Below are 54,966 nucleotides of genomic sequence, written 5' to 3' on the forward strand. Positions count from 1 at the left end.
TTATCTTATAAATAATTAATTAGAGAGAATGGAGTGAAAAGTATTTAATCACATTTTCTGTCTGACGAAGCCTTTATACATTTCTTAAATTAACAAACCCCTGTATAAACAAAAAAATGTATAAATTACATTTAATAAATTAGTGTTGTAAATATTTAATGTCTCCTAGAGTAATTTTGGAAACGAAAAAATATTAGAATATTCTTTTTATAGCCTGACCAGGAACATAAAAACCCTGGCACAGAGGCGCTTCAATTGCATTTGATAGTGCAACACTGAGTACAGTCGTACATGTGTTAAATTAATAGGCTAAATTTATGTATCAGGATTCAGGATTACGGGCTAATTTGATATTTTCATAAATTAACGAACAATATTATTAAAGATAACCTGGTTTAAATAAATTAAATGAAACCATCAATCGAGCTAGTAGGATTTATTTTATTATTCATCAATAATCAAATTCAGAACATGAATATTCAACTGCAATGTCTGCTCATGAACGCTTCAAACTCGGTACTTCTTTCCCAATTCCATAAAATTCAAAACTTAGAAAGTGACAAAAAACTTTAAAATAGGTAGTTGAAACAGGTATTTTGTAGACAGCAGTTATGTATCTAGAAAACTGGACCGAAATTGAAAAATTTTACTCGACTTGGCGGTTGCACTACCGTGCCCCCAAATATTTTAGTTTTTCCTTGATTCATACACCAAACACTACTTATATTCCAAATTTGAAGCTTCTAGGTCTGCTAGAAGTGCCTTAGAGTTTTGATGATCGGTGAGTCAGTGAGTCAGTGAGTGACAAAATTAAGTAACTTTGACCCGTTATAATTCTTAAACTACTGGTTCAAATTGAATGAAATTTTAAATATACCGTGTCTTTACAATGCCTGCATAGCTAATGAAAATTCAGCCTTCTAGTTTTATCCACAACGAAGTTACAGGCAGTCGAAAATGGCCTGAATTGCTTCGAGAAAAGGATGGTACGGCCGTGCCGCTTTTTTGCTCGACTTGGTGGGGGCACTGCCGTGCCCCCAGATTAACACATCGTGAACCACTTTTCTTTCACGACTATAAAAATATTTTAGCAATTTAATTCACGAAATCAATTGCACACATTTAAAATAAAGTTTGTTTACACTTTGACAACAATAGACTGACATGCATGGTGACATGTCAATGAAGTTTTCAGTTACTGTTGCCATTAAAAGAAATTAGTACCATTAGTTTTCCGCAACATGGCGAGGGTTTTTATGTTCCTGGTCAGGCTATAAAAATGTACAGATATTTGAGCAAGCAGATTTTTGTTACTGAGGAAAGTAAATAGGAAATAGTAACCAAATCAGTTAATTCTAAAAATCTGCTAGCTTTAAAAGAAAATTGTCATAATATTCTGAACTTTGTTCTATTAGAATAAGGTCGAAATTGGAAGGTGCCTATGATTAGTAAAATGTTTTTCAATACGCATTTTAGTTGTAAGAACACCAACGTGATATTGTTTTTTCTTTAATTTTGTACAAATAAAGTTTATTATTGTTTAATAATTTCGTTTTTTTTATATCTACGTCAAATACGTTTTTTTAACTAAAATGTTTCTGTACATGAGTCCATAGAAAGTTCAGTACAAGTTCATAATTTTTTTATACCAATTTTTTTATTAAAAAAATAAATCCTCTTTTGAAGTTGAGTAAAAAACTATCGATATCCAAATAAAATAAATCTGTTAAAATGAAACCCCTTCATGTGTAAAAGCATATTTTATTTTAAATCTTAACCAATCTTTACATCGAGTAATTCACAGCTTTGGTCTATAGAGCGCGTTACAAATAAAAATATAATCTGATCTTCTTATAAATATACCTTCGACAATTTCAAGTAAGGAAAATATAACTTAGAAATAACGTGTCACTTAAAAAATACGAAATTCGTTTTTACAAAAACAAAATCCAAAAAAAACTTCAAAAAAATAAAAATAGAAACATTTTTTTTTAAGATGAAAGAGACAAAACTACATAACTTTAAAGCTAGTAGCACTCTGTCTCAAAAATACATACTTTTTTTTAACGAATTTCCCATTTTTCCAGTAACTTACACAAGAGACTCGTAACAAAATATTGAACGCACTCCTCTTAACAAACATCACCGGCATTGCTTACAAACTAGAAAATATTGTAATGAAATAAAGACATTAGAAAACTAGCGTTTGCCCTAATGTGCGTATCTTGTACTCAAGGTTTTTGGGGGCAAAAAATGCATATTTAACTTTCATAGAAAATATAAAGCTTGTGTTCACTATGGGAAATTATTTCCCACATTTTTTTACTGATATTTTGCGATGATGATCACAAGGAGAAGCTATCTCGGTAATTTTATTTATAAAGATAATAAAAAATAAAAACATTAATTTCTTCCAAGTTTTTTGTAATTTTTTTTGGAATTTTTAAAAAAAATTACAGGCTTATGAAAATGGTCACATTTTTTACAAATTAAAATTGTCAAATGACTTGACATATTACCCCTTAGTGACTACAAGCCATAATATCGCTATGGAAACTGCCAAAACTATGCATTTTAGAACCCCATTTTCACAAATCGCACGCACCCACATAAATATCGATATAGGCACATAAACAAAAAACAAATGCAAAAATTTCGGAAAGAAAAAGAGCACCAAAGATAATAGAGAAATAAATTGAGAGGTCTCAGTCAAAATATGTATGCCGAGACCTGACGACCCAACCTTTGATTTATAATTTCTTAATCTGTTAATTATATTAAAAACTTTCTGTTTTTCTTCCCGACGTCATAAAATGCGATTTTCATTCATTTTCTTTTTGTATTATTTTTCAGTCTTTTTTTATTTTTTTGCCTTTGTTCATTTTTTAAAATTAATAATTTTGTATTTTTATTAGTGCCAAAATGTCACATGCGATCTAAAATCATCTTTTTTGGCATTGCAAAAACTATCTTACAGGATTTATTAACCTTGTAATTAAAAATAAACCATTGGGCAAACTTCTAAATGAGTTTTTTTAAATACTGTTAAATAACAATAAAAAAATATTCTTTGCCAGATCCAAGGCCACAATAAAAATCTATTTCTACAATAGTAAAATTATTTTCACCCAACGATTTTATTAATTACAGATTAAGAAACTTTTGGTGACTTATTACAAAAAAGTACGTGCGATGAACTCTGGTTTTAAATTAAATGTAAATTTAAACTAGTGATCAACGTGGGTTTAACTTTTTTTAATAAGGGAGATAGTGTTGAAAATTAACAAGACTATAAAAACAGGAAAAAAGCATTTATAAACCAGACATGGGGAAGAAAACATAAATATTTGTCGTACAACCTAAATGACTGATGAATTTCCGTTTTGGGGTGTAATAGAAGCGAATAGAAGTGGTAGAAGTGGAAACGGAAACAATTCAAGTCACTTCTGTGGAGTATGGAAATAATGGATGCATTATTGCAATAGTTTATCATGGTATACCTACGAATCAAATTCAAATAACAAATGCGTGCATAATCATCGAACTCACTCATCGAAACTGAAAAATTTTTGGCTTTTTTTCTGAGTGAGAACAGTTTTTTCGTTTTAAATAAATACATCGAATGTATGAATAATAAAAAGCCTTTCCGTCTAACTTCTTAGTAGAAACACTTCTAAGCTGTTTCCACTTCACTTCTATTCGCTTCTATGAAACACATCCTTGAACCCGCTAACATTCATTTTCGCTTCAAAACAATAAAAACTTTGGCAAGACACGTATTCGTTCACTATCAATGACAAATCTTCATCAGACAAAATTACTTTGTTAAAAACAATTTTGTCGTATACCTCTTTATAAATAACCTATACGTCATATACCTCTATATCATATACCTCATTGTCATCCACAGCGAACGCATGAAACCTTGTGACATCACGGACGTTGCACGAAAATGAACCTTAAATCCTACACATTACGATCGCACGTAAATTCGATAGAATATCACTTCTTGCTCGCGTCACGTTTTACACATATTTTTTATGCTAACCCATTTGAGCATTCGTAGGGCGTTATCCAGTCTTTGAAAGTGTGCAAAAACAACATTAATATATTAAAATATTTAGTTAAAATTACATATTTGTGGTTTAGTGACTTTCGCATTGAAAATGTACAAAAACCTACATAAACTAACAAAAATAAGGTCAAAATCGAAACTGACGTTACATGGTATATTCATACTGTTACATGGCGATTTGTATGATTGTTACATGGCCATTATTGTAGCTTTGTCATTTAAATTCCACACATTTTTTTTTGCAATCAAAACTTGTCATATTACTTGTCAAGAAAATAAGAGGTATATGAGGTACTTTTTTACCTCTACCGTAAGGTGTTTTTAAAAAAAATTCAAAAGACTGCGATTTCTAATATTATCACTTAGCAAAGACTAGATTTAGAAAGTCATTTAAAAAAAATACTTTTCACAAAAATGCTGCCAAAACACGCGTAACGAGTCTAAAAAAATCAATTACTAACCAAAACTAAATCTACTTTGTCTATGATTTTTTGAGATCTCTTCTTTAGTACCATAGAGAGAGTTTTAGTATTTCAGCATTTTTTTAAAGTGTTGAACTTAAAATTAATTTTAAAGCATACTTTCAAAATGATGAATAGCGCCCTAAGGGCCCCTTCCCACGACAATCCAGTTTTGATTCAGTATCTAATGCAGAATGACAAGTGTGTGTTCGAATTCCGAATTCTAACGGATCGCTTTTTTGCGGGACACAGCAAACGGGAATCCTGCAAAAGTCCTGGGAAAGAGCCCCAATACACACCTTCCCTCGGTCGCAAAAGATAAATGGCAATTTTAAAAACTATGGTAACTCTAAAACATTTCACTTTAACCGCGACGCTGTAAACCTAAATTTAAATACACATGAACAAATATAAAATAAAATAAAAACAAAAATATACTCAATTTTTAACAGAAATATAATGAATAAGTGGTTTAGTAAATAAATATCAACAAAGCAATTTTTTGATTGGTTTGATTTCCTGTTTTTTTTGGTAAAAAAAATCATTAATTAATTTGAATGAGTGATACCCAACTTTTTGACTGACGTTCCCGGAAAAAATACCGGTAACGTACCCGAAATGTTCCCAAAGTCTAGGAATATTGCGGCAAAATACCGGGAATTCGCAGCATCTTTCCCTAAATTTTCCCATCTGGTGGGAATATTGGGGAAGGTTACTGAGAAATTTTCCAGCAACGACACATCAAGACAATAAGATTTATTTGTTCATATTTGAAACCTTTCGTAAACTTTTTGGCTCTTAGTGCCTTTTTGCTGTGATGAAGATTTTGACACGCGTGTGTTAGAATATATATATCTACATACCTGATTTATATTAATATTCCATGGTAAATAAGTATAATTGGTACACTTTTTAACTTGTTAAATACTACACACACAAAACATTGCACAGCCGCCATATTGAGTGACATTAAAATTTAGATTTATGTAATTCGTAAATTAGAATTTATTGTAAGGTTTCTGGTTTCTTAATAATTCAGAATTTAATTTAGATCTCGGATTCTAAATATGAAAAGTATTAAAATCCTGTTTATGATATATTGTAAAATGAGAAACTCCAACTTCCGCTTCCGAATAAAAATAGTTATAAAATCCTGTGCTCTGATTGGTCGACTGTTCTGATTGGTCGTTTTAAGCCGACCAATCGGAGTTGAGTAAAAAGAGGGAGAATGTGGGTATAAATAGATGGAATTTCTCATTGAGAGGCAGTCTCGACGGATCTTTGAGGTGATGCTGACCAAAGTTAAGTATACATTGTTTATTGGTACTATTATTATGCTTGTTGTGTAATTGTATTGTATTATTGTGATATTGTATTAACACGTGGCTATGTGGCTGCGCCAGGCCTATTATATTGACACCTGGCCAATTGATGGTGACATGCCACGGGGTCGGGTCGGTAGTTTGATGACCAGTATAAAGAAGGACAATGCTTATAGTTGCCGGTTATGATAAGGTACAAAACCTAAGTCTAAACCTAACCTTACCTAAACCTAAGTCTTAACGTAACTTAACTTAGAACTTGTGTTCTGTGTGTTTGATTATAAATACTGGTTATACAAAATACCGTCAAAATGTTAATAATAAATAAGACTTAATTACTGCTAGAGTACTCATTTTTATATAAGTTATAAATATAAATTGTAACTGGTTGAAAAAGAGGCTGACAAAGGTGACTGAGTTTCTTCCGCCACTTCTTCTCAGCACCAGCCCATTTTGTCCCGAAGTGGTGGTAGGGCAAGCTATATTTGGGACGTGTATAAGTGCCCTGGAAAAGGGCTTTATACTGAATAAACCATTTGAATTTATAATTGGATTTTTAATTTGGAACTTGCTTATTTATTAAACTACAGTATTATAGTCCTATATATTTCCACGATATAATACGATATGATAGGAATATAACGTAAAGTATTTTATGCTAGATTTTGCTTAATTTTATTCTTCTTTTTGTGGTAACTTTATTAATTAAAGAATTTGCTTTAATACATTAATATTTACTAATTTACAAATGATTAATGCCTAAAAATCTAACATCAGAAGTGGGATTCGAGCGTTTTTGCTAATACTTCCTTGTCTAAGTTTCAGAATGGCACCAGCTCTCCGGATACACCACAAAACCGAATAAGATGCTGTTTTCCCGAATCGAAGACCTGATGAAAACGCGGCGCTACAAGTCATCGAGTCAACAACCAGCGACAACGGTGCAGAAAGGTGATGAACATCGAAGAACGATCGACGGAATTTGGATGAAGCAGCTTGGCGACCATCGCGAAGGCCGGTAAGGCCCTTTAGGGCTTTTCTTTAGTATATTATGTATATTAAGTCGAGAACCTGTAACACCTCTCTGAATTGATATCATTGTAGTTCACAGCGAGTTATATCAAACCTAAGATACGTCTCTCAGAGCAAAATTATACTAGCAGTAAATCTTTTTAATAGAAGTCTAGTTAGCAGTGTAGAGTATGACAGTGTTGTTTAACTTGCATGGAAGGTCACCATGGTCCTAAATGGGAGGGCTATTTCGTCGGATTGAAAAGACAATGCATAAGACATTTATTCCAATAATCAAAATACATTGTGTAAGAAAACATTAAAAAAAAATAGTTTTCATATAAATTTTTCACATGGTTACTTAAATAAATACAATTTAAATTTTAATTCTATTGCAATATTACAATACATTTGAAAAAATATATTATATCTGATGAAATAGGCTAGTAAAGTTAAATTTCAAATTCAACTCAACAAAAATATTAGCATGATCCACTACGCTATATTTTTTTCTTCTTTTTTTCCGTAAGAACATCTCACCGCCCCTAGGTATTCTTTCTTATTAGTTTTTCCTTTTTTTGTATTCTATTCGATAAGTCTTTTCTTCTAGTCTCTTGGCGTTTTTTCCTTTCTCTTCTGTAGTCTGCTGTGTTAACTTTTCATGCCGCTCAGACTCGTAAAATCCACGGAAGGTTGTAGACATAATCCTAATTTTGGTTAATGGTTTTTCTAAATTTAGTTTACTTCTACTATTAAAAACACGTGGTTCATTACATGATTACTACCGGTACATCCATCAAGTGGAGCGTAGTATTTGTACTGTCTCTGACACATATCCAACACAATAATTGTAAACCGCAACGTTGGAAGATGTGTACCGGCCAAACGTTGCCCGGTTGGACGATGACGAACACTACCAGTCGCAACACAGTTTTTACTTAGCGGTGGGTAGGGGACGGAATCTGGTACATTTTGCCACCCTCATTATTGCTTATTCAGTAGTACTTTTTACTATTAATATAATTTATGTAAAACTATATTGTATAAACAAACAATGTACACATACTGATAAGTTATGATTTTGTTGATTAGTTAGTATGAATAATGGATGGCTCAATAAAAATATTTTAGATTTTTTTGAATTAAATGTCAGATTGGCCGAACGTATTATGAAAATTTAACAATAAAATAACAATACTATTTCTAAGTCTATAGGTTTTTTACAACCTTGTTTGCTAAAAAGCATTGAGACAAATAACCATTATATACAATAACCGTTTTATGATGGACCTATTCGATAATTATTATTACATTGATGCATTAGAAACGAATAGCAATTTATACAAACACTACTATACACGATTATACCATAAATATTTGCATATTCCACAACTTTGTTCCCACATTAACACAAATATGTAATAGATCTTTGAAAACAACCTACCTTAGCCAAATATTTGAATAATGAAAATCATGCTAGTTATTATACTGCCAAAATGCAAGTCGTAGACAATCTGTCGATTCACTTATTTAAAGGGCCCTAATGATAATATTCGAAGCCGTGTGGTGACGGCAGAGTAGAATACATTTGTCACCAACCCCTACTCTTCCCGCGGGTGTCGTAAGAGGCGACTTAGGGACTACACATCAGACAGAGAATGGGCAGCAGCGCTCTCTGAAAAACATCAATCTTTTAAACTGCGATCTCCAACCCGCCTGCCTAGCGTGGAGATTATGGCAGAGCCCTCCACTATAGTGGAGGAGGCTCATAGTCCAGCAGTGGACTGTAAAGGGCTGTTGATGAATGATAATATAAAAAAAGGCCAGTATTTTTTTTTTTCACCATCTGTAGTACTTGTTATTGAATGTACCGCATAAAGAAAAGCGTTTCAATTTTCTTTATTTTGATGAGATTATAACGCTCATTTTGACGTAAAAAATATTATACCCTGGAGTCGGTGTAGTTGTACCTTTTAAGGCATTGGTTTAATAATGAAGGAAATGTGTTTATCATTAGTATCTAGTTGAATTACCTCGGCGATTTTATCGGTACTTGTGTTGATACTATAATTTAATTCATGAGAGGATTTGTCACTGGTACAATTTCACTTCATTTAACCTCATGAGAGAATTTTTCACTAGTACGAATTTCTTTAGTTCATCTTAAATAAATAACCAAAATAAAAACAGTTCAACTTTCTTTCTGGGAAAGGAGAAATAAGAATATTTTTTTGATGGACAAGTACAATCGATCAAATCAAATAGTTTAAAACAAAATGTAATTATATTCAAACATTTTAAATGTAAGCTACTTAAATGACAATTAATGACTAAACACAAAACAATCGTGTAAAAAAATATATATCTCTTTTTGTCAGTGCCATGATAGCTGATGTTATTGCAATTCGTATTGTTCTTGGACAATCTCTTCCTTGTTAGTAGCTAGAATAGAAATGAAAAAAACATGATATTATTAAACAGGAAACATTTTTTCACATTATGATCAGGCTACTAGTTAAGTATAGATTGTTTATCTATAACTTAACCTCCCTTTTTCAAAACTTTAAAATAACTCTGCATACATATTATTATTGCTAAATTCAACACAATTTTTAGTAAGGGTCTGGTAATCTATCTATATAAATAAAAATGAATTGATATTCGTTACTCTGATAAAAACTCGAGAACGGCTGGGCCGATTGAGCTGATTTGTGTTAAAATGTTTGTCGTAGTCCAAGGTAGGTCTAAACGGTGAGCAAATAGGGAAAGATTTGCTTATTTATTGCCTTTAAGGCGGAACAGAGTTCGCCGGGTCAGCTAGTTTTAAAAAGGGTCCAATTTTGTGTGAAATGGTTTCAGTTTCCTTCACAAGGCTTTTCGAGACAATATTAACATTGCAAGTAGGTAATTTGGTATACTTACTTGTCCCAAAACCATTGGTGAAAGAAGTTTTAGGTATCTTAAAATTCAAAGGACCTTATTTTATTTTTAATTCAAGTAATAATATTGCATAGTCGATATTTATAATATACCTAATTGTTTTGCTCTGAGAGGAATGAAAATTAGTGTTAATTATAGTTTCATAAGAAAAAAAGAGGCTGACAAAGGTGACTGAGTTTCTTCCGCCACTTCTTCTCAGCACCAGCCCATTTTGTCCCGAAGTGGTGGTAGGGCAAGCTATATTTGGGACGTGTATAAGTGCCCTGGAAAAGGGCTTTGTACTGAATAAACCATTTGAATTTATAATTGGATTTTTAATTTGGAACTTGCTTATTTATTAAACTACAGTATTATAGTCCTATATATTTCCACGATATAATACGATATGATAGGAATATAACGTAAAGTATTTTATGCTAGATTTTGCTTAATTTTATTCTTCTTTTTGTGGTAACTTTATTAATTAAAGAATTTGCTTTAATACATTAATATTTACTAATTTACAAATGATTAATGCCTAAAAATCTAACACGTGCAGATCTATAGCCTAATTCACGTATTTTTAAAATGTCGTTAACAGCAATATAATTACGCGCGAGCAATAAGGATGGGTAGCTTGGGGTCATTGGACAAAATTGTACGTGCTGACAGACCGGGCTTTAGCATCTTATTGAAAAACAGTCTTAAATCAGTATTCACGTGTCATTTTTTTTCTATGTATAATAAGTATGTATTTACAAAAAAAAAGTATTTAAGTATGTTTATATCCGTTGTCTAGTACCCATAGTAGAAGCTTTGCTTAGTTTGGGACTAGAAGCGCAGTGTAAAATGTCTAAGGATATTTATTTATTATTTCGATAGAACGATTACTCGATAGGATCGCAACTCAGCGATTTGTCATCCGATTAAAACAAACTGCAAAATAGGTACCTATAATAGGTGAATACCGCGGAGGCATGATCAAATACGCATAAAAACGAAATCGAAACAAAATCGGGCGATTAATACGCGAATACGAAAAGTGACTCCAGCGATCAAATCGCTCGCATGTCGTTGAAGTTTTGGCTTATTCCACTATTCCCCGTAGACAATACCCGTCAACGGGGAATAGTGAACTTTTTGTTCACTAATCCCCGTTAACGCCAATTGGAGCTTATAATGGGGAATAATGAACTAAAAAGTTCATTAATCCCCATTACGTTCAAAATAAAATCCTAATATAAGTTCATTATTCCCCATTATAAGTTCCAATTTAACGTTAACGGGGAATAGTGAACAAAAAGTTCACTTATCCCCGTTGACGGGGATTGTCAACGGAGAATAGTGGAATAAGAAGTTTTGATACGTGTATTAGGCCACAGATCCGTACTTATTACAGGAAAAGGGTACTTATAACAGTGGTTGGGCACCATAGAAATTTTACAATTCCGTTCCGTCTATGCATTCTTAAAAAATTACTTTCAAGGTATACCTTGCACGATATCAACACATAAAATTGTCATTTAAAATCTAATCTTTTCGCTTTTAAAATAAGTGCTCTTTCAGAATGGTGACAACTCTAAGGATGGTCAATGCACTAGTAGTGTTAGTAAGCTACCACAAAATAAGAAATTTTGAACTTTTAAATTTTTAAAATCGATTAAATTCATCAGAACAAAATATTTCATGTCAAACTCGAGATAAAAAATATCGACCATCGACCACCCCTATTAAAGTGAGCCACACGTTATCGACAATGCAAACAATCGACTAGTGACACAACACTATCACAATAGGTATCCAAGCTAGCGGCAGACTAGATTTTGTACTGTTGCTTTGCCTACGCAAAATTGATATAATTATAGTCTGGCAGCTGAGCACGTAGAATTTAGTCCATTGACCCCAAGCTACCCATCCTTATCGCTCGCGCGTAATTATATTGCTGTCGCGACTGTGCGACGGGCGCCCGCAGTGAGTGTGCGAGCGCGACAGCAACATAATTACGCGCGAGCGATAAGGATGGGTAGCTTGGGGTCATTGGACAAAATTTTACGTGCTCAGAGACCGGGCTTTAGTATAGTTGTTGCAATTCACGAAGGCGAGTGAGCTTTACATGTGTGGTGGCTCGCTACTGTTCGTTTTTAAAGTGTTGATAGACATTACACTATCGTTATGTGCATGTACACGTACACACATAAGTAAAGCTCACTCGCTTTCGTGAGTTGCAAGAACTATACAGCGTCAAATAGTCGGTGACACCCAAAGTGGCCAAAAAGTTAACAACACAACCTTATTCCAATGAAGGCTATCGTTTTTATACTTAACAGTTGGCACCCCTGGCGGTTGACAGGACCTTACTCTACAGTGGCGCCATCTAGATGAGTGCAAATGCGATAGTCCTCCTACCACTTTAGCGCTCACCAGTTGGTGCCACTGTCTTCGCTACTAGCAAGTGACAGGACCTTACTCAACAGTGGCGCTAACTGGTGAGCGCTAAAACGATAGCCCTCATTGTAATTTGTAACAAAGACGTGTTGCGGACTTTTTGGCTACTTTGGGTGTCACGAACTATTTGTCGCTGACTTTTACATTTCTTTTAGACAACGAAAAAGTTACAGAAAAGTATCAAAACTGCGTAGGCGATATTTGACTCGGGTGATTGCCACATCAAAAAATTCGTGCTAAAAATCGTGCAACTTAAACACTAAACTTTTTGAAACGGAAAAACAATATGAACATTATGGTAAAACGACTCGGTGTAAAGCGTTTATATTTTTGCTAAAGGTAGAGGCGCCATCTACATTTCAAAAGTGAACAATATTTGGAAGTAGTTTAGCGTAGATGCCAACAGATGGCGCTATAAATATGTTTTTTAAATCACAAACAAAAAGTCGAAACTAAATTAAAAACTGACTAAAAGCAATTGAAATTGCAATATTCAGGCAATTAAAAGATGAAAATAAAAATTTACTGATTTTACCCAACCAATCGGATTCAAAAAAGATGATGCTAAATTGCTAAACCTACATCTGTAGATCTATCTAGATAGTAGACACTCCTAACAAAATATAAACGTTTTAGCAAAAAAAGCCGCAAAAATATTCCAACACGATTTGAAAACAAAAATAAAATGTAGGTATATAGAAAATTTTAAATACGTAGTTTGTACGTTAGAAACGCTTGAAACCAAAGTCAATTCACAATCAACTCTATGCCTTTGGATATAAGATCGACAATTATACAAATGTTTAGCAAGACTTGTGAGTCTTGTTTCTATAAGCATAAAGTTCAAAGTGTACCAACTTTTGTTATTTAGCGTCTGCATGTAATTTTTAAGATCAACCTCTGAACGATTTGAAAATAGTGACGTCACACAGCGACGGTCATTTGTTCGATAAAATTTGAAATATAAACAACCAAAATATAGGCAAATATAAATATAAGTAAGGCGCGGCCTTCAAAAATAAAGAAAAAACGAAAAACAAAAAAACAGCAAAATATTTAAAAAAAAACCTGCCTAAAATCTAACAATATCCTCAAATTTTAAGCAACCAAGTTTAAAACTTCAATGGGTTTTCTATGGTAATGCAAGATCACAGACAAAATAGAAAACCAGTAATATAAATAAATCATAGATTTATGTAAATAAAAAAATAAAACAAACAAAAATGGGTCAACCATTTTTTTGACATTGACAGCTGTCAATGTAAATAAATTCATAAAAACTTTAGTTAAACAGCGTAACAAAAAACATGCAATAAATACAATTTTTTGTTCAGAGGTTGATCGAATTTTTAATCGATAAAATATTTTTATATAAATATAAAATAAAAATATGACTTCTCCAGAGATTTTGTCATTTAGAAGATTTACTTTATTGCTAAATATATATTTATATATCAATTTCACCTTTGGAATGTCTCTCGTCACTGCAGGATCCTAGAAATATCCTGAAAACAAAAATAAATTACTTTTAATTATATTGAAAAATTTAATAAAATTGCAAAACAAGTATAGTTTAGCTTTTTAGCGAGTTTGTATTTAATCTAGCGGCCGGCCGCGACTTCGTACGCGTGGATCCCGTTTTACCCCCTTAGGGAGCGGAGTTTCGTAAAATCCTTTCTTAGCGGATGCCTACGTCATAACATCTACCTGCCCCCCTAGACAAAACGCACTTTTTGATCGAATCGAAAATCGAATCCGTCAAAACTACATACAAAAAAGGGGCTTTTCGACCACTTTTCGACTGCTTTGCGATTATAATTTGCACTTTGTCTAGACCCACTGCATGCCAAATTTCAGCCCGATCCGTCCAGTGGTTTGGGCTGTGCGTTGATAGATCACTATGTCAGTGAGTCACCTTTGAGTTTTTTAATATACAGGGTGTTAGGTAAATGGGTATAATGAGCCGACACTAGCCCATGTTAACATGGTCATATAAATGGTATGGTGAAGTCAGAAATTTGATATCATCATTTTATTTTTTTAATTTTCATACAAAATAAATTTTATAAATACCGATTTGTATGAAAATTTAAATAATTAAAATGAAGATATCAATTTTCTGACTTCACCATACCATTTATATGGCTGGTGTCGGCTCATATACCCATTTACCTAACACCCTGTAGAAGACTGGATACTAAAGGTGGATTTATATTTGTTTAACGTATTGTGTCGTGACGCATCAGAACGGAATTAGTTGTCATACATTTAGTATGCGACACGTCAGAAGCCGATGGCGTCACTATTTTGCCAACTCAATTAAAACAAATTTTTAATTTTTTTTTGTAAATTCCACCGCCAAAAATCTTAATTTAAAATCAATTAAGTTATTAAGATCACAATGAAGTCTTTAAAAAAAGTTGTCAAATATCCAAATCCATTTTTTTAAGTTATTCAAAAGTTAACTTGCTAACTTTGAACTGGACGGAAGTCGAAGCTTAACTTCAAACTCCTGTTCTTCTGATATTTCGTTGCGGGTCCAATGACAGTTTAACTTTCCCCGGGACAAACTTGGCCTTCACTGGTTGTGTTATTGGCGGTCAAGCTGTAGATCCTGGCCACACAGGAGTTGCAGCGGTGGGAACGAGAGGTGGGAAGTCCCGTATGCCCAGCAGTGGGACGTAAACTTGTGGATATTTACCTCATACCGCTGCAGTAAGTGTGGGCTGTTGTAGTGCGGACTCTCGCTGTAGAAGAACGGTCTCTTCATTGTGTTCTGCCCTGGGAATGAGAATTTGGCAATAAATAAATAAAATCATCAGCATCATCATAAATAAAATATTGATAGGGTAGGATAGGGTAGACTCCAAAAATATCAATCATGGTCATAATTATTGTCCTAATTAAATAAATAATGTAAAAATAATTATTTTTCTACTTTTTAGTGTACTTTTTTGGAGTCAGTTTAATTTTTAAAGTCATTTTTTTTGTATGTCGTGACAAATAAAGGTGTTCTTCTGTTATTAAAAACTCTTAGCGATTAGAGTCGCTTCTCAAACTAAATTTTAAATAAACATCTTGAAATATATAATTGCCTACGGCGGGACTCGAACCCACGACCTTCCGCTTGCCGGGTGATTCGACTGCTCGGAAATTGACATGTCAATTTGTCAATCGGATTTTATAAAAGTTATTTTGTATGAAAATTTAAAAAATTAAAATGATATCAAATTTCTGACTTCACCATACCATTTATATGACCATGTTAACATGGGCTAGTGTCGGCTCATATACCCATTTACCTAACACCCTGTATCAGGGTGGAATTTTTTAATGCCACCTGGAGGGAAAGTACTCTTAATATTGTAGATAGAATTTTTTTCTCAAAGGAAACATTCCTTTATTTTTGAAAAGAAATAGAATTGCAATCAAAGATTTCCAATAATTTGCTTGCCACACCCGGGAATCGAACCAACTAAAATCTGCTAAAAATTACACCCTGTATTTTTATTACATCGATCGTTAGGGTTAAGTATAAGGATTAAATCTCTCTAACAAACTTGATAAATCAAATGAAAGGAAAACCATGAAATCTTAAATTATTTTAAATATGTACAGGAAATTGTATGGTATGGTAGAGAATTTTCGAAAAAAATTCGAAAATCTTTGCATGCAATTCTATTTCTTTTCAAAAATAAAGGAATGTTTTCTTTGAGAATTTTTTTCTATCTACAGTATTAAGAGTACTTTCCCTCCAGGTGGCATTACAAAATTCCACCCTGTATTTATATTATAAAAGAAAACCTATAAATTTTATAGATTTTCTTTTGTATTCTATTCAACAAGACTCACAGAGTTGCGGGTGCGCCGCGAGCGCGTTCTGCTTGGCGATGAGAAGCTCAGGCCCGAGTCGTGCTTCGCCGTAGTAACCGCCTGCGGACATACATTCACCATTCAAAAACAAATCAAACAATTATCAAAGTAATAAATAATAATAACTAGCTGACCCGGCGAACTTCGTACCGCCGTAGCGTAGAGATTTTCTTTATATTTTTTTCCGTAAAAACCTTATACAGAGTATTAGAAAACTACAAAAAAAAAATCAGCCAAATCGGTCAAGCCGTTTTCATGTCATGTCGTGACAACGGAAAACGGGTTTCATTTTTATATATATAGATAAATAACTTTATTCTCACCATAGTCAATTTACAGTGCAATAGGTACACTTAAAAAACTAGGTACAATGAAGGTAGGACAAAAAAATAATAATCTCGCAGTATTACAATGTAAGCAGGTTTGGTACGTACACAATATAGTTGGTCTCTCAGTAGGACTATGGCGGGCTAATGCCTGAATTAGGAAAATCCTGTATCTCAGGTTATTAACCCTCCACCCCATTCTAGGGTCAAAACAAAATAAGGAAAATATTAACAAGTAAATAAGTATAAGTAAATACAAATGAGTAGGTCATCTTCAATTTATTTAGTACGGCGCGGCGCGACCGCACACACTGACAAAATTCGGGGCAACTCCCCGCTAATCCCCGCTAAATTTTGTCAGTGTGTGCGTGCGCGCCGCATACGTATTGGCGCGCTCACATACAAACCGCGCTCGGTGCGTTTCTATGAAGATGACCTACTCATTTGTATTTACTCTGCAATTATTAAACCCACAGATCACTGAAACTAAAGGAAAACGTGAAAAGGGGGCGGGGCCAGTGTGGCAGCAATATGCCCAAAAACAGAACACAGCTGCAGACGTCATAAACAGTTTACATTGCTAGCGTAGAACTAAATATTATTCGAACGTTGAGTACCTACCTACTGATACCGCAGTGGATAATGAACACATTCAAACTAAAGCCCGGTCTGTGAGCACGTAGAATTTTGTCCAATGACCCCAAGCTACCCATCCTTATCGCTCGCGCGTAATTATATTGCTGTCGCGACTGTGCGACGCGCGCCCGCAGTGAGTGTGCGAGCGCGACAAAATTCTACGTGCTCGCAGACCAGACTATAAGCATTTTAATATAAGGTGTTGAAGCCATATATAAACACAGCAGGAACCTACTATACAGGGTGACTTTGAAATCGTTGGCGTCCTTTTAATATAATACTCGTGATACATAGTGCATTCCCCAAATATGAGACAAATCCAATGAGATTTTTTGTCATTGTTTTTACTATTTGTATTAGTGTGCTCTTAAAAAGAGTTTAAAACTATTTTACAGTTAACTAAACTTTAACCTATACATTTAGTTGCCAAATAACACTTAATACATCGAAATAAGATTAAAATTAAAATTGATGTGATAGAGCCTTATTTTAAAAGAATGCCAACGATTTCAAAGTCACCCTGTATAGTGATGTGTCAACTCGATTTGATAACTCGAGTTACCTAAAAGTGGATGTAATGGTGCCAAATAAACATTTTTTCTCTTTCTTTTTTAATAAAATTTTCCCTTCAGGTGCCATTACGAAGGAAAAAGAAAATTAATAACTCACCAGTGACGTTATTGTGCCCATTGCTGGGAAAGTATGGGCTGCCTTGCGGCTGCATTACGTTATCACAGCCTGCAACAACACAATAAAAAAATATAAATAAATATCCTTGGACATTTAACACTGCGCTTCTAGTCCCAAACTAAGCAAAGCTTGTACTATGGGTACTAGACAACGGATATAAACATACTTAAATACTTTTTTTTTGTAAATACATACTTATTATACATAGAAAACACCCAGTCCAATACAAACAAATATGTTCATGAACACAAATGTTTGTACTGTGCGGGAATCGAACCCGCTACCTCCGGAATAGTAGTCCATTTCGAATCATTACACCAAACGGCCGACTAAACAATGGTACAATACATTACGTATTCATTGATTTTATTTATTAGGACAACCAACAAATAAACACGCATACATGGAAATGAATTACTATAACTAAAAGTGCTTAGAACAAAGTGTTGTCTTAAAGGCTGCCACGGCATGCAATGTTGCTAATTTAAAAACTAACAAATAGAAACACAGTGACTATAGTCCGGTCCCTGAGCACGTAGAATTTCGTACAATGACCCCAAGCTACCCATCCTTATCGCTCGCGCGTAATTATGTTGCTGTCGCGCTCGCACCACACTCACTGCGGGCGCGCGTCGCACAGTCGCGACAGCAATATAATTACGCGCGAGCGATAAGGATGGGTAGCTTGGGGTCATTGGACAAAATTCTACGTGCTCTGCGACCAGACTAACTATATTTACTTTCATCATCATCATCATTTCAGCCACAGGACGTCCACTGCTGGACAAAGGCCTCCCCCAAGGTTTTCCACAAACGGTCCTGCGCTACCCGCATCTAGGTTCCCGCGACCTTCACCAGATCGTCGGTCCACCTAGTAGGGCCTAGTCTAGATTACGATCACTCACCAGCTTCGGGCTCCTGCTTGACGTGATGCGTAAGATGTTCCGCTATCCTCGCTTCTCGCAGACGCCGCGAGGCGTATAGGGAATTCGCATCTGAAAGAGAAACAACCATGTTTGTAGCGAGTTATAAAGTCCGGTCGACGAGCACGTAGAATTTCGTCCAATGACCCCAAGCTACCCGTCCTTATCTCTCGCGCGTAATTATATTGCTGTCGCGCTCGCACACTCCTGCGGCCGCCCGTCGCACAGTCGCGATAAGGATGGGTAGCTTGGGGTCATTGGACGAAATTATACGTGCTCGGCGACCGGACTTTAGACACAATACAGTGAACTGTCCCTCCCGTGACATTGATAGGGAGGCGCCACCGTCAATACCGGAACGCTGGTTCCGATTTTTGAAATGATGGAAACCATATAGTTGACCGATGTAGGTCATCTATAAAAAGGTTTTGACGCAGAACGTCATATTCGCAGAATGTCATCGCGAAAAATTTGGTCACTTTCTCAAAAAGAAACTTTCGCAAAATGTCATTAACAATTTTTTTCCTGTATCTTTTCGAAAATGTGAATGACATTCTGCGATTGTGACCTTTTGCAAAAGTGACATTCTGCGGAAGTTACTTTTTGAGAAAGTGTCAGTGTGACGTGCTAATTTTGAGACACCCTGTATAAAAGATAAATAGAAAATGTCTCACCCAATTGGTCCTTAGTCCGCTCGTACAAAAACTTGTCTTCCTCGACATTTATATCTATCTCTTGTTTTATATGATTCTCATTGAAGAAGTTCTGATTCTCAGTAACCCTGTGTTGTTCCTGCAACATTTGAAGATTCTGCTGTTGATTCCTTAGTATATCCACGCTATCCGGATATCCGTTCTGGTACCACGCATCCGGACGGTTGCTGTACCCTTTATCACTGAACGTCGGGTACAAATCCATTTTCGGGTACGATTCCATCGATTTGGGGTACGATTCTAAAGGTTTTTCGTACCCGTTGTGCGATTTTCTTTCTAGCGCGTATTTTTCAGCTTCATTGTTGTATTCCTCGTTCGTTTGAGGTATGTAATCATCTTCGGTTTTGGTGTAGTCTTTAGGCGTGTCGTATTTCTCTGTATCTTTGTGGAACGTATCTTTTGGGAACGCGTCTTTCTGATACGTATCTTTTGGGAACGGGTCTTTCTGATACGTATCTTTTGGGAACGGGTCTTTCTGATACGTATCTTTTGGGAACGCGTCTTTCTGATACGTATCTTTTGGGAATGCGTCTTTTTGATACGTATCTTTTGCGTATTGGCTCTGTTCTTTGTAGTTCTGGTAGTCTACTTCTAAAGGCTTGTCTTCAAAGCCTTGTGTATCATCTTCTTCGGATTGCACAGGGTCAGTTTGCATGATGGCGTCCTGTTTCTTTGGCTTGGGGTGATGGGGCGCATTGTGCGGCATTGGGGGCTGTTGTGGGGATATCGTGTGGGCGATCGCGCTTAGTGTCTGAAGACGGTAGGCTAGCTGTAACAATAGAGTGTTTAATTATTATTCAAATACTAAATCTATATTTATTATGTTTATAACATTATAATAGCCTAGTTTCCTAAAAAAAACTTTTAGTCCATCAATTATTTTATCAAAAAATATTGGACATGTATGTTTTTATTTGTCAATCAAGTTATAGTGCGTTGAAGTTACGCGTGACGTCACAAAGTGCTACACTTTTAACCACGCCTTGGCGTCACGTGCTTCTACTTTGAACTTACGCGCTTTCTCTCTTTAAATTTTAATTAGTTTGAAAAAGTGAAAAATACGTGTCGAGTGTTTTTTGATAAGTTAACTGACGGACTATTTCAAACTACAACTATATTCAAAGTACATACATACACATGCATGTCATAAGATAAAAAAAATCGCAAAATAAATCCAAACAATACAAAGTTATTCTGAGGTCAAAACTTAAAGATATTTTGCATTTGAATTATTGAAATCTTACAAAATTGCGATTTACTTTTCTCGTGTCAAATATCATGAATGGAAATAAAATATGTTACTAACATATTACATTACAAGATAAAAATATGTAAGATGCTGTGCAATAACCTTGGTGACAGCCTTTATCCTTTAGCCGATGGGGCAGCAAGGTTCTGGAGTGGAAGCCACGTACCGGAAAGCGCAGCGTAGGACTTCCACCCACAAGGTGGACCGACGACCTCGTAAAGGTAGCGGGAAGGCGCTGGATGCAGGCCGCCACCAACCGGCCATTGTGGAAGTCATTGGGGGAGGCCTATGTTCAGCAGTGAACGGATATGTAGGGGTAGTTGACAGACACCATAATCATCAGGTCATTTAGGAAAGAAGAAAGTAAAACATTTATTTGGTTCTTACACAAAATTCAAATTACACATTTACGCCCATATTCATATGCATTACTATGAGGTCTCACAGTGCGCGTGGACGCACAGGGTGACACGCGAACCAATTACAGAGCTCTATTCAACGCTGTGCGTTCCATTTGCCGCTTCACTTAAGCATCGTTTGTGAATACGGGCGTTATTCTCCATTCGCGAGAAGAAACAGTGCTTGTTTCTGCACATTAATATTAAAAAGACATTAATTTCTTTGGCAATGTATTCAAATTAAAGCCTTATTTTTTTAATAGTCAATTTCATTATTTTCTTGTTTTTAAATAGCTAGTTTTAAGGGGTTCCCTGTCACCTGGAAACTTAAACAGGGGTTGTGAGCCGAAAGTTTGAGAAACCCTACGCCAAACTTATAGCATAACTAGCTTTTGCCCGCGGCTTCACCTGCGTGAAATTTAGTTTGTCACAGATCGTCATAAATTATAGCCTATCTGGGGGCACGGCAGTGCCCCCGCCAAGTCGAGCGCGAAGCATATGTTATTGTGGGATATAAACAATAATACTGTAAAGTTTCAACAAGATCCGATCAGTAGTTTTTGCGTGAAAAAGTAACAAACATCCAGACATCCAAACTTTCGCATTTATAATATTATGTAGTAGCATAATAGCATCAAAGACAGTCACATAAGGTGCAAGTGTTTAACACACGAATCTACAAGTATATTATGTAAAGCATGTTTTTGTGAATTTCGTATAAAGTAAAAAAATGTCTACAAGGAAAACGCACAGGTAATGTACATAGAGACAAAACAGCACGTGTTAGTCACTCGCTCGATGCATGACTGCAAAAACTAAATGAATCGTTTAAATTAAATTAAATTTTAGTAAATGGACCAGGTTTATTCCACTGCTCGTTCGTTCATTTCAGCCGAAAGACGTCCACTGCTGGACAAAGGCCTCCCCCAAGGATTTCCACAAAGACTGGTCCTGCGCTGCTCGCATCCAGGCATCTCCCGAGACCTTCACCAGACCGTTTATTCTCACCTGTCATCCGCTTTGCAATAGAGGAATTCGAACCTTAACTTCGAACTCCTCCTATGTTCTTCTGATTAATGTCGTTGCGGGTCCAATGAATGACAGTTTAACTTTCCCCGGGACAAACTTGACCTTTACTGGTTGGGTTATCGGCGGTCAAGCTGTAGATCCTGGCTACACAGGAGTTGCAGCGGTGGGAACGAGAGGTGGGAATAGTCCCGTCATTGAGTTTGTCACATGGACTTAAAAAAATACTCTAACAGGTAGAAAGAGTGGCAACCTGATTAGTATCATTGAAGTTCGAAAAAGTTAATATAACTTCTAAAAAACAACTACCAGAGAGGGTTGAAATTTCACCCCACTTATGGGTTTTTTCTCGAAGATTAAATGTAGAAAACGGCCTTAGTTTGTCGGGCAGATTGTATAAATATTCAAACGCCCGTATTCACAAACGATGCTTGCTTAAGTGAACGCACAGCGTTGAATAGAGCTGATATTGGTTCGTGTGTCACCCTGTGCGTCCACGCGCACTGTGAGACCTCATAGTAATGTTTGTGAATACGCGCGAAAATCTCGTGACAACACGCAGTGAGCACGTGTTGGTGACGTGACGTCACGCTCAGCTGTTTCCATACAAATTTAAACGCTATCTTTTCACTATCGAACTAGCAAACTGAAAACTTCCTCTTTTTTGAGTTGGTTAAAAAGAAAAGATTAATAGTGACTGAGTTTCTTGCGCTGCTTCTTCTCAGCACTGGCCCATTTATTGTCCCGAAGCAGTGGTAGGGTTAACACTGGGACGTGTTAAAGTGCTTTTTAAAAGCCTACTAGCATAAAGAAATGAGTTTTTTAGGTAATCGAATCAGAAATGAGGAGATCCGTAAACGAATTACAGTCGCTGACATAGCCCGACGGATTAGCAAGCTGAAGTGGCAATGGGCAGGGCACATAGTTCGCAGAACTGACGGCCGATGCGGCAGCAAGGTTCTGAAGTGGAGGCCGCGTACCGGAAAACGCAGCGTGAGACGTCCACCCACAAGGTGGACCGACGACATCATAAAGGTAGCAGGAAGGCGCTGGATGCAGGCCGCTACCAACCGTGCGATGTGGAAATCATTGGGGGAGGCCTATGTTCAGCAGTGGACGTCCTATGGCTGAAATGATGTTCGTTCGTTTCAGCCAAATGACGTCCACTGCTGGACAAAGGCCTACCCCAAGGTTTTCCGCAATGAACGGTTCCCCAGGCTCTTCCCGCGACCTTTACCAGATCGTCGGTCCGCCTAGTAGGAGGCCTGCCCACGCAACGTCTTCCAGCCCGTGGTCGCCACTCGAGAACTTTCCTGCCCCAACGGCCATCGTCTCTACGAGCTATGTGCCCCGCCCACTGCCACTTGATTTTAGCAATTCTGCGAGCTATGTCGGTTACTTTGGTTCTCCTGCGGATCTCCTCATTTACGAGACTATTCCCACCTCTCGTTCCCACCACTGCAAATCCTGTGTAGCCAGGATCTACAGCTTGACCGCCACAAAAAACCAACCAATGAAGGTCAAGTTTGTCCCGGGGGAAAGTTAAACTGTCATTGGACGGTGGACCCGCAACGAAATTAATCAGAAGAACATAGGAGGAGTTCGAAGTTAAGGTTCGACTTCCCTCCATTGCAAAGCGGATGACGGGTGACAAACAAAGGTTTAAAACCTTTAAGAAAAGATTTCCTCATTTCTGATTCGATCAGGCAGGGAAACTCTGAGCATGAAATGATGATGATGTATAAATAACGAGGGTGTACTTACATTAACGTCTGCCATTTCTCCGCTGTTGACTGCCGCGTCTTGCGTTAATGCGTGGTGGTGGTGTGGCAGTGACCACTTATCCGACTTATCGCTGGAAAAAAACATAAATAAATTAATAAAAAGCGAAAGGACACTGATTGAATGACTCACTGAATGAAACTACAAGTGCTAGGAGTCTCAAATTTTGCATGGGGGTTCCTTTTAGAAAGTAGGTGCTCACTAAGACGGGATTTTGCAAAATTCAACCTTTAAGGGGTAAAACGGGGCTTCGCGCGCGTGGTATTTTGTCTGTCATGAGTCATAGAAAAACTTTATCGCGCGCGGCCCTGTTTCAAAAACCGGGATAAAAACTATCCTATGTTCTTTCCCGGGACTCAAACTATCTCTATGCTAAATTTCATCAAAATCGGTTCAGTGGTTTAGGCGTGAAAGCAAGACAGACAGAGTTACTTTCGCATTTACAATATTAGCAGGAAGTAGGATAGGTATACAAACAGTTCACAGTCTTGTGCCAAATAATAAAACTATTATTATTTATCATTATTTAGGGAAGCGTACGACTTTCTACGATTCGATAACTCTAGTCTGCTACGCTCTTCAGTCTATGACGTCATTATCTGAGTTCAAAGTTCATTATTATCTTGATAATAAATGTTATTATTGCTGATAACATCAAACGGTGATTGTGTATTGCTAAAATTGTCTGCGCTACTGATTTCAGTGGACGTTTGATTTGGCTATCTTTTACTCGCGGAATCACGCGATTTTGGGTTGAATAAGATCTGAACTTTTCACATCATCATCATCATTTCAGCCACAGGACGTCCACTGCTGAACATAGGCCTCCCCCAATGACCTCCACAATGAAATTTTCACGTTTCTGTAGTATTTTAAACTAGCTTTCCGCCCACGTGGAATTTTGTCTGAGACAGAAAAACTTTATCGCACGCGTCCCTGTTTCAAAAAACGGGATAAAAACTGTCCTAATTCCTATGTCCTTTCCCGATACTCAAACTATATCTATGCCAAATTTCGTCAAAATCAGTTCATTGGTTTAGGCGTGAAAGCGACACAGACAGACAGAGTTACTTTCGCATTTATAATAGATAAGTGAAAAAAATAATAATTTGAGTTTATTTTCAGATGCGACTCCTAATAGTAGAAATTTAAATTGAAATGATTAGTATGTAGGTAGGCCTTTTTCAGGGCACATACACGTCCCAATATAGCTTGCCCTACCACCACTTCGGGACAACATATGGGCTAGTGCTGAGAAGAATAATATAAGGCGGAAGAAAATTAGTCACCTTTATTTCTTATTTAATACAGGAAAAAACCATAAAGTCAATATTCCTTCGGAATAGAGCAACAGCCACGAGCTGTCAAACGATACCGATTTTGGATGACACTGGATATGATTTGTCTGTCAGTGTCAGGATTATTTCACTGTTTTGCACAATAAATCAATCATTGAACCAGTCACCACGTTTCTGAAGCGCAATTTCTCATAAACATCCACGATTTCACTCGCGTACAATCTGAAAATATCTCAGAGTTCAAATTTGCCACAGCGTGCCACTAAGTGCCTCTGAACTGACAAATAGTTGTAAAAACGGTTCTGTTTGACGTGACAGAGACTGCATCACGCATAGGGTTGCCAGGTGTTTGGTTTTTTACGGTCTTGTCCGGCCAAATATTGGCTTGTCAAGCACAGAGTCCGGCTTTTGTGTTTTTGGACCTGGCAACCCTAAAATCACGTTGCTGCTAGTGACATCTCGCTAGCTCAGTTCTTTGTTGCTCTATTCGTTCCGCTAGGTAGGTATATTAACTTTATGGGAAAAAAACTCTGGCTCTACAGGGTGTTAGGTAAATGGGTATGTGAGCCGACACTAGCCCATGTTAACATGGTTATAAATGGTATGGTGAAGTTAGAAAATTGATATCTTCATTTTAATTATTTTATTTTTCATACAAATCGGATTTTATAAAATTTATTTTGTATGAAAATTTAAAAAAATATAATGATATCAAATTTCTGACTTCACCATACCATTTATAACCATGTTAACATGGGCTAGTGTCGGCTCATATACCCATTTACCTAACACCCTGTATATGAATAGATGATGTATACTCACATGATATCATCCTTTTTGCTCTCCCTATACTTGACGGTGCGGCTTTTCCTGATCACCATGACTGTGCCATCAGCGTTCAGTTTGGGCAGGTTCTGTGATGGGACCGCGTCTTTGCTGAGGGTCTTCCATTGCCCTGGAAACACAGGAACACTTTAATTATAAATAAATTAATAGTTTAAAAAACTGAATACACACTTAATTACTGCAGGCCAAATAAAGTGCTCGAAAAGACAAATCGTATAGATCTGTCCGGCTCTTTATGTGGCTCCAGTAACGCGCTGAGTTCGAAACTCAGTTTCGCATTTGAAATTGACACGTACTAATCAAAATAATTATGTGCTCATTATCCACTGCGGTATCAGTACTCAACGTTCGAATAATCATTAGTACTAAGCCAGCAATGTAAACTGTTTACATTATGACGTCTGCAGCTGTGTTCCGTTATTGGGCATATTGCTGCGACACAGGCCCCGCCCCCTTGTCACGTCTCCCTTTAGTTTCTGTGGTCTGTGGTCAGCTGGCAATGGAGAGGTGGGAATAGTACCGTTAAATCGAGTGACTTTGAGGCTATTTTTCAGCGCAAAAGGCTAAATAAATTAATGAATTCTGCCAAGAAGCTTGTTCGCGAAAGGAAGCGGCGGCTGTACATTTTGCGGATATTCTACGTGAATACAAGACCAACGACATTGCATCACAATGACAATAGGTCAAATGTCTTTCGGCGCATATTGAGTTTGCTGGAAAAGTTTTAGCGGCCTAACTAGTATATACCAGTATATTATAATAGTTACGTGCAAGCGATGCGATCCTTCCTACTGATTAGATCTACGATCGTTCGTTTCAGCCGAAAGACGTCCACTGCTGGACAAAGGCCTCCCCGAAGGTTTTCCACCAAGACCGGTCCTGCGCCGCCCGCATCCAGGCACCTCCCGCGACCTTCACCAGATCGTCGGTCCACCTAGTGGGAGGCCTGCCCACACTACGTTTTCCGGCTCGTGGTCGCCACTCGAGAACTTTTCTGCCCCAGCGGCCATCAGCTTTACGAGCTACGTGCCCCGCCCACTTGATTTTAGCGTTTCTGCGGATTCTTTACCTTATTAACTATCTTTTCCAATTCTTTTTGAATTGATGATTAAATATCTTGAAATTAACTTCAGCGGATTCAATTCCATGATTCACCATACGACCGTCTTGTGTAGTGATTCGCGTACCAGACTACTAAGGCAGAGTTCGCGGGTTTGATTCCCGTACAGTACAAAGATTTGTCCGTTACATATCTGTTTACATTAGTCTGGGAGTTTTTACGTATAATAATGTATGTACAGCCTTGGCCAAAAGTATTGAGCACCCATGTTATTTATTAATTTTGAAGGAATTATACATGTGTCTGAATCAAAACAGTTTTTAACAGTTTTATATTGTTTATTTACAACAAAAAAATAATACTTTGTTGGACCACCCTTCGCCTTAATTACTGCAGAAATTCTTTTTGGTAAAGATTGTACTAATTTATTACAATCGTCACATGTTAAAGCGTTCCACTCTTCTCGCAAGCGATGTTTTAGGTCTTCTTTTGTTATTATTGAATGGCGCCGGACCTTGCGCTTCAATAGACCACACAAATGCTCGATGAGGTTCAGGTCTGGTGACTGGGCAGGCCATTCAAGCAGCTCGATGTTATTGTCACTAAACCAAGCCATCTTTCGGTCAGCTTTGTGACAAGGTGCGTTATCCTGCTGGAATTTGACGCTCTTCATGTTGATGTCACCAAAAAGTGTTGTAAACGAGGGCAGAAGTGCGGATTCAAGAGCGTTTATGTACTTTGTAGAGTCCATGCGTCCTTCACACACAAACATTTCCCCAACTCCTGCGGCGCTCATGCACCCCCAGACCATCACACTGCCGCCGCCGCGTTTGACGGTAGGTACCACACACTCCGGGGTAAATTCTTCGTCTACTCGACGACGGACAAATGTCACACCAGGTGTGCCAACAATCTGTAAAGTAACGAAATTTTGTTAAGTGTTTTTCGGTCCAATATTTATTTTTACAAATATAGTTTTATAATATTATTGTCGCGTATTGTTATTACATGATATTGGCTAACTTACCTCAAAGTTTGATTCATCTGACCACACAATGTTTTTCAAATCTTCCTCAGTGAAAGTTTGGTATTTTAAAGCCTACTCGTAACGAGCTGTTTTGGTCTTTTCTGAGAGCCATGGCTTCTTTCTGGCTGTATAGCCCTTAAGCCCAGCTTCTTGGAGTCTTCTGCGAGTTGTTCTTGCAGAAATTGGCGTATTAATTTCAGCTGATAACTCAGCAGCGAGGTCGGAAGAAGTTTTTTTATGATTTTTCAAAGACTAACAATACTACAGTATCATAGCTAAACATCTCGAAACGTGTTTTATTGCACGTTGTGCCGTGAGTTTATGTTTCAAAACCTGTCAAGGAAAGGTTTTTATCAAATATCTTTGAGTATCTTTTATAGTTATCATGTATAAGCAGTATTTAGGGGGTGCTCAATACTTTTGGCCAAGGCTGTATTTCCAAAAGAAAAGAAATTGTGTGTAAGTTTATATCCGTTTCTTGTACGCATAGTACAAACCTTGCTTAGTTTAGATGGCGCAAACTCAATGTCCAAAGATAATTTAGTCAATGAATACGATGAAAAACCTAAACAATTTAATGATTGTTCCAAATAATTGTTTAAGAACAATTTGCTTCGATAAATTTCCCCGTTTCGATCGCTGTCTAGTATCCATAGTACAAGCTTTGCTTAGTTTGGGGCTAGAGGCGCAGTGTAAAATGTCAAAAGATATTTATTTATTTATTATTTATTTATTTATTGATAAATTGCTAAACTGTTTGTTTCCTCATACGTATAAATACTTCACCCGTAAACAATCGCACACAACGAAGATATTTGGGTGCACGGCAGTGCAACCGCCAAGCGTATATACCGCTAAGCGCCAATAGTGGCTGAGTTTCTTGCGCTGCTTCTTCTCAGCACTGGCCCATTTATTGTCCCGAAGCAGTGGTAGGGTTAATACTGGGACGTGTAAAAGTGCTTTTTAAAGCCTACTTGCATAAATAAATGAGTTTTATAAGTTTTTAAGCTGCGGAAATGCAGTCTACCATTATTTCCTTAAAGCCATTCAGGGACGTCCTGTTATCAAAATTTCAGGCCAAATTCTTTGAGATTGGTTGAAGAAGACTTAAAATGATACAGACAAAATTCCACGTGGGCGAAGCCGCGAGCGGAAATCTAGTAAATTCAAAGTCAAAGTCAAAATTTCTTTATTTGTTTGGACTAATAAATAGTTCTTACAAATCGTCATTTTGCTCTTAAGGAGCCTCTACATGTCTCATAATCTTTTTACCCTACCAGCGCTTCGAGACCAACATTTGGCAAGTGCTGAGAAGAAGCGCCGCAACAAACTCAGTCACCACTGTCTGCCGGTTAATATAAATAAATAGAAATAGTAGTAGTAGGTACATTCGATTCAGGAGCAGTTCACTGAATTAATATAATCCAACTGATATAGAGACTTATTACACTTGCAATCATGTGACTCTGTGAAGGAAGGGTCGCCAATAACGCATTGGGAATCCCCTTTAAGGTATACATCTTAAGAAGTAACACATCAGTAATTTTTTTTTCAAAGGGGTCACTTAAAAATTAGGGATTGATGGTGAAAACGGGCATCAGTCACCTTTGTGATTAATAAGAGAAATGACAGAAAGTTCTCCTAATCCTTATAACAATCAAATTTTCCATTATTTTTGGACCTCAAGACAAGGTGGGAAGTATATTCCCACTACCGTATAAAGGGTTCACATAGCTTTTTAATTTGCTTTTATGACATAACAACATAGGCACGGTGAAATCACAAAAACAAACAGGAAAGGCAGCGATGATGTGTTGGGAAAACCAGCTCGATTATTCGTGATGTCAAATGTGGTTAGTTTATCGCGAAATGTATGTGAAATGTTTGTTATTTTTAATAAAAACAGTAATTGTAATACTTTTTCAAATTACACGTTTTGAGCTGGACGTCAATCGACCGCATACGGAAAATTTTACAATAGGCTGGTTTCCTAAAGTAACACTGAAAACTTTTAGTCTGTCAGTTAATATGTCATAAAATATAGGACACCCACAGATCACAGAAACTAAGGGGAGATGTGTCAAGGGGGCGGGGCCGGTGTCGCATCAATATGCCCAAAAACAGAACACATTGCTGCAGACGTCTTAATGTAAACAGCTTACATTGCTTGCGTAGTACTAAATATTATTCGAACGTTGAGTACTGAAACTGAAGTGGATAATGAGCACATATTTTGATTACTTTGTTTGTGTCAATTTATAATGCGACACTGAGTTTCGAACTCAGCGCATTAGTTGGCATCTCTCTATATCTCTATGATATTAATTTGTCAATCTGAAAGCCACGATAGCCGAACGGTGAAGGGGTCGGACTGTCTACCCGTCTCTGAGGAACGCAGGTTCGAATTCCGCACCCGCTCGACTATTGTGGTGAACTCACTCGTGACACAAGTATATTTAGCTTAGTACGAGATTTGTGCAAAAAATGCTAATATTCTTTAAAAAAAAATCAAAGAAGTTGTATTGCGTTGAAGTTCCGCGTGACGTCACGCGGTGCACTTTTTACCACGTCGTGACGTCACAAGTCTCTACTGTTGAGCTTTGTCGCAATTTTCTATGTAATGGGTTACACGATGGTACAGAATCCCTCATGACTTTCCGACTCACACTTGACCGGGTTTTGTGGTTAGTTTTTGTTATCGATCAAGCTGTATCCTCTATGAATGAGAGAGGGAAAAGTACTTATACTAAAACGTTTGTTTTTATTTGTATAGAGAACAATAGTGTCTAGACAAACCTAAAAAGGATTTAGGACGCTATTTGGATCAAATATGTAATTGCTCAATAATGAATAATAAATTAAAAAAAAAAAAAAAAAATACTGCGTATATTTCCTACTTGATGGTTTTCCGAGTTGGCACAAAAGTGACGTCACATCGCTTTATATTCTTCTGATTATATTTTTTGCAGGTTAAAATAGTCAGGTCGTCGGTACACCTTGTGGGTGGACGTCCCACGCTGCGGTTTCAGGTACGTGGCCTCCACTCCAGAACCTTGCTGCCCCAACGGCCGTCAGTTTTGCATGCTATGTGTCCTGCACAAGGTGGACCGACGACCTGATAAAAGTAGCAGGAAAGCGCTGGATGCAGGCCGCTACCAACCGTGCGATGTGGAAGTCACTGGGCGAGGCCTATGTTCAGCAGTGGACGTCCTGTGGCTGAAATCATGATGATGATGATGGTCAACTATCTTTCGGAACTACTCAACCTTCACTGGTAGGGTTTTATTGGAGACCAAGCTGTTAGATCCTGGCTATACAGAAGTTGCAGTGACCGTAACGAGAAATGGGATATATCCCATTAAATTTCCTTAAATCTAGAGAGAATTAGTATCTTCCTCAGAAACCTTTTTCCGTCAAAAATCATCAACCATAAAAATAGACTCGTCGTCAGGTCATTTACGTCCGTATTCACAAACATTACTGAGGTCTCACAGTGCGCGTGGACGCACAGGGAGACACACGAGCCAATCACAGAGCTCTATTCAACGCTGTGCGTTCGATTTGCTGCTTCGCTCAAGCAAGCATCGTTTGTGAATACGGGCGTTAGTATCTTCTGAGCAACCTTTCTCTGTCAAAAACCATCATCCAACTTTACAAGAAAGACATCAGGTCATTTAGTCTCCACTGCAGAACGACCCTCTCCAATTTACCAGAGGCAAATGGAGGATTTGGCCTGCACTCCCCACGCTGGCCAGACGGGTTGGGGAGGCCTGATGTTCGCTTATTTTGTCCCTTAGTCGCCTATTACGACATCCACGGGAAAGAATGGGTGTGGTCTTATTCTACATACGTCACTAGTAACTCCATAATAACTCGTGAAAAACTTGACCTTCATTGGTTGTGATTTTATTGACGGTCAAGCTATAAATCCTGGCTATACAGGAGTTGCAGCGGTGGTAACGAGAGGTGGTAAAAGTCCCGTTTAGAGAACTAATGCCCGTTTTCACCATCAATCCCTAATTTTTAAGTGACCCCTATGAAAACAAAATTCCTGTTGTGTTACCATAGCACTTAAAAATTAAGGGATTGATGGTGAAAACGGGCATAAGACTTGTAAAAATATCTAAAATTCCAGGAAATCTGATTAGATTAAAGGCATAAAATTGACCTAATTCATTGCATACTCATGATATGTTTACAGCATGTGTTGGGAATCCCCAGATAGTAGTATCAGTCACTTCCTAAGTCCGTTAGTGTATAAATAAACTTTTAGAGCCGATTGCAGGACAGAGGCTAATGTTGTTTAGTAATTCCGCTTACGTTTGCTGAATAATTGGGCAGCTCTTATTTTTACTGTCGTACAAATTACTGCGAGTGATATTATAAATCCGAAAGTAATATTTCTGTTACCTTTCTCACCTAAACCACTGAGCCAATTTGGGTTAAGTTTGGTATCGAGATAGTTAAAAAGCCAGAGAAAAATATGGGATGGTTTTTAGTCTAGTTTTAATAAGAGCAAGTAAATTTTAATAAGTTTTTTTTTTTTTGATTTTTGGAAAGCTCTTGGTCTGAATCTCACATGATAGAAAGACCAGTGATGATCAGGCTGACGAGTGTTTGGTAGGTTATTCTAAGTCCACCTGGCTATCTACCACCATCTTACCTATGTCTGTCGCCGTAACAACAATGTTAACAATATTGTGTTTTGGCAGTTGGAAATAAGATAGCTAGTTCTTCTATGGTTGAGGCATGGTGAAATTAACAAGATCTTGAAAAAGAGGCTGACAAAGGTGACCGAGTTTCTTCCGCCACTTATTCTCAGCACTAGCACATAAATGTTGTCCCAAACTGGTGGTAGAGCAAGCTGTATGTATTTGGGACGTGTATACGTGCCTTTAAAAGGGCTTACATACTAATATAAAATATACTAGCTTTCCGCCCGCAGCTTCGCCCGCATGGAATTTTGTCTGCCACAGAAAAACTTAATCGCGTGCTTCCGTTTCAAAAACCGGGATAAAAACTATCCTATGGCTATGTCCTTTCCCGGGACTCAAACTATCTCTATGCCAAATATCATTAAAATCGGTTCAGTGGTTTAGGCGTGGAAGCAAGACAGACAGACAGAGTTTCTTTCGCATTTATAATATTGTAGTATAAATTTATTTAGATTTTTGAATGATATTGATAACTGACTTGAATTCGTGTTGTAATGTCGATTTATTATTATTCTTGTCAATCAACACCAGATATCAACAATCAGATGATAATCTTGCAACAACTATGCAGCTGGCCAATTTCAGAAATTTTTTACTGATTAAAATCATTCATTTTCTAGAATTACAACAAATTGTCGAATGGTTAAGCCAGGGTAGAAAAGGACTATCTATCTTCCCGTAAAAGCCCGATAGTGACTAACGCCCGTATTCACAAACGATGCTTGCCTAAGTGAAGCAGCAAATCGAACGCACAGCGTTGAATAGAGCTATGTGATTGGTTTGTGTGTCACCCACACACTGTGAGACCTCATAGTAATATTTGAGAATAGGGGCGTAAGGGACAATCGCGAACATCAGGCCTCCCCAACCTGTCTGGCCAAGTTAGGAGTGTAGGCCAAATCAAATCCTCCATTTGCAATGTTAACAGCATTGTTGTGTTCCGGCAGTTAGAGGTAAGATAGCCAGTTCCTCCGTGGTTGAGGATTCCGGGTGAAGCTCGCTTCCACCTTCGGCCTAATCGTCACTTACCATCAGGTGCGATACAGGCCAAGAGCTTCCTCGTTGTAGATAAAAAAAATAAATAAAAAAAGTCGGAATGAAGGGATTTCGGAATTGACATTGTCACATAAGCGACTTTTCTAGGGGGTTTGCCATTTCGATTTCGCTATCGAGCGATAAACCTACGCACGTGACATTGGCGGAAGAGTATGCCCACAGTGGCGTAAAAACATAAGTTCATCGCCATCAACAAAAGAAGAACGAACGATTACAGCAGAAGACTGAGGTTCAAGTCCACCATGATACACCATAATTAATTACTTGGATTAAAAGATAAAAGATTATGAAGCAGTTATGTAAGTTTTGTTTTGGCAGAGTGCATCATTTAATAGGATAGGATGATAAAATATAAGGGTCATTCCACAAAAATATGTCAACTCTTAGTCCGCGCCACATTTCACATGAAATATTTGTTAATATTTTATTCCAAAATTGTTAAATAACAGCTCGCAATGTGCTTTATTCATCACCCATTTATATTTTTTGAAACTGTTTTTAAAATATCTTAAATTCCTTTTGAATGACCCAAAACGTCATTCCCTAGGCATGTCCGTACTCCAAAAGTTTGTGTTTTGGGACCCACATTTATAAAAACATCAACTTTATCCTTTGTTTTAATAAACGAATAATCTATTTAAATGTATATTAAACCAAATTCTATTAATATTTTGCGGTTTCAATAAACAATAATTTGATTTTCTTTAGTTGATAAAGAGTCTACAGCTTTTAGCGTCATTCCCTCGCCACGGGCTGATTTTATAATTTTGCGCTTTAATATGTATTTAGAGTGAATGACATTTAGTTGAGTTTAAAGTACGATACGAAGTTATCCTCAGACCATACTGGCTTTGCGGTAGCCGTTTTTTTAATTAGTGCAAACGTGCCAGTTGTTGCGGAAAAATGTGTTAATCCAGTCGTCACTTCGTCAGTCCCTAGTTGAGTAGCTTTATTGATTACAATAAGAAATTGTATATAATTTAATTAGTATTTACGTGTGGTTTTTTGGCTATTTACGGCACATCGTATTAAGCATCTTATAATATAAAGTTAATCTGCATTTGTGTTAAGTTTTACTCCAAATCGTCAGTCCCTAGAGCGTCAGGCCCTAGCTTTAAACGGCACTTGGGACTAAATTACTAGTTAGGGAATGATGTTTTTTATATAGTGATAATAACAAAACAACTACATTATGTATATTAACTTATCTATAAATGTTAAGGTTATAAGTTTTATACTTTATTAGAAGTCATATAGGAGTAATGTAGTATGAAAAAATTGAAAATTATAATTTCTCCTAAAATAAAGCATAAAGTGACTGGCCCTTTTAGACATAACATAATTAATCAATAAACTATAATTTACACTAATAAAGTATTCAAAAGCATCTTAAAAAAGATACGGACAAAATGACGTCGAAAATATACAGATTTTTATGGAATGACCCATAAAAATATTAACATATTTATACACAAACTAATTCAGAGAAACTGTTGATCATTTGTTTATCTAAAACTTATTTGCATATTGAATTGGGTACAAAAGGCGAACTTAATGCCATATGGCATTTAACTCCAGTTAACCCTTTTACGGCAGTGGGAATATAGTTCCCACCATATTTTAAACTTTATTTTCTGTCAATTTCTGTCTTTGAAGATGCATTTTGGGTGTATGCTATGTACAATAATATTTATTTATAAAAAAAAATCTAATATGGCATTATAATGTCTGGTACACAAATAGTTCATGGCACCCAAAGTAGTCAAAAAGTTAAAGGTAAATACAGGACTTTCTACTTCTGCAACTCCTGTGTAGCCAGGATCTACAGCTTGACCATATTTAACATCTATACAGTGAAAGTCAAGTTTTTCCTGAGGAAAAGTTAAACTGTCATTGGAACCTAAGGCTACTGTAATTATTTACAAGACTGTAGCGGACTTAGTGACTACTTAAGGCATTTTTGGCAAAAAAAATAAATCAAATATTTTACCCACCAGTTATAGTGTGCAGATTGGAAAGATTTTTTACTGTAATCTAATCCCCATTAAAAAAATACAAATATTTGTAAAATCCAATTTAGTCAAAATATGTTTTGTCTCTGTCATTATTTACAATTTGAAATTGACAAGAATAAGACAAAACATATTTTAACTAAAATAGATTTAGCAAATGTTTGTATTTTTTAAGATTATAAGAGTAAGGCTGGGTTGCATCATCTTTCTTTTTTATCATATTTATTAAAGCTTTCAAAATTCAAAATTTATTTATTTGGAAATAATAGCACACTTTAAAATCCACAGTTAAACAGTCTTATTTAATTAATGTTGGTATTTCTCTTGATTGTGGCCCCACTTGGGTAAAAGCCTCCTCCAACATTTTCCATCTTTCCCTATCGCTGGCTATAATAATATCATCTTTCTATAACTTTAGCAAATGTCTAAAACCTGCCAAACTCCATAAAAAAACACCGGTTATCATTATAGTTATGGTTAAAGTTAGATGATGCAACTCAGCCTAAGAATTTTAATATCCTACTTATATTATAAATGCGAAAGTTTGGATGTCTGGATCTGGGTTCGAGGATATATATCAAGGGATATATATCAAGATATATATTGGATATATATCAAGCCGGTTTTGATGATATATATCAACTTTTAAAAATTGTTGCTGTATTTGTACTTTTTGACAAAGATTTTTATTTTTTTTAATTGATTTTGCCGTATTTAAAAGAATATTTTATGTTTTTGCTTTATTTGTCTGATTTTAAGTTTTAAAAACATTAAAAACATGTTAATGTAACACATATGCAACAGTATTCACGAATAATACAATAAAATAATAGTATGACTTTCATACAAACTTGATATATATCAAAGTTGATATACAGGGTGTTTGGCGCATCGTGTGCCAAAATTATTTGGCGGATAGAATGGGTCATTTCCTATATTTTCAGCCCCCATAACACGTTCCATGCCAGGCGGCTACTTTTATATGATTTTTTTTAGTAATTTCACCAAAATACCCAAATCGTATCATTTAATTTCGATTTTAAAAAAACTACTAGGCATAGCCTCAAAGTAAATATTTTGTTNTAGTTATGGTTAAAGTTAGATGATGCAACTCAGCCTAAGAATTTTAATATCCTACTTATATTATAAATGCGAAAGTTTGGATGTCTGGATCTGGGTTCGAGGATATATATCAAGGGATATATATCAAGATATATATTGGATATATATCAAGCCGGTTTTGATGATATATATCAACTTTTAAAAATTGTTGCTGTATTTGTACTTTTTGACAAAGATTTTTATTTTTTTTAATTGATTTTGCCGTATTTAAAAGAATATTTTATGTTTTTGCTTTATTTGTCTGATTTTAAGTTTTAAAAACATTAAAAACATGTTTATGTAACACATATGCAATGGTATTCATAAATAATACAATAAAATAATAGTATAGCTTTCATACAAAATTGATATATATCAAAGTTGATATACAGGGTGTTTGGCGCATCGTGTGCCAAAATGATTTGGCGGATAGAATGGGTCATTTCCTATATTTTCAGCCCCCATAACACGTTCCATGTCAGGCGGCTACTTTTATATTAAGTTTTTTAGTAATTTNTTTTGTTTTTACGTGCATTGATGTAGGGTTGCATCAAATCTAAATTTACTGGCAAATATCATCTAGTTTTTTTTTAAATTCAGCTTTGAAGTTTTCCGAAAAGTTAAAAATGGACTGAACAATTAAGTTTACATGGCTATAATAAAAAAAATAAAAGAGATAGCGATCTTCGGATTTTATCAAAACTTTTCTAGTCTATCCCCATTCAAACGGTATACTAATCTTGTTTAAATAATAACAACAACTTCACAAATTCCTTAAATTAGTGCATTGACTCTACTCGGACTGATATTCAAATTTTGAATTTTGAACCTTTTTTTTACTTTATAATAAGTTCAAAGCAGGTAAAAACTTCAAAAAATATTTATTTTGAGGCTACACCTAGTAGTTTTTTTTTAAATTGAAATTAAATGATGCGATTTGGGTATTTTGGTGAAATTACCAAAAATTAATATAAAAGTAGCCGCCTGGCATGGAACGTGTTATGGGGGCTTAAAATATAGGAAATGATCCATTCTATCCGCCAAATCATTTTGGCACACGATGCGCCAAACACCCTGTATATCTGATATATATCAAAGTTGATATATATCTGATATATATCATAAATATCCGATATTTTAATATTTATAATAAATATCGGATATTTTCGAACCCTGGTCTGGATGTTTGTTACTCTTTCACACAAAAACTACTGAACAGATTTTGTTAAAACTTTACAGTATCATTGTTTATAACCCAGAATAACATATAGGCTATAATGTATGACGATCTGTGACAAACTAAATTTCACACAAGAGAAGCCGCGGGTAAAAGCTAGTTAATTAATAATCACAAGTGGTAGAGGCTTTTGATTATACCGTGTTAACTTGTAGAGATTATATTCCAATAGGAAAAGTGCATTAGTGATTCTAACAACAACAAAATATTCTTACTAGAAGTTTCTCTGGTATTTACTGCGAAATTAAAATGCATTGTTCTCTCACAAATGCACTTCGTTGGAAAACTTACATTACCATGTTAATTTGTCTTCGTGACATTGGAGCATGTGATTTTGATGAATTTCCTTATCGTACATTTATTCTATTAGAATTCATTATTCTAATTTGAAGAATAAATGAATTCTCTAATAAGATACCAATTGGTTTTTGTGTATTGCAAAAAATGATCTTTTAGGCTGAAAAAATATGTTGCAAAACTTTTTTTTGTTGCCCAAAGTTGAGTAAAGTCAATTTGCGCGTCTTTCGCTGGGCTACATGACGTTTTTCAGCCAATTTCGGCTGAAAAAACAAAAAAAATAATGCGCCAAACAAATAAAACTCGTGCGCGGTGAGTCATCGCCAGGGATGATATGGGTCCGGATGACTGCAAATGCTATAACCAGATGGAAAAACCCAAATACCTTTAGTCTTACCCATAGTTGTGACGTTATAATCTGCCTGGGTGAAGTGGAGACTGCAAACTTTGGAATACTTCGTGTAAGGTTTGCCGCGCTTCAGAATTAGATTCCATTTATCAGCCATGTTCTCATCGCGCGGAAATCGGTGAAACTTCACGTTTTTCGTCTTGCCGGCGAGCGATGTGCATTGTGGTACCGTGCAATAATAACCCATCTTGAGCAAATCGGAAACCTTTGTTGTGACTTGTTACCAGTCTTGGTTATGTGCGGCGCCGATTACCGCTCGAGCACACTTATTTCACATCCAAACACTTGAAACTGGTTACGTTCTGCGTAGAAAACTGAATTATTTGTTGCAATCGTTATCACGTTGCTAAAAAAATGGAATCATCACAGTGCAGCCTTGAAAAATTTGACATGTATCACCTTTTTTCCCTTCCCCACTTCCCACTTTTTCAGAAAAAAAATGGCCACTTCCACCATAGACAACCGTCAGATGGTCGTCAAAATACTGCGAGCAACCGCGAGCAAATAGGACCAAGGCGAGCAAGAATCTCGCAGATACAGCCTACCACATTACGAATTTTTTTACTTTACGAATAATGTTTACATAAATAAATTGAAACTGCAAAACTGCAAATCCACGCAAACTTCTCGTGGTTCTACAAAATTGATAGCAATGTTCCCAAAACGTTTCCCATCTTCCCATGTAGCCAATGAGCTGTCAATACTTACAGGGACGGGTCTCGCCTCGAACTCTCGACTAGAATACATACAGAATACAAATAAAATACTACAGAATACAGAATGTCCTCGCTCTAATGCTTTTGCGATACAATAACGTTATACCGGTATTTTAATTTCAATAGACAATAGACGATTCCATCAAATATTTTTTCAAAATGGCAACAAACAAATTACCTTTATTTTGATATGTCGGCGCTTGGTGTGTTTACGGAGTTTTATTTGTTTTGCTAAGTTTGTGCTAATTAAATCAATTGCGGGGGCATTAGCTATGGTAATTTGTGTTCTCCAGTGTGTTTTGAGCTAACAAAATGCCGTATTACTGCACGGTGCCTCGGTGTACGTCCATGGCTGGAAAAGCTAAGAATGTTTCGTTCCACCAATTTCCAAGGGATGAGGAGCTGGCTAAACTCTGGAATAGAATACTGAAGAGAGGCAAACCATACACAAAGTACTCTAAAGTGTGCAGTTTGCATTTCAAACCAGAAGATTACACCATAACTAGCGTTGGAAAAAACAGAGGTAATGACGCGAAATTTCCTTGATTGTTCGTATTCCTACTTCTGTCGGACTTAAAAAGTAATTGGGTCATTTATTTAGTATTTATCTAGTTAATTGTATTGCATGCAAGTCTTTGTAGGCCCCTATCACCAAATTAAACTATTTTATGGTTCTGTTCACTGCTTTGTAAAAAGGTCTTAGAAAAAAAACACCATGCCAATTGTGTTGTGGTAACCAGACACAATAGTTTATGGAGTCAGAAGAGTAGGATATTTTCATTGTGTAATATGATTAATAATGTTGTGTAATGTCTGGAACTAGTGACCCATATTTCTGTAACATTTTCAACATAGAACTTTATTAATATCTTAGAATGATAAGTGATGATGAATAACACATTTCTTCAGCTTGTAGAGGCTGCTGTCAATTTTACACTCTTTAAGCTGGCGAGTTATTTATTAACAAAACTGAAAAAAAAAAAAATTTATTGTTCTCCATTTGTCAAACCGGGCAGCATGGAAAGCATTGGGGGAGGCCTATGTTCAGCAGTGGACGTCCTATGCCTGAGATAATGATGATCTGTCAAACTTCAGTCTTTAGCTTGCCAATATCAAAAAGTCTTCTGTTCCAAATTGTACCAAGGTAAAATAATCGAAAATTAAAGCTGATAAATCTAATAACTAACCGCCTCTGTGGTCTAGTGGTTAGACCACCTGCTTCAGACACAGAGGTCCCGGGTTCGATTCCCAGTGGGGGCAGAATTTTCTGTTCGGTTTGGTTGGTGGTAGGGCTTGTTCCAAGTCCGCCTGGCTAGCTACCACCATCTTACCTAAGTATGTCGCCATAACATCAATGTTAACAGCATTGTTGTGTTCCGGCAGTTAGAGGTAAGATAGCCAGTTCCTCTGTGATTGAGGATTTTGGGTGAAACCAGCCCGGCAAACTTGGGAAGTGTAAGCCAAGTCCTGAATTTACTTTTAGTAAATTAGAAAGGGAATTAATGGGAGGGAAAAAGATGTAGGAGGCTTAGGCCTCAGCCTCGAACTTAGCGGGCAGCGGGGCGGCGGCGGCGGCGGGGCGGGAGCGGCAGGATCTTTTGCATAAAATCAAATAGACCGGTTCTCGAAAACAGCGGCGCGGCAGCGGGGCGGCAGCGGGCAACGAGCGGGCAGCGGCGAGGGAGCGGGCAACGAGCGGGCAGAGCGCACTCCTTCTTTTGCCCACAATAAATCGAGCGTTAGGAATAAATTTGAATCGAAATAAAATTGTCGCCGTTGTTCAGACATTTCGTTTGCGAATAAAAACAAATATCTCGACAACACAACCCCGAACACAACACTTCGCCGCTAAAGCGCCGCGCGAGCTGCCCGCTTGTTTCGAGAACGGGTCTGCGTTGCCCGCCCCGCTCCAGCGCCGCCGCCGCTCCCGCCCCGCTGCCCGCTAAGTTCGAGGCTGAGGCCTTAGAGATAGCTATTGCAGGAAGAAAGTTAAAATAATAATTGCTTCTGCAATGGAGGACAAAGAGTAATAACAATAAATAAATAGCTTTATTTTCCACAAATAGCCCACCTTTGGGAGGCCTTCCCATCATTTCTCTTCCCTTTTGGTGGTGAACTGGGCGAAAATTGAAAGGTGAACCATAGCATCAACAGAATGGATGGGCCATTCTGTTGATACTATGGTTCACCTTCTATCTTTTTACCTAGGTAGCTGTCCAGCCCACTGCTATTTAAGTTTGAAAACTTTTTTAAAATTCACAAACATTACTATGAGGTCTCCTAGTGCGTGTGCGCAGAGCTCTATTCGATTTGCTGCTTCACTTAAGCAAGCATTGTTTGTGAATACTGGTGAAAGAAACAAAGAAAAAATTATTTATTTGGTATCAGAGATATTTACAATACAATTATTTGTACCAAATTGGTCTCTGCTCAGTAAGAGGATTGACATTATTTAACTTTTGCAACATAATGTTTCAGGCCAATGGAGAACCTTACGTAAAGACGCAATACCGTCGCAGAACCTACCATCGGATACGCCAGCGCCGTACCACAGGACCAGAAATACTGGCTCGTGGGTGCCAGGCAACATACCACACTCCATGGGGTTGGATCCACAGGTAGATAGTCAAAGTCAAAGTTTTTTATACCCTTTCCAGGATGCTTATAAACATCCCAAATAGCCCCTTTATACATTACTAGATGACCCGGCGAACTTTGTTCCGCCTTAATGGCAATAAATAACGGGATAAAAAGTATCCTATGTCCTTCTCCTGGCTCAAAACTACCTCCCTGACAATTTTCAGCTAAATCGGTTCAGCCGTTCTTGAGTTATAAGCGAAGTAACTAACACGACTTTCTTTTATACAGGGTGTTTCTTGTAAGGTGTCAAGCCGAAGGCAGGTGATAGGTGAGGACTAGACCTATCGATTTGACCCCCATGTATGTTCTACGATTTTTCATAGTTTAGAAGTTATCGTCAATTTTGTGATTTTTTCAAATTGTATGACCCAGTAGGCTTTAAATTTTTTTATCTTTTTTTTGGGTCGACTTTTCTCAGATTTCTTTTTTTTGACAGATTCCCTATTAATTGAAGATTTTTGAAAAAAATAATCAACTTCCTATCTTTGATGCAAGATACAAAATTTTTGCTAGAAACATAAAAAATATGCTATTAGCGGAACATTCTAAAATTTTCAACTTAAAAGTTAAAAAAAAAAAAACTTTTAAGTTGAAAATTTTAGAATGTTCCGCTAAAAGCATATTTTTTATGTTTCTAGCAAAAATTTTGTGTCTTGCATCAAAGATAGGAAGTTGATTATTTTTTTCAAAAATCTGCAATTAATAGGGAATCTGTCAAAAAAAAGAAATCTGAGAAAAGTCGACCCAAAAAAAAGATAAAAAAATTTAAAGCCTACTAGGTCATACAATTTGAAAAAATCACAAAATTAACGATAACTTCTAAACTATGAAAAATCGTAAAACATACATGGGGGTGAAATCGATAGGTCTAGTCCTCACCTATCACCTGCCTTCGGCTTGACACCTTACAAGAAACACCCTGTATATATAGAAGATATTGGGTGGTGCTGAGAGAATTTTGTCAGGTAACTCTTAGTTACACATTAAATATTTACCAAAATAATTACACCTCTAGTCTCTGCATTCTTGCGCAGAAACACGATACCGTCGCAGAACCTACCATCGGTAAAGATATGACGTCACGGCTGCCAGGTACACAGTTAGCTCGATAAATTCAAATTCAAAATTATTTATTGTGAAACATAGGTATTTACAGATAAAAATATTACATTGTGATAGTCTCACTATATTTCGCCTGGTTGGCATACAATAATATAAGTGATTAATAAATCAATGAATAAATTAATAATTCACATGCATTAATGACACAAAACACTTGATTGCTTATTAAGTAGTCAAAACTTGTAGTAAAAGTTGTATGAAGCTTCGGAACGACATATTGGCTGGAGCTGAGAGAATTTTGATGGGTAACTCTTAGTTACACAATTAATGTTTACCAAAGTAAGCAGTTGACACCTCTAGTCTCTGGATCCTTACGTAAAGACGAAATACCGTCGCAGAACCTGCCGTCAGATTTTTAAGGTCAAATTGTTTGACTTAGCTCTTTCAAAGTAGTGGAGATAATTTTGTCAGGTAACTCTTAGTTACGTTACATAAGCAATTGACACCTCTAGTCTCTGGATCCTTGCGTAAAGACGCGATACCGTCGCAGAACCTACCATCGGATACGCCAGCGCCGTACCACAGGACCAGGAATACTGGCTCGTGGGTGCCGGGGAACGTACCGCACTCCATGGGGTTGGATCCACAGGTAATGTTTCCAGAAGTCCTGCAGGGTGTCCGTACTTTTAGTAGGTCCAGTCGAACACTGAGCGAAACCCTGAAAGTCCAGGTATTTCGACTATTCAGTTGTTACACTCTTGACAGCGAGCTCAGGAGTGTAATTTATGGTTGACGGATGTTGCTCGCCTTATGATTACTCTGTATCTTTCACTGTTGGTAATCAACTCAGTGTACTCATGCAGTGGACCACCGCAGTTTTGATTAGTCCATCGCATTGACGAACTTCGCGTGACCTGGTGCTCTATTTTAGACTAGCGGCCGCCCGCGTCTTCGTACGCGTGGATCCCGTTTTACCCCCTTAGTGGTGGAGTTTCGTAAAATCATTCCTTAGCGGATGCCTACGTCATAACATCTACCTGCACGCCAAATTTCAGCCCGATCCGTGGTTTGGGCTGTACGTTGATAGATCACTATGTCAGTCAGTCGGTCTAATCTTTATTGACCTTTATTTGTGTATGTAACTTGTAACTTTGTATACCCATTCTTATAAGATACACTATACAAGAATGCATGGGAAATTCAGTGAACTGCTCCTGAATCGAATGTACCTACTACTGCTATTTCTATTTATTTATATTAACCGGCAGACAGTGGTGACTGAGTTTGTTGCGGCGCACGGTGGTCCNTTAGGGGTCGCAAACCGGGATACCGAATTTCGAAAATACCGGAATACCGGGCCAAATTTAGGTTTAATTAATACCGGTATTCATTTCACAAAAACCGGGATTTTCGGTATTTTCGGTTTTAGTAAAATAAATAAAAAACAAATACAAATAGAATAATTTACGCGCCATTTAATTCAAAATACGCGCGCGCGAGTTCGTTTTGAGTTGATTGAGTGATAGTTGACGTAAACTCCGCCGCCGACCGACGTCCTCACACCTCTCATCGAAAACATCTGGATGGAGAAGGAACTCCCAGACGACTGGAATAAGGGGCTTTTAATTACTGTGCCAAAGAAAGGGGATTGGTTTTCTGCAAGATTATCTTTGATACGCTAAAGTGGGCAAGCATAATTATGGTCGCGACTCGCTGACATTGGTGTCCCGCCGAAAAATATCGATCTACTGAAGGCCATCTACAAGAAATATTCTTGTACGGTGACTCACGACGGCCTCATCTCCGAAGACATCGAGGTGCATGCGGGCGTCCGGCAAGGCTGCCTGCTTTCGCCGCTTCTCTTTCTGGTTGTCTTGAATGGAATCATGTGTCGTGCATATCAAAACCAATGGCGTGGAATAGAGTGGGGTATAATTGGAGTCTTAGAAGACTTAGATTATGCCGATGACATTTGTTTGCTGAGCCACACGCATCACGATATCCCATCCAAAATTGATGAACTACATCGAGAGGCGGGCATCACGGGGCTCAAAATTAACTGCCGAAAGACCCAAGATATGCGATCTGGAGTGAGGAATTGCACACCATTACGGATTGGTGCAGAGCATGTGGAACTTGTCCACAATTTTACCTACCTTGGGAGCGTCGTGTCAGAGACTGGAGGTACCAAAGATGACATCACTTCGCGCATTGCCAAGGCTAGAGCTACCTTCGCACAATTTCGCCCCGTATGGCAGTCACGGAAACTGATTTTTTTTTATTTTAATAAAAGTTGATGCATACGAGCGCGCGCGAGTGCGAGTCGTTGTTATGTGTCATCAAAAGTGTCCTTTATACACCATATTGTAATTCTGGCAATTTTTCGTGGAAATATTTAATATAAAAAAATCGATTTTTCAACCCTCGATAACTCAAAAGTACGCAGAGATAAGTGACAAGTATCTTCGCATGAAATACTCAGAATCACTTGTTTTATAACATGTGTGATCGGCATTTTGACATCGTTAAAGAATTTCGAAAAATTGACAGAAACGTAATTTCTTCCATACAAAAAATATGTATATATTTTTTTTTACTACGAAATAGACGTCGTAGGATTGTAATATTTTTTTGCCGTATTAGTTATCATAGCAGTAACCATCAAAAAAATTTTCGTGCCTCTAGCATCAATGTCCATGTTTTATTAAATCGGGACCACTGTGCGGCGCTTCTTCTCAGCACTTGCCAAATGTTGGTCTCGAAGCGCTGGTAGGGTAAAAAGATTATGAGACATGTAGAGGCTCCTTAAGAGCAAAATGACGATTTGTAAGAACTATTTATTAGTCTAAACAAATAAAGAAATGTTGACTTTGACTTTGTAACTATGTTGGTTTCCAGATACAGCAGCAGATGGCTCAAGCGATCTACATGCAGACGATGCTAGCGATGCAGGCCGGCGCGACTGATGCCCTCGCCACATTCTGTAACGGTAACTATAATCATTGGCGTATCTAGTTCTTTTTTTGGTCCTTTTTCAGCGGGGGCCTGGCCCAGCGTTGCCAGACGTCCCGATTTTGGCGGGACGTGCCGATTTTTAAATCAAATTTAAATGTCCCGCGCGGGACAGCCTCGGTCCCGCTTTTCGGAGAGAGACACTCACTTCACCAGACTATTGTTTGAAACGCCATATTATTCTAAAGAATAGTTTTTTTCTTTTTTTATTCTAAAGACGAAATTAACGATAGAGTAAATCTGATTTAAAATATTATTTTTTTGTTAAAATACATTTTCTATGGCTACTTTTGCTATCTATTGTCACGTAAACGTAATTTTAAGTCAAATAAAAAGATAAATATTTGAAAACCTTTGATTATATACGTTTTTTTACTATGTCCCGCTTCTGACGGAAGAATCCCGCTATTTTCACTCAAAAAGTACCGAAGTCCCGACTTGGCGAAAAAAAAACTGGCAACGCTGGCCTGGCCCCTGTTATGCCATGTCATGGTGCGATTATTTATTATTAGGTTAGCTCATGAGTTAGTTGGTACTATCAGGCCTGTTCATCTCCGCGAGTTTACATCGAAAACATAACACGCACAATGGCCCACCTACAGGATACTATTCGACAAGGCCTCACATACGAGCGAACATTGACTCACGCACGCGTATTCTTGTGTATGATGGAAGAAAATAAAGAAAATGGTGTACTAAATACTGTACAGTATTTAACTGCCTAAATAATAAAAACACAGAATGTACCTACTTTTTAAGTGGCCTAAAGACACTGAGAGGTAAATAAGTAGTTAATATTATTCATGATAATTCATGCTAAATCATGTATTTCCTCCGCCATTTTCCGCAGTTTGGCACCTCACGTCACATTTTACCGAAGTCAGCCCTATAGCTTCGGCGCAGTGCCGATCACTGACGTTTGTCAACAAAATGGTGCTTGACTCTTGAGACAGGCTAAATTACACCATATTGTTAATGACATGGAGCATACATATTTTTAAATACCTTCGCGAAGTAAAACTTCTGTACGTAGTACTTATTATTATTCTGTGGTACTATCATCTTCAAATCAATAGCCCAACATTCTTTGGGTACCAGACTATTATTAACTATTTTATGTAACAGTAACCATAAAAATTAAAAAAATAGTTGGCTTTTCCAGGGTTTCAAACTCTTCTCTTTATTATACCTACAAAATTGTATTAATTTAAACAGGTTTTAACGCGATACACGGATAGGTTTAAATTAATTCAATTATGCAACGCGAAAGTTTAAAATTAATTATTATAAAATTGTATTCAATTAAATGCTTCAGTGATTTATTAAGAGTAACAAACATCCATGCATCCTCACAAATTTTCTATTGTAGTAGTAAGATAACCATGTGCTTCAGAAGCAGTTTTTCCAGTAGGTTATAGAATAAGATCGCTTCTGCTCTTTCTGTCGATGCTTAAGCTATAATAAGTTACAAATATGTACTTATTACATTTGAAACTTTCGACGTACTTATACTGTCTAAGTAGCTCTGATGGGAGAGCCTTCGCCCGGCAAACTAAAGGTTGTGCAGTCAATGAGGATCAGTACTGTTGTAGAAAATTCAATAAAACTAGTATCTACGTTAATCTTTAAGACATAAGAAAGATATATCTTTTTGAATTATCCAAATCGGACCATTACTTACGAAGATATTAAGTAATAAACATAGGCCGTTTTTGCCGCTAAAAGTCAACGTACGCAGGGCCGCGTGACGTCACTATATCCGAATCGAGCGCAGCCGGCGTACTATTGGGATGGAAAATATTTTTTTCCAGCTAAACTATCAGTTTTAGAAAAAAACTTTTAATAACATTTATTCATCAAAATAAAGTACCCTATCGACCAGTAATTTTTAAAAATAAAAATTGTGAAAAATAAGTATAAACTGATAGTTTGGCTAGAAAAAAATATTTTCTATCCACGCAGTACGCCGGCAGCGTTCGGATCGGATATAATGACGTCATCGTCCCCGCGCCGGGCGGTCAGTGAACTTTTTTAGTAATTTGGCCATAACTTCGTCAATTTTTGTCGTAGAACAAAAATTTTTGGACTGTGTATTAAGGATTTCTTAGCCCTATAAATCTGCATTCACAGCTAAAAATCGAAATGATCCTCATTCTCACCTTGGGCAATACGACTTTTTAAGTTATTTAAGCCTTTGGAGAGGCCTTATTTTGAAATATTCAAACCTATAAAATACCAAACATTCCTGTTTCAGGTGTCCCAACACCAGAAGACTTAACCCCCCACACATCAACCGACGAAACGACAAACGACTCCAGAAACGACGACACTGAACCCAGAACTTCGTACAAATGTACAGAATGCTCAAAATGTTTTAAAGACCCCGACGTTTTCAAACTCCATCAAAGGATACACTCCAGAACTGAGAAAGAAAACTACAACAGCAACGAATCGAGGCAAGAAACATTGAAATCCAACCCAATACTGGCCAATCTGCTGAAAAATCAAGGTAACATGAATTTAGATGTAAGCACATCGATTCTGAGCATTGAAAACCAAATTATGACAGCGCTGGCTGCTAACATGGAAAGTTACATAAGGAATCTTATCCTAACACACAACGTTAAAGAGGCTGATAGTTGCAACCGAGTGGTTGATTCTTGCAAGCAAGAAAACGATTCGTGTAACCAAAAAAATGGTCAGTGTAACCAAGAAAATGATTCATGTAACCAGGATTCGTCCGATTACGACAGTAGAGACATAGAATCCGAGAGTAACTTAGTAATAGATGAAAGCGCACAATGAATTTAACAAAACATATTTTTAGAGTAGTTTTTTACAAATTATAAACGTCCCAGTGACCTTTTTAACATTTTTTGTTATTTGGAATTTATGAACTCCAAAATACTCTTAATAGGAATATATTGAATTTCCTTTTTGTGTAATGGCTACACTGAAATTCGTTGTCTATGGTAATGCACTCAACCAGAGACAATTTTTTGTCTATGGCCATTGGCCATTAGTTAAACGCTAGTGTATAAATATCCCACCTTAATATAAGTCTGATGTATAATAATCGGGGTCGTACGAGCTATATTAGAATTAGCAAACACCAATATAGTATTGGCTAAGCCTTCAAAAAGACTGTATATTAGGTTTTAGAAATTCTAGTGGCGTAAATACAGGGTGTCCCAAAATTTTCACGTCACACTGACACCAGAGGTAAAAAATGAGCTTAAGACGCATCTAACAAGTATATTAAGTCCATTTTTAAAAATAACTAATATGAGTCATATTTCAAAACAAACTTTTCTATGGAAAATATGGAAATGAATAAATAAAAGGTCATATCTTAAAACTTATGAAACTTTTATATGGACATATTAAGCTTGTTCGATGCGTCTTAGACTCAGCTACCTCCAGTGTCAGTGTGATGTGCTAATTTTGGGACACCCTGTATAATTAAAAAACTATGCAGTTTATAGCTATGAATATTTTTTGTATTATTATTCCATTTTCTTTCCTAAACTTCGATTTTTTGGCGAATTTCAATATCTACCCACCACGTGGGAAATATCATTGGAAAGAAGAGAAGATAGAGATGTTTTTAAGATCATTGGCAATCCATTATCACCTTGATTTTTTTTTAATCGAATCCTTTTATCGTGTTTTGTACTTTTGTTAAACTTTGGCGGCTCGTAACTAGCTATCCAATCATTATCTGGATCTGAAATTAATTTTATTTGACTAAAGACATATTCGAGATTAATATCAAATAAAAAAATCGGTGGAAAACACGAGAGAAAAAAAAATTTAAGCAGTTTTCAGGTCGAATTTCTGAAAAAATTAAATAAAAACAAAAATATCAATTAAAAAAAAAGTAGGTCACTTAGGGTCAAATGGGCGAACTTGTATTCTTAAAATGACCTTACCTATACACCCACGAAGTTTGTCTAACCTTCCGCCAAACACCCTGTATATTTAGATATTTACGCCACTAGATTCTAAAACCGACCACCACAGCTCAAAATGTGTTAATAAAGTTAGTTAATAACTGTGAATATCACTTATGATTATAGTAAGTTAATGTAGTATTACAAACCAGTGAAGAATCAAACGATTCGTTTTTTTCTGTAAATTTGGCAGATTTTTGTATGGAAAATATACTTATTCGTACAAAGAAATTAGGGCAATAAGCGATATAATGGAAAGGGTACTCAATATCCAGTTTCAAGTATTTAAAATATGTTTAAGTAGGTATTACAATTTGTATTTCCTGAACACTATAATCCGGGCCTTTTCAAGGAGAGAGTGAATAGGCACTTACAGGGCAGATATTTACCATCCTAGACTGCATCTCACTTAACACCAGGCAATCACTCCTGGAAATGCAGTGAGTTCCTGCTCTTAGGATGTAAAATAATTTTCTGTGTCAGACCCAGACCCAGAGGTCCTAAGTTCGATTCCCAGTGGAGGCAAAATATTCTGCTTGGTAGGGCTTGTTATAAGTCCGCCTGGCTAGCTACCACCGTCTTACCTAAGTCTGTCGCCATAACAACAATGTTAACAGCATTGTTGTGTTCCGGCAGTTGGAGGTAAGATAGCCAGTTCCTCTGTGGTTGAGGATTCCGGGTGAACCAAGTAATATGAAGATCATAAAGTCAATATACCTAGCGGAATAGAGCAACAAAGGACTGAGCGAGCGAGATGTCACTATAGTCTGGTCCGTGAGCACGTAGAATTTTGTCCAATGACCCCAAGCTACCCATCCTTATCGCTCGCGCGTAATTATGTTTCTATCGCGCTCGCACACTCACTGCGGGCGCGCGTCGCACAGTCGCGACAGCAATATAATTACACGCGAGCGATAAGGATGGGTAGCTTGGGGTCATTGGACAAAATTCTACGTGCTCACGGACCGGGCTTTAGCAGCAACAACAACACTGTGTGATAAAAAGAGACGCGAGATGCGAAGTAACAGAACCGTTTTTGCAACTATTTGACAGTTCGTTAGCACTTATTGGCACGCTGAAAATTGGAACACTGAGATTTTTTTCACATTTTATCGTTAATGTTTATGAGAAATAGTGCTTCAAAAATGTAGTGTGTGGTGCAGTGATTGATTAATGTACAAAACAGTGAAATAATCCTGAAAAGTTACACATAAATGACATTCTAAAATCTGTTTCGTTTGACAGCTCGTGGTTGTTGTTCTATTCCGAAGGAAATAAGGAATATTAACTTTATGGCCGGGATCTACCCATTTGTGGATAAAAGAATGCATAAATTGGCAACACCTACAAAATTAAATACATTATTAATCTCATTAAAAAGACTGCAAAATTCCCCTTAAGACTGCCCACCGACTTACGGCGCCCATCTTATTTGATGGTGTACCATAAAAATTAGAAACCTGATACGTTTAAGTATAATAGTGCCTTAGATTTTAGTAAGCGATGTATAAATATAACTTTTGTAAAAAGTAGCGCCCTCTAGTTTAGGTGTTTGTACTTACGCCACGGAGATGCGACATGTATAAAACCCGGTCTCCGAGCACGTACAATTTCGTCCAATGACCCCAAGCTACCCATCCTTATCGCTCGCGCGTAATTATGTTGCTGTCGCGACTGTGCGACGGGCGCCCGCAGTGAGTGTGCGAGCGCGACAGCAACATAATTACGCGCGAGCGATAAGGATGGGTAGCTAGGGGTCATTGGCCAAAATTCTACGTGCTCACGGACCAGGCTTTAATGAGTTATTTCTACAATAAAATATATTAATCTGTTAAGAAAAATAAAATGCTGGGCAGTTTTTTTTTAATAGAAACTAATATTGATTTTTAATCTTAGAACAAATGTTTTAACTTTCGTCGCATCTCTGGCATTTTTATGAGACTTTTTATACACTCCAATGTAATAATATTTAGTTAGTTTATGTTTTATTTTGCAATGCATAGACTTTTACCTTTTTTAGAGTAATTTTCAGGAAGTTCCGATACCTAACATTGGTTTTTGATTTGGAAGTAGACCGATTTTTTTAAAGTAAGTGCGTCCAAATTATGTAACATGTTATTAAATTGTGTTATACAACATGCCTACATTGTTATAAAACTGTTATTTGTAGCACAAGTCGTCCATTATTATAACATGTTATACATAAAACTATGTTTTATAACTCATTCTAACAGACGCTAATCTGTAAGAATACGTGTAAATTATGTAACATGTCATATAACATGTTACAAACTGTCTTATTATTAGTAGCACACATCGTTCGTTCTTATAAAACATGGTTTTAAAATACATTAGTCTGGACAAACCTTATCTTAGCGCCTGTAAGAATGTAACATGTTATATAACATGTCACAAACTGTCTTATTAGTGGCACACGTCGTCCATACTTATAAAGTTGACATAATTATAACATGTTATAAGTGTTACATAGTCTGGACACCTTAAATCACTTATTATTGATTTGGGTTTTGGAATTAATCTGTAATTAATAACAGATTATTTTTGTATTGTCTGTAAGGTTCAGAATGCAATGATTCTGTTATTTCCAATAGAAGCTATCACCCAGTATTTAAGACTGTATTTTCTGTGAAATCATGATCTCCTTTTTATTTAGTAATAAACAATATTACACTTTTTTGCGTTTTATTGCCAGTTTAATTTACGAAGTAGGTACAGTCAGCGTCAAATAGTTCGTGACACCCAAAGTAGCCAAAAGATCGCAACACGTCTTTGTCACAATGAGGGCTATCGTTTTTATACTTAACAGTTGGCACCCCTGGCGATTGACAGGACCTTACTCTACAGTGGCGCCATCTTGATGAGTGCAAATGCGATAGTCCTCCTACCACTTTAGCGCTCGCCAGTTGGCGCCACTGTCTTCGCTACTAGCAAGTGACAGGACCTTACTCTACAGTGGCGCTAACTGGTGAGCGCTAAAACGATAGCCCTCATTGGAATGAGGTTGTGTTGTCAAGTTTTTGGCCACTTTGGGTGTCAGGAACTAATTGATGCTGACTGTACCCAAGGTTGCCAGATCCAAGGATCCTATTATCGGGAGAAAACAACAATTTTTGAGTCGAGAGGACGCACAAAAAATCGGAAGAATCCTGGTGAATCCCGTCTATCCACACAACCACATAGACTGTGACAGTCGTTAACAGAATGTGTATTTCTATAGCCGCTAACAATAAGTATAATCTTAGAATAAGGCAATAAGATAAGATCCCAATCTTAACAAGTAGTACGTAAGTACAACGGCTAAATAATCTAACAAAGAAATTAATTTATTTAAAAGTTGTAAAGAGTATTCCATTGTACCTACGAGACAACAACATAATAATATTATGTACATTTCTTCAAACACTTAAAATGACACGGCATTTCTCTCGAAACTAAACATAGATCTTTGGCCAAGGGCGTAATTTATTAGCTACAATAAATAAAAGTATAGTTACTAAAGTACCTTTAATTATGTCGTCAAATAACAAATAGACTAGCCTCATGCTCGTTGCCAATCAATTAAGCCAAGGATGCAGGTAAAGCACCTTCCAAAGACAAAATAGCCTAAAATAGAATATTAACACTTCTCTATGGCTGTAATTTTTGGTCTGTGGTGTTAATTTTTTAACCGACTTCAAAGAGGGAAGTTCTTTATTCTACTGTATGATTTTTTTTTATATCTGTTACGGCTAAAGATAGTTGTGAACATAAACTTAAGATTAGCCGGCTAAACTTAAGTTTATCTTCGAGAAGCAGCTAAAGTTCGATAAAATGTTAGTTTGCGTCGTGATATTCCATCTTTAGCCGGCTAATGTGCACATTAGCCAAAACGAAATGGCTAAAAATGTATTCGATGGGCGCTTCAGGCCGGCGGAGTTCTTGAGGGGGCGGGCGGGGGGAGACAACGAGCGCAGTTTTATTTTGTAATTTTAAATACCTACCTACAGAAGATTCTGTAATGACCAAATGGTTCCTTATTACTTTATTGTAATGATTAGGTAGATATTGTTTTGAGTACCTAATTAATATTTTGTTATTGTAATAATTGTAATTTTGAATACCTACATAGGTACATAAAAGTATGTGTAATGAAAGTGATTATTTTTTAATGAAGGTTTCGTGTCAAAATAGTAAACATTATTATATTGTTTCCTTTTCCATTTCCTTCTACATTTTTAGCCAAGGTCCTGCGGTTACACTTAAGTTTAGCCGGCTAAAGATAGAAGAAACTAACATTAACACCTCGCCGAAGATAAACTTAAGTTTAGCCAGCTAATCTTAAGTTTATGTTCACACCTATCTTTAGCCGTAACATATCCATTGCGATATTATAACAGTGTGTACAAAAAGTCGGAAGATGTTCAAGACTTACTCCAACTTTTTCTACTCGTAATATAATAAATATGGCATCTTACGGTATTTCTAAAGCGATCATCATTATTTCAGCCACAGGACGTCCACTGCTGAACATAGGCCTCCCCCAATGATTTCTAGACCCCCTAGACAAGTGGCAAAACGTGACAGTTCAAATTCTGAAATGCATTCGCTCAGGCGCTTTTTGTAGTTACTTGAAGAGGTCTGTCAACCTTGTAGGTGGACGTCTCACGCTGCGCTTT

At 36.9% G+C, this 54,966-nt stretch overlaps 2 protein-coding genes across 6 annotated transcripts; one reads left to right on the forward strand and one right to left on the reverse strand.

Moving 5' to 3' along the window:
- Window positions 1-13,570: 13,570 nt before the first annotated feature.
- On the reverse strand, window positions 13,571-39,351 carry LOC114365069 (uncharacterized). 5 transcript variants are annotated; one of them, XM_028321522.1, is made up of 10 exons: window positions 38,884-39,351; window positions 25,970-26,102; window positions 23,832-23,922; window positions 19,911-20,163; window positions 19,356-19,880; window positions 18,664-18,753; window positions 17,738-17,806; window positions 16,086-16,166; window positions 14,935-15,014; window positions 13,571-13,738 (listed from the first exon to the last, which is right to left on the reverse strand). In XM_028321522.1, the coding sequence occupies exons 1-10, from the start codon at window positions 39,092-39,094 to the stop codon at window positions 13,715-13,717; spliced, it is 1,557 nt and encodes a 518-aa protein (XP_028177323.1). In that variant the 5' UTR covers window positions 39,095-39,351; the 3' UTR covers window positions 13,571-13,714. The 5 variants fall into 5 exon arrangements, with proteins under 5 accessions (XP_028177323.1, XP_028177324.1, XP_028177322.1 ...); XM_028321523.1 differs by having other exon boundaries at window positions 19,356-19,790; window positions 19,851-20,163; XM_028321521.1 differs by having other exon boundaries at window positions 19,356-20,163; window positions 38,896-39,351.
- A 443-nt stretch (window positions 39,352-39,794) lies between these two features.
- On the forward strand, window positions 39,795-49,586 carry LOC114365063 (uncharacterized). The gene is made up of 4 exons (XM_028321517.1): window positions 39,795-40,146; window positions 42,102-42,241; window positions 46,224-46,314; window positions 48,592-49,586. Exons 1-4 carry the CDS (start codon window positions 39,936-39,938, stop codon window positions 49,140-49,142), a joined length of 993 nt encoding a protein of 330 aa, XP_028177318.1. The 5' UTR covers window positions 39,795-39,935; the 3' UTR covers window positions 49,143-49,586.
- Window positions 49,587-54,966: the final 5,380 nt, after the last annotated feature.

The sequence above is a fragment of the Ostrinia furnacalis genome, unplaced genomic scaffold (genome assembly GCF_004193835.3).
Source record: "Ostrinia furnacalis isolate ACB-3 unplaced genomic scaffold, ASM419383v2 OfSCF7552, whole genome shotgun sequence".
Lineage (NCBI taxonomy): Eukaryota > Metazoa > Arthropoda > Insecta > Lepidoptera > Crambidae > Ostrinia > Ostrinia furnacalis.

What these genes read in the sequence shown, in the direction of transcription:
- LOC114365069 (XM_028321520.1), bottom strand. Translation starts at nt 39,094, where the DNA reads ATGGGTTATTATTGCACGGTACCACAATGCACATCGCTCGCCGGCAAG. An exon ending in AACTATGGGTAAGACTAAAG is followed by an intron (nt 26,103 to 38,883) that starts GTATTTGGGTTT and finishes CTGTGTTTCCAG; the next exon opens with GGCAATGGAAGACCCTCAGC. An exon ending in GAGAAATGGCAGACGTTAAT is followed by an intron (nt 20,164 to 23,831) that starts GTAAGTACACCC and finishes CTATTGTTACAG; the next exon opens with CTAGCCTACCGTCTTCAGAC.
- LOC114365063 (XM_028321517.1), top strand. Translation starts at nt 39,936, where the DNA reads ATGCCGTATTACTGCACGGTGCCTCGGTGTACGTCCATGGCTGGAAAA. An exon ending in TAGCGTTGGAAAAAACAGAG is followed by an intron (nt 40,147 to 42,101) that starts GTAATGACGCGA and finishes ATAATGTTTCAG; the next exon opens with GCCAATGGAGAACCTTACGT. An exon ending in CCTCGCCACATTCTGTAACG is followed by an intron (nt 46,315 to 48,591) that starts GTAACTATAATC and finishes TTCCTGTTTCAG; the next exon opens with GTGTCCCAACACCAGAAGAC.